Genomic DNA, 72,089 nt, shown 5'->3' on the forward strand with positions numbered 1-72,089 from the left:
ATGCCTATTTTTAAAATTTATTACTTAGTCTCAGGGATTGTCTTATAGGAACAGAAAATAAATACAAGGTCTATATATTATACTTGTAGCAAACTTTAGCTTTACCCACACAGGTTGCTATATTATGACTTCCTTATAATTTAATTAAAATATTTATCATTTCTATTGTGATTTCTTCTCTGCTCCTCAGGTTATATAATAGTTTATTGATTATTTCTAAGAATGCATATTTCATATTTACCTTTTTGATATTGATTTTAGTATAATTTCATGATGTTTGAATCATATTTAGAATAATTTAATCTTCTAAAATTGAGACTCATTTTCTTGCTCTGCATATGAACAATTCTTATATTTCATGAATATTTGAATAAAGTGTACATTCTAGCATTTTGTTGAAGTAATCTGCATCTGTAATAAACACTCATTATATGTTTCAAATTTTTATGAAACATTATGTTGTGACTGCTTATTTTTATGACTTATTGAGAATAATGTATAAAAATCTATCACCAAGAGGGAATATTTGTCTATTTCCCTTTGTAGTGTTGTCATATTTGTTTTATATATCTTAAGTTGGTATTATTAGATAAATCCAAATTTAGAATTTCTATGTATGACAGATGAGTACAACCATTATTCACTGTAAAATTTAGTATTTTATATCAGTAGTTTTGCTTAAGACTTTGTCTCATACCAATATGGATGTATCATATTCCTTTTTGGCCAAAAATTGCATAGTTATTTTTTCCATCATTTTCTTTCTTCCTTTCAATATCCTTATATTTTAGATTTGCTCTTCATAAGCATCATGTAGTTGAACCTTTTAGTCTCACATTTGGTATTTTAATTAGAAAATTTAGTCCATTTCTATTAATGTAATGGGAAAGTCACTTAAAAGCAACATTATTCTTTACTTTCCATTAGTCTTAAGTTTTTAAGTTATTCTGTTGTCTTATTGTTAATTGTTATTTTAATTATTTAATTTTCTCTCTACGTTGACTTAAATGTTATATATTCTTTTTCCTTTTAATGGTTACATTTGATATTAAAACATTCATTCTTGAATTATTGAAGTCTAATTGGTATCTTATCTTCTTTTGATCATTTGATCTAAATATATATCCTTCCTGACTTACTTAAAATATTTTCAGTGTAATTTAATTATCTGTCTCTTTCCCTCTCTTTCTCATGTTTCCCATATTCATGTATGTACATATACATTTGTGTTTATACTTATATACTATATTTATATTGAAAATAAAATTTAATATAATAAAAGCTTTATGGAAATAAAATTCACATATCATACAAATTACTCATCTAAAGTATATGATTCAATAGTATTCAAGAGTTAATAGTTAGGAAACTATCACAGAAACCAATTTTAGAACATATTCACCACTTCAAAAAAAGAGACCCTACAGACAGACATTAGCAGTCACTCCTCAAACCTTTCACCTCAAGCAAACATTAATCTACTTTCACTGTGTACAGATATCTTCTGGATATCTCATATAAATAGATTCAGAATATGTAGTCTTTTGTGACAGATTACTTCCACTTTGTTCAACATTGGTCTACGCTGTATCACATATGAGTATTTTATTCCTTGTTGTGACTAACCAATATTCATATATATAATATTTTATTTATTTGCTCATTAATTAATGTGACATTTAGCTCCTTTCGACATTTTTAGCTATTGTTTATGATACTATTATGAAAACCTGTGTACAAGTTTTCATGTGGACATGTATATTCAACTCTCTTGAGAGCTTGCCTTGGAGTGGAATTTTGGGGGCATATAGTAATTCTGTGTTTAACATTCTGAGACCAATCAAACTGTTTCCCACAGGAGTTGAACCATTTTACATTCCCACTGCTAAAATTTCTGAATGTCCTTGTCAACCCTTATTACTTTCCAGTTTTATTTCTTGTTCTAGTCATACTAGTTGATGTGAAATAGTATTTAATGTGGTTTTTATTTGTTGCTCTAATGACTAATATTGCTGAATCTTTTTTCATGTGCTTTCTGGTTATTTATATGTATTCATTAGAGAAATAAAAGTTCTTTTCTCGTTTTTAAATTGAGTTATTTATTTTTCTGTTGTTGAGTCATAAGAATTCTTCATTTATTTGATGCTAGACATTTTTAGATATATGATTTGCAAATATTTCTATCACTTTGTGGTTGTTCCTTTTTCTTTCTTGATGATTCCCTTTTGAAGATTAAAAGTTTTTAATTTTGATTCAGTCCAATTTGTTTGTTTTCTTTTGTCACTTCTGATTTTGATGTCATATCTAAGAAAGATTTGTCTTGTACAAGGTCAGTAAATTCTTGACTATATTTTTTTCTAAAAGTTTCATAGTTTCGTCTTTTCTATCTAGGATTATGATTCACTTAGAGTTTATTTTTATATAATTCCCAGCCCCATTTATTGCAAAGTCTATTCTTTTCCCACTGAAACTTGGGGAAAACTTATTAAATATTCAATTGAGTATAAACGTGAGAATTTATTTCTGGACTCTTGGTTCTATAATTTTCATCTAAATGTCTATTCTTATAGTAATACTATACCATCTTGATTACAGTAGTTCCATTGTACATTTTGAAAATGGAAATTGTAGGTACTTCATCATTTGCAGGAACGTTTTAGCTATCCTGGGTCCTATATACTTCCCTATGAATTTTAGAATTATTTGCCAAATTTTGCAAAGAAGTCAGCACTGATTTTAAGAATTGCACTCAATCTAAAGATTGTTTTGGAGAGTATTGCCATCTTCAAAAATATTATAGCAATGCCAGAACTATATTAAGTCTTCTGACTCATGAGAAGACTTTCATTTATTTAGATATACTTTGTCTCAGCAATGCTTTGTAATTTTCAGGATATAAGTTTTGTAGCTATTTAATTTCTTTAATTTCCATCCCAAATACTTCATTCTTTTTGATGCTATTATGCATGGAATCTTGTGCTTTATTTCATTTTTATTCATAGTATATACTACTTTAATTTATTTTTGTATGTCATTTTGTACCCTGTAACTCTAATGGATTTACTTATTAGTTATAATTTTCAATATACAAGCTCATGTTACTTATAAATAGAGAAAGATGTTTTTTTTCTAACTTCAGTGCATTTTTATTTCCTCTCTTGGTCATTGCTTTAATTAGAATCCTTAGTACATTGCAGAATAGAAGCCTTTAGAGCAGATATCCTTGTCTTGTTCCTGGTCTGGGTAGATTCCTCAAGTCACCATTCTGGGAATGAATCTCTCACTGTTTATTGAAACCCAGTGTCATTGTTATTATTATTTTAGTCTGTCAATATTCATTTAGATTTATCCATTTTCTCCTGGCTTCCATCTAGAATCAATTTATTTCTGCCTGAAAAGAAGTGTTTCATATTTACTTTGGTGTAAGTATGCCAGTAATGGATATTCTGCTTTTGTTTTTCTTGAAATGTTTAATTTTATTGCTTTTTTAAAAGATAATTAAAAATTAGGTAGCAAAGCACTAGTAGCATTATTTTTTCACTACTTTGATGACATTTTAAGTTTTTCTGGATTTAACTCTTTTGTTGGGACACTAGCTATTAGTCTAAGTATTATAGCTTTGAAAATTGTCATTCTTTTTTAGTTTCCTTTAGGTGATTTTGTTTTATATTTATGTTTTGTAATTTCACATCAGTGTTGTATTCTTTGCTGTGAATCTAAAGATTGATTTGGAGAGTATTACCATCTTCAAAAATATTATAACAATGCCAGAACTATATTAAGTCTTCTGACTCATAAGAAGACTTTCATTTATTTAGATCTACTTTGTCTCAATCTTTAGATTCAGTGCAAAGATGGCCACTTGGGGGTTACAGGGTTGTGTGAATCTTCAAATTGATGTCCATCATTTTTAGAAATTTATTTCTTCAAATATTTCTTCTTCACCACTTTCTCTCCTGGAATGTGCATTCTTATATTTTATATCTAACTATATCACCAATAATTCTTTTATTTTGCATATTTTGTATCTTTTTGATTTTGTATCTTTTTGTCTTTCCTTTATTCTTGATGTTTTCTCTTACTTGTCTTTTCTCTATTCTCTTCCTTTCTGTCTAACTTTTTAAGCCCACTCTCAATTTATTGAAATCTCCTTGTTTCTTTTTTAATTCTAGATTTTTCATTAGTTTATTTTTATGATTTTCTATACTCTTTAAATTTCTCAAATTGCCCCTTGCATCATTTAAAGCATGTATTTAATAAGTCTATATGACCTGGGTCCCCTTTATTTATGTTATCTGTTATTTCTTATAGTATGTATTGCTTTGTTTTGTCCCTTTTTCTAGTATGGTCATTAATATAAAAATCATAATATAATCTGAAGCCCAAGATAATGTCATCTTTATCTAGAAAAGGCATACCTTTTCATCTGACAGACAGTATGAACTACTGTCCCGGATCATTTTAGTCAAATTACTAGGATCAAGATAGATTGAAGTTGGGAGTCTATTTGCCACAGGATCTGGTTCATACTTGCAAATAAAATACAGTCCTTAAGAGTCTCAATCCAAGGTCCTGAATTTTTACTAGATCACCCCATTTTGGGAAGACAATAAAATAGAATCTTCTCCTACCAACAGAAGGTTTTAAAATTTCTGCTTGTCTTCTCTCTCCCCCAAATGCTTATGGTTTACAGATGCTTCTTGCAGAAAAGCTGTCTCAGATATCTGACTCATTCACCGGGTTTCCTTCTTCCAAAGGGTTCAATACCCATAATTTCCATGCTTTGTTAGCTCTCCAATGTATTCAAACAGATACTTTTTATGTCTTGTCCATGCTTTCTTGCTGTACTCAGCAGGAAGATTTTCTGCAAGATTTGTCAGTCATTACCAAAAAAGTTCTGCAATATGTTTTCCAAAATCAACTTAAGAAATATTTTAAAATATCTAAAAATAAACAAAACATGGTTTCTCAATATATCTATAATAAACCAAATACTCTATTATGCTTTAAAGGGTCCTACAAAACCTGGGCAAAACCTATTTATTCAAATTTACTAATCTCTCCTTAACTCATTTACTTCCTTAAGATTAGTCTTTTCGTTCCTCAAACGTATCATCTTCCTACTTCAAACTCTGAATTTATTTCTCACTTTGGAACACAAATGGGAGCACTTTCCACATCACTGACTCCTGCATATCCTTATCTTGGCTCAAATATTGCTTCTTCCAAGTAGCCTAGCCTGTCTATCAAACTAAGTAGACTTTTCCACTCATGAAATCTATTGCAACAATACCCCCTTTATTTGTCTTCTGGCATTCATCATGAGGTATAATTATCTGTATTTTTATTAGAACTTTGTATTTATGTGGACGGAACTTTGTGAGTCACTGCTGTGTCTTTAGCACTCTAAAAGAAGCTTGGCAACCAAAACTACTTATTAAATATTTATTTCAACAAAGGAATCTTGGCCTAGGACTATACGTGAATTTATTACCTTCTTTGACCCTCAATTCTTCACCTTTCATTTTAAAGTGGGGTGATCATAATATCATGCACAGCATACTATTTGATACAAAAGTAGATATGAAAATATCTAATTCTTAGAAGACATTCAACTAACTTATTTTTTCTTCCTTCTTTTCTTTTCCCCATTTTTACTACATGGCAATCAAAACAAGTACATTTTATATTTTTGGCATAAATATAAAATTTATACTTTGATTTATACTTTGGAAAAATCCTGTAATGGCTAATTTCTATTAAAAATACCTTTGCTGAATGGTGGGAGAGGGGATTGCAAATTTCCCTGAAAGAATATGAAGATTTTCCTTGTCTTTTTTTATATGAATAAAAACTTTGTTGCTTATTAAAAAGAAATATCTACATATATGAAAATAAGCTAAGTAAGAAGAGCATTCTTATTAGAGTTTGCTTTTAATTTGGGTATAGTAACAGTATTGAAAAGATAGCAAAATGCTTGTCTCTGGCTGTCACTTCCTGCTCCTTAGTTGCAATCTAATTAAGGCTTTGCCTAGATTTTATGTCTTAGGAATTAAGGTGGACAGGATATATTTACAGCAATTTGTTACTTATTGCAGTGGCTGCACTGTGGCTAAATGGTGTGAGTACACGTGGCTCTTTATTAAATATGATTTGACTATGATTTATGCTGTATTAGTGTTGAGATGGTCTGGAAATTCAATTCCCATGTATCCTGTTATTTCTGTTCTTAGATTTTTAATGAACAAGCATTTCACCAAGTAGAACTCATTAGGAGAGACACACTGGGATGGGTAGATTTGTACTATATTTCATTCCATAAGGGAACAGTACAATGGCATTCTGCAGAGGTTGGCAGGTCTTCAGTTTGCTGCCATTGAGCTACAGAATATAAAATAATGCATGCATAATAAATTAGCAATTCTAAACATTTTTCTCTTGGTTTTATACACACCTATATTATATGAAACCTTATTCTAGAAGAAGTCCTACTAAGGAAGACTCAATTTATCCCACCCAATTGCTCTAACACAAGGAACAGAAAAAATTCTTACTTGTAAATATTTCACACTAAAATTCTACGCATTCTGTTTTGTTTGTAGATAGCAGCGTAATTACAAATTCCTTATGCTTAAATACTTTGTGACCCCATTAGAGAGAGAGCACAGTACAAAAATATTCAATGTGTCATAAACACAGTCATTATTTCTAGCACCTACAGAAAATTACCAGTATCAACAAGGATATGGAAACCTTCAAATTAAAGTCACAAGATAAAACAGAGTAAATAACCACTCTTTTCACAATGAATATGAGGCTCTGAATCTATCAAATGTGAAAAGCAAGCGAACTGCATACACTATGAAGTTGAATATATCTTGAGAATCTCCTCTCAGGTTCAGACATTGCTTATGTTTCGCTAGAACCTTATTATAATTAGAAATATCTGAAAACTTCAGCTCTTGAAATAAGATATCTCTAATATTGTAAATTGAATTTTGACATTATTAGATTTATTCAGTGAAAGGTAAATCCTCCTTTCATAGAGGGATTCTTATACTTTTTATATAAAGGATCTTTATTTTTAGTTTCATTAGGTCCCTTACACAACAGAATTGCTAAATTCAGATGCTTTTGAAAATTCATAATCATATAACTTGTTATTAATTATTTCCCCTTTCTTGAACAATCTCATGTTAGTAATTTTGTAAGCTACATTTCATTTTTCTAGCAGTCAGATTCAGTTATGTTTTCATCACAATTGAACAGATATTTATCTGGAAATTCTCGCTAGCAATTACAGGAAAATTCTCCTGTGGGTTTATAATGTTTGGTGTGGTTTCCAATAATCTATAATTAATGATTCCCCAATATTAAATTTCTTATATTCATCTGTTTATTACTCCCTCATCCATTCATTTCTTCATTCACTAATCCATTTATCATAGTAGTATCATCTACTTCTTGAATTTTTTATGACATAAAACATGATGGATTTAGGATAGTAACAGCACATAATCAGAGCTCAGAAAATATTAGTTATTGTTATGTATGTTGACTTAATTCTTCAGTCAATTATTAGAATACATGATGGACGTGTGTTTTATATGGGAATGATGTGTAAAACATGTTTGCCATCACACCCATAAAACACGCTCCATTAATGAACCAATTATATAAATAGAGGTGTATTTTGGGTGTGATCCTTTCCCATTAACCATGATGGCAAAACAGATCAAGATACCAAAACTTTTTCAAAATACCCTTTTTAAGTAATATGTATCCTTTCCTTAAAAATTGAGAATTTAGTAATCTAAAGGGGAAAAAAAAAACAAGCTTTGGCTCTGTTTTCAATCTCTGTAGTCTCTATAATAGAAAGAGCTTTGTTAACTGTGAGTGAGGAATTTCATTCCAGTTGGCATCTACATGACCCTGGTTAGGTCATTGAAGCTTACTGAATCATAATATCTTTACCTGCAAAATGAAAGGCAAATATCTGAGAGGCGGGGACTTGGAATTTGTAGTTTAATAAAGCTTCCAATGTGCTTCTGAAGCCCAGCCAGCCAGGGTTGCAGAGATCAATAGCAATTCTAAATTTAATATTAAATTTAGATGAATGAATGGATGATATTCCTCTTTTCTGTATAGGTAAGTAAGAGGTACATGTAGAATGTTCCTTGTCTTAATGTTACTAATGCATTTTATCCATTAGACATTGTTTTGGACTCCTAGAGGCCTCTATTAAAATGCCATCAATTGTGTAGCAATCAGACACATCAGTCTTTTTCCAACTTAGTATGTGCCATGGTTTGAGTGTGTCTCCTTCAAAACTCAAGTGCTCCCAATGTTCCTAACATGAGGAGGTGGGACCACAAAAGGTTATTAGGCCACGAATCAAGAGGTGAAGTCTTCATGAGTGGAAATGAAACTTTTATGGAAGAGGCTTCAAGCAGTGCTTTGCTGCTTGCCCTTCTGCTTGATGCTTGTGAGGAAGAGCATTCCTGCCCTCCAGAGGATGCATCCTCACCAGACAATGGAACCTGCTGGCCCTTTGCCCTTGGTCTTCCTAGGTTCCAGAACTAGAAGAAATAAATTTCTTTACAAATTCCCCAGTCTCTGGTATTTGTTGAAATAGCACAGGCTAAGACAGTATGATTTTACACCTTGTCATTTTAATAGAAAGCGAAAATCAGCAGGGGAACTTTGGCTAGGGGAGAAAGGAGATGTAATTTTGAAGTACAGGGTGCTATTTAGGTTTTGGTTTTTAGGATTTTTTAAATAAGTAGTGTCAAATAAGGGGCAAGTTAGGTTTCTAAGTATTTGATAGGTAGAAATGAAATTTTAGAAATTGAAGCTTGATGCCAGAAAAGAGATGGGAACACAGAATTCATTCAATCACTCAGTTCTTCTCCATAGTTTATTGATTTATACTTCAAGCCAGGCATTATGTTTGGCATCAAGTTTAACTATGCAATAATAAAACAGTCTTCAGTCTGAAGGTAGTTAGAGTTTACTAACCAATAATCCTTAAACACTTACCAATTTCACCAAGGCTCATGATATTTAACTGTACACTGCATTTAAAAACTATCTTACCTCTGTGATCTAATTTATGCACCAGGCTAATTCATTCCAAAGTTTAGTTTCAGTACACGACTTTAATAACCTTTGCCAGATCACATGTAATCTTCACATTTAATTGTTTACTTTATATCAACTTAAGGCTTACACATAAACATTTATTTAAAAAGTAAGGATAAAATCAATATCATCAGTGGAAAATCAATACCATCTTTCAGAAATGTATGGTTACCATAAAAATAAATGCAATAAAAGTAATACCAAGTACTGCTTAGATGCAGTTTTCTGATCAATGGTCTAGGATGGCTCTTATATTGTTAATAAAGGTATTAGCACTCATAAGAAGGTGTTAAAATATGTCTTAGTGAATTATTTTTCTACCCTTAACCTAAAATATCCAAAGAACATATTACCAATTAACTAGTGTTTATTCAATTATACCTTGTGCATAATGTGGAGAACACTGGGTTTAACAAATGCAGAAATGTGTTGAGAGTCTAGAAAATATTGATGTTAAATTGCATTTTCATATGCAGAAAACCTCAAAGAATTGACAATAATATAAAACCTGCTTGGAATAATGACACAATTCTTAGAATAATAAGTGATTATAGTAAGATTACAGGATACAAGGTTAAAATATACAAAAGTTAATGACTTTCCTATAAGCTAGTGAATGATCAAGTGGAATTTGAAATTAAAAATAGAATACTATTTATATTACCCAGCGAAAAAGAGAAACATTAAGGTATAAGTCTAATAAAATACATGCTAGCTCTGTATAACAAAATACATACTAGCTTTACAATACTAATGAAAGAAAGCAAAGAATTAAATGGGAAGGTAGCTCATGTTCATAGATAGGAAGATTCAATATCATTTTCTACAAATTGATTTATAGCTTTAACACAATCCTGGCCAAATATCCTAGCAAGTTGTGTTGAGGGTATTGAAAAACTGATTCAAAACTTATATGGAGATTCAAAATACACAGATTAGCTAACATAATACTAAAAAGAGAAGAACAGATTAAAAAAATGACACTACCCACCTTTAAGACTTCCTATAAAGTTATAGAAATCAAACAGTCTGTTCCTGACATAAGAATTGGCAAAATAATGGGATAGAATATAGAGCCTAGAAATAAACTCACAAAAATAGAATCAACTGATCTTTGATGATGGAGAAAAGACATTTTAGTGGAAAAAAAGATAATCTTTCATCAAATGGTACTGGAACAATTGGATATTAATATGAAAAAAAAATAAATTTAATCAGAGACCAGATTGTATTCCATGTATCTTGCCTTTCCCATTAACTTCTAGCAACCATCACTAATTTCTTACATTGCTTACAAAAATTAAAATGGACCACAGATCTAAATATAAAATGAAAAATTATAAAACTCCAATAAAATTATGTAGAAGAACATCTAGATGACCTCGAGGTTAATGATGACCTTTTAGGTACAATACCAAAAGAATGATCTATGAAAGAAAGTATCAGTAAGCTATACTTCATTAAAATGTAAACTTATTCCATTGTGTATATATACCACATTTTCTTTATCCATTCTTCTATTGAGGGGCATCTAGGTTTCACAGTTTAGCTATTGTGAATTGTGCTAGTATATACATTGATGTGGCTGTGTCCCTAAAGTATGCTGTTTTTAAGTCCTTTGGGTATAGATTGAGGAGTGGGATACTCAGCAATAAAAGAGAATAAAAATGGCATTTGCAGGTAAATGAATGGAGTTGGAGAACATAATGCTAAAGTGAAGTTAGCCAATTCCCAAAATCCAAATGCCGAATGTTTTCTCTGATATAAGGAGGCTGATTCATAGTAGGGTTGGGAAGGGGAGAATGGGAGGAATAGATGAACTCTAGATAGGGCAAAGGGGTGGGAGGGGAAACATGGAGTATGAGGGTAGAAATGATGATGGAATGAGATGGACATCATTACCCTAAGTACATGTATGAAGATGCAAACTGTATGAATATACTTTGTATACCAAAAATAAAAACAGAACCTGGGCAAAAAAAAAAAAAATGTAAACTTATGCTTTGCATAAGGTGTTACCAAGAGAATCAGAAGACATGCCACAGACTAGGAGAAAATATTTGCAAAAGACATCTAATAATGGAGTGTTATGTAAAATATATAAAGAACTTATAAAAATATACAATAAGAAAATGACAACTCAATTAAAAAACTATCAAAAGACCTGAAGAGATATCTCACCAAAAAGTTAAAGAAATGGCAAGGTGAAATTAAAAGGTGCTCAATACCACATAACATTAGAAAACTGAAAATTAAAACAACAATGAAATACATTTACATGCCTGTTAACTGGCCAAAATCCAAAACACTGAAAATATCAAATGCTGACAAGAACATGGAGCAATGAGAATTCTCATTAATTGCTATATGGCAAAATAGTATAGCCACCCTGGAGGATGTATAGCAATTTTTTAGAAAACTACCCATTTTCTTGCCATATGACACAGCAATTATGCTCCTTGGCTTTTATCCAAATAAACTTTAAACTTATGTCCATGCAAAAATATGCACACATAGATTTATGGCAGCTTTATTAATAATTTCTAAAACTTGAAAGTCACTAAGATGTCCTTCAGGAGGTAAACATCTAAACTGAAGTATATTCAGACATGGATATACTTCCATTTATATGGATAAATGGAATGTTATTTAGCACTAAAGAGAAATAAAGTATTAAGCCATGAAATGACATAGAGAAAACTTAGGTGCATATTACTAAGTGGAAGAATTCAATTTTAATTGCTTACTATATGATTTCAACTCTATGACATTCTGGAAAAGGCAAAATCAGGAGACGGGGGAAAAAAGAAAATCAGTGATGGTTGTGAGGAGTTAATGGGGAGGGAAGGTAAATACATGAAACATAGGATTTTTTAGGCAGTAAGATTATTCTGTATGATACTATAACAGTGGATACATGTCACACATTTGTAATACCCATATAACACAACAGCAAGAATGAACTCCAACATGAAATATGGACTTTGAGTAATAATGATGTGTCAATGTAGGTTGATCTATTGTAACAAATGCATCACTGTGATGTGAGATGTTGATAGTGAACGAGTTTGTGCATGTTCAGGAATAGGAGGGATATGAGAACTTTATATTTTTGCCCAATTCTGTCACAAATCTAAAACTGTAATGCTGTGCATACCAGGTGTACCCCAAAAGCTTGTGTGTTAAGCAATGCAGGAATGCTCAGAGACAACGTGATTAGATTATGAGAGCTAAAACCTCATCTCTGTGTTAATCTATTTCAAGGATTAATAATTTGAATGGATTACTAGGTGGTAACTGAAAACAGGTGGGATGCTTCTGGAGAATGTAGGATTATATCTTGTCCCTGGCTTCTTGCTTTCTTTTACTCTGCTCTCAGGCTGCCATGAGCTTAGCAGTTTTCCTGTGCCATGTCATTCCACCATGATGTTCTGCCTTACCTCAGGCCCAGATCGATGGATCAGCTGACCATAGAATGAACCTCTGAAATTGTGACCCCCAAATAAATTTTCCTCCTCTAAGTTGTTCTTTTCAGATACTTTGATCACAGCAATAAAAATCTAACACTCTTCTCTAAAACATAAAGTGTATTTTTAAAAGATGTAGGAAAATGTGTTTATTTATTTTGAAGTGCAAGTAGATTTGTCTTTCTGTGGAATCATAGAACATTTTTATAAAAAGCCCTATTTTGTGGAGCCTTAATAATTGATCAATTTAAGGAAGTGTTGTGTTCCAAGGCTGACTTTTATATCACTTGTTGGAACTCAGAACACATTGTCCCAAAGGAAAAACATTCTCTGACTGTTTAAATTCCTTTCACTATCTACCCAAGCTTTTTCAATTCAGAATGTAGCTGAGCATTTGGAATCATACTCCTAAATGACCTAAAATGTCTGATGCATCAATTAGAGCCTTCTACTCCCTTCTCATAAATGCTGCACCTGAGTTCTGAGCTGCTTTTATTTATGAACTTGCCGCAGCATTTTTGAGAAAGATTAGGATAAGAATTTTAGATTTTTGAAGGAAAAGGAGGTTCCCTGGATAACATATGGCATCTTGGATCCAGGAAAGATGAGGGAGTTCAGAGGATACTGTAGTTGAAAGTTCAATCTCTGGAGGCTACAGGACAGGAAGTTAGGAAATCATATATGGATGGATTATTGGTAACTTTTTTTTTTTTTGCTTTTCATAAGGGTTTCCAGTTTACAACACTATTTTTCAAAATATAAGAATAATCATCATGGCTCATATTTAATAGGGGAATTTTGTGTGCCAGAAATTAAACTAAAGACTGTAAGGATTGTCCTGATAGTGCTCAAAAGGATCCTTAGATAAAATTACTCTAGTTATCCCCATTTTACAATAAGGACTCTTAAGCTTAGATAGCTTCGGTAACTTGCCCATAATCTCATATTTACAAAACGGCTATGAATGGATTTGAATTGATTTGGTTTGATAGCAGAGTTGAAAACTCTAAGTGAGTTATTTTATTTAAGAAAAGAACTCAAATAAGAAAAAAAGTACTTGTTTACAAGTCAGCCTTATTATTGGACTTGTGTCCATAAATACATAATGTGACTAGAACACATAAAATAATTTTGGACTCTGAATAATTCAGGTTGTGAAATATTATGTTTACTTGGGGAATCCAGATAAATATCCAAATGTCAACACCAGGTATTTGTTGGCCTGAAAAATGTGCGCAGTCACCTGGGTTTGATTCCAGAGCTGGGAAAGGGACCAAAACTTTTCCTCCTACTTGACTTGTGCGTGGTTAATTGCTTTCCATTTCCCATCTACAGGCACTTTCAGTTTTACTAAGCCTTTACCTTTGCCCAAACTTGGTTTCCAGTTTGATTCTTTTGTAAGGAGCCTGGGCTAAACCCTGGAAAGAAAGCTGTGAACAGAAGACAGCAATAACAGGGAATAGAGTCAATGAGCTCTCCAATGTAGATCATTAGCCCCTTTGATTCTTTGATCTGGAGAGTCAGGTGATCAATGCAGCATGCAGAGGTGTGGCTCAAGCACGCCTCCACTTGTCCCTTGGTGAAAGAGAAGCTTTGCCTCTCCCCTACAGGGAAACAATCCAGCTGAAGTTGGAGGAGAGGAAGAGGAAGGGAGGGAGGGAGAGACTCAGCTCATGCCTGCACAGAAGGGTTCACACCCAGGGCTGGAATGGCATGACCCAGGAGGCAGTGAGGCAAAGCTCATCACAGAAGCAGAACTAGCCCGGTAAGCCTGAAAACTCAGTCCTAAGCATCTGCGATCTGCCTCCCGAACATTTGTATCTCACTCTAGGAACGAGGATGAAACAGCTGCGCATGTTTTCCGTGGTGCTGTAAACCTGTCATCAGCACTGCATTGTTTACATATGGCTACAAGGTCTTTAAGCCCAGGATCCCTTAGCTATACAGCAGGGACAGATATTTACATGACAGCTGTGTCAATTGGAAGCAGCCTTGTGAGCTTGTTTGTTTCACTGAAGCGCCACTCACCACCACCCACCCCTCCCCCACCGCCCCAAAGACACAAATCTAATTCTTCTCCCTTTTTCAAATGAGCTCCATGTTAATAATAGAACTGCAGTGCAGATGCTCAAAATGGAAATAGCTGGCATTTCCCTAACAAGACTCATAATTCTGCTAGAAATAATGGATTTCAAGTGAAATAGCTTGAGTCCAAGAAGAGTGGTTATAATTCATGACCAGACACCCAAATGAAATCAAAATCTGGGAAACATGCAAAGTGCTAATTTTCTACATCAGTGGAATTTATCAAGTTCCTACTGATTAATTTGAACAGTGGTTTGGTTGTTCAATTGATAGAGCTTTGTTTGCCTTGCAAAGACATCTGAATGACATTGATTTAAATATTATTGCAACTTCCTGGTTTTCTGAAAAGCTTTTAAAACTGTAAATCAAAACCCCTGAATCACAAGTGGCTAATATTAAATGCTTTTATTTTTATTATTCTTTACCATTTGAGGAAAGACTCCTATTTATTTTTTCAGTGAGGTGAATAGCAATATATCTTTGGAGAACAATTATTGTACATATCTCAAGGAAGGGGAGCATAATTCATTACTGTTGCTTAGTTTATTATTAACTTTCCCAAAGAAAGTACTTATTGTATAATGATGACTATTTACAATTAGCTTGGTTGAAAATAAACCGCTCCTAAAATGTTCACAAATAGTTCTACACCAATAATACACTCTCCTAGGTTTGAATTTGTCCCTCAAAGTTCATGCATTGAAACTTTATCCAACGCAGCAAAGTGGGAGGATTTTGGATAGTGAGGAAGCTACCCTCATGAAGATATTAATGTTTTGTTTTGTTTTCTAAATTGCAGGAGCAGGTTCATATCATGGGAGTGGTTTCCTTGTATGTGCCCCACTCTTGATCTCTCTGGCCCACTCTTGCCCTTCTGCCTTCTGCCATGAGATGGCACAGCAAGAAGGTACTTTCCAAATGTTCACATCTTGATCTTGGAATTCTCAGTCTCAGCATTGTGAAATTTCTGTTCTTTATAAATTACCCAGTCTATAGGCCTATAGTATAGCATTGCAAAATGGACTAAGACACACCCTAAAATCTATTTCCATTGTATCACAATGTCAAATTGAAAAATTTGTCTGTGGTAGATTGAATAGTAAGTTCATCTGCCACAGTGTCCACATCCTAATCCCAGAACCTGTGAAGATTACTTTACATGGCAAAAGGAACTTGCAAATATAATTAAATTAAGTATTTTAAGATGGAGAGCTTATCCTATGCTTTCTGAGTGGGCCCAATGCCATTACAGGGTTTCTTGTAATATAGAGGCTGGGAATTGGAATGAGGGCTACAAATGATGGCAGTAAAGAAAGACTTAAAGATGTTCCACTTTAAGGATGAAGAAAAGAGCCATGTGCCAAGGAATTCAGCTCAAAGAGCTAAAAAAGGCAGAGACAGAGATTTTTGCCCCTAGAGCCTTCTGACAGAGTGTAAACTTGCTATCTCTGGTCCAACCTAGAGAAACCTGTAGTGGTTTCAGTTGTAAGATGACAAATTTGGGATACATTCAGCAACTATAGTTGTTTGTTATAGCATCAATGGAAAACTAGTATGCTGACTAACCTTAATACTTAAGAAAATTAAAGCTCTTAGATAAAACAAAGGGAGGATTGTTTCATGTGAACATGAAAATTTTAACTAAGATTTAATCCATTCATTTAGGTGAAGATGTAAAATTTCCAGCCATTTTAAGGTGAAACACATCCATCCCACTCTGAAGCCATGTTAGATGATTTAGGATTCTGTTAATTTTAACATGGCTGGTCCCAGAACCACTGTGCCTTTAGAATACCCAAAGGATGCTAAAAGGACCAAGATAATGAATGAGCTGTCCAATTATTCAGGAAATTATGAACAGGTGCTATACAATTCATGTTCTATCATTATACATCATTCATCAAGTTAATAGCTTCAAATTGTTGAGATTCATATTTCTGTAAGTCTTTTTTTAAAATTCTAATATATCAATATACTATTTATTACCTCATAAAACTAGAAGAGAGAGTTTTCCAGAAGGACAGGAGCCTAGAACTTGGGTTTTGAAATCAAAGAACACCTGAGTTAAAAATCTCATCCCAACCATTAATTAATAGTGGGAGGTAAGTAGAGGAGGTAGGATGGAATTTTTCATATGCATCCTTGAAAAAGGGAAAATAAAATTTTAATTTTATAAATGAAGAGACTAGGGATTCATAAGCATATCTATACAAAGACTTTCTGCATGTATAGAATGGCAGTATTGACATTAGATTTTAGGAATGTTCTGGTTTGTTGTTCTTTTTGTTCTGAAAACTTAATTTAGCAGGAATGAAAAAGCATTAATTTGTGGATCATAACATTTCTGTATTCAAATTTCTTCTGATTTCTAGTTATAGGTGACTAGAAGAAAAAACATCTGTGCCTGATTAATTATTTTCCAATGTAAAGTATGTGTGACTTAGCCAAGGGGCTAAAATCAGATATGACTTTTTGTGGTTTCTAACCCAGCATCAGGTGGAATTGAGAAAGTTTAGGTTATTGTCTCTCATGAAGGTCCAGATCTCTTTGTAGATTCCCAGTGTTCATTATTTTAAACCACACTTCTCTAGGAAGAAGGAGCTATCTGTGTAGCAATCTTCACCTTATGTTATAAGAAAAAAAAAGGTGTGTGTGTGCGGTGCAGGGACCGGGAGGGAGTGTTCAGGAAAGATCGATCCTATGAAAGAGTAACAAAAGTGAAATAACCTCAGCCTGTAAGAATAAAGAACACTATCATGAAGATTGGCCACTGTGGAAAATCATACTAGACCTACAACCAGGTGAATTTTTTGTGTGATGTTTGATTTTTAGTGATATTTTTTCAATGCCTATATAAAAAAGACTATTTAGGGAATAGGCCCAAATATTACCGTGTTTTCTACCTTCTCTACATGTCTCTTATGAAAGTCTTGACCCCAACATGTCTTATTGCAACTTAAAAGGGCTAATTAATACAGAATGCAACCATTTCATCTAGAGCACAGCCCTCAAATTTATAAAACTTAAAAGTTAAAATTACTTATTGCTGTTGATCTCACACACTTCTTTTTTCTAAGAATAATTTATGATTACACATTATACCCTATTTTTTCATTTCCTCAAAAAAAATCTTGCTTGATTTTGAACTTTGAAGACAGTGGAAAGCATTGACTCATCTTTTCCAATCACAGTCAATTGAATCCATCTCTCTTTATTTTTTATGCATCAGGCATTCCTTAACTTATGCAAAAATTATGATTTTAAAAAAATTTTTGTGCATGTGTTCTATGTCCCACTTTTTTTATATCAAATTCTGACTGGCAGGTACATAGAATGGTGCTGACTGCATGCATAGGCTGGCTGTCCAAAGCAATTTCCATATGATGCTTTCCCATAGCATTCCATCTTGGCATAGTGCTAGCAAGTAAAAAGTGGATTTATAATGACTATTAATGTCATTTGAGGAGAGAAGTCAGTGTCCATGCAAATGAGAGATTAATGCTCATCCCTAAATGAAGTGTTGGTACAGCCAAATGCCAAGACAGCAATGCCTTGCATCCTGTTTAAAAGGCATTTCAATCATAAGATGATAAATTACCTCACGTTGGCTCAGACAACCCCAGCAAAGCAAAAATGGTCATTCATCCAAAAGGATAGAGCAATTTGGGAATGTGTAAACATTTTGTTTAGCTTCCAAGAGAAAAGTATATGCTATTGTACTTGCATCTTAAAGCAAAAATGTGACCCCCATCTCTAGCATTAAGAAGCAGTGCTTAGCTTTCATGTATGCACAGGTAATTCTGGCTATGACACAGTCACTGTTACCCATGTATCTTTCATGTTCCAGGTTGGACTGTAAAGGCCATCAGAATAACCCATTGACATTTAGGAAAATATATTATGTAGCATACAGGAAATTTACTCTTGTAATAATTAGGAACAAATATCTCTGGTTAGTATATAGTTTAGGGAATATTAAATTTATATAAATAGTAGGTCAATATGATTGGCCATATCACAGTAGAAAGCTTCATTTTAAATTCATTTCTGTAATATATTATGGTAATTTAGAAGCAAAAAATTAGACTACTTACTTCAAAGTGTCAAATATAATTATCACTTAGTGATTTTTCACTATTAAGGGTCATAGAGAATACCTAGGACCTGGAATAATTTGTTCTCATCATCGTTGGCATTTTGCTTTGAGACTCTGCTGTAATTTTATGACCAAATAAAAGATAATAAATCCATCTCTTCCTTCCCACCTCCATTCTCTGCCTCCTCCACACTCACCAAAGACACCCTTCACAGTCTCTTCAGGCAATCTGAGGCAAATACAGATCTGGGATCCTGCCTCAATGGAGCCTTTAATTATGATGATGTTTTGGTAGATCATAAGCTATCTTACTACATAAATTGGAAAAGCAAAGACTTATATAAATGACCTATATTTAGTATACATCTTTGGAGTTCATGCATTTTTCTTCTAATCTGTGAAGCAATTATCTGCTATTATAATTTAAATATGAATTAATTCAATCAGAGACCCAGACTCTCTCCTAGAAGGCATTGTAGATTAATGAGTAAATATGTATTAGCATGTCTTAAAACTGCACATTATTGACCCCAGAGACAACAGGGGAACTATAATGACTGATTATGTAAATCTTCAATTGCAGATTGTTGCTATACTCCATAATGCCATTAATTTACATTAATGTCAGTCTTTCCTTACCAGGCTCTTATTAATTAGCTGTTCCTTGACACATATTCTGATGTAGACTTTTTGTAAGTCATTAAAGTCCTCTGTGTGGAGACCTCCTCAAAGACCTTTTAGTTTGTGTATAATTGACAAACCAGATGACAGCTTTTACTGTTGATCATAAAACTGCAGCCAATTCACTCGGGCACTGGATTTATGTTTTGAAACCTTTCCTTTTAACATTTTTGTAGAGAAAAAATTTAAATGCAGGTACATTTATTTATTAGATAGTCTAAAATATGCCCTTTTCTGCAAGGTCAAGTTCAGAAGAGTTTTTAACCCAATGAACAATTACTTTTTGAGATTTTGTAATCAGAAATCCTCCTTAGAAGCACCCACTCCATATGAATTCTCTTAAAAACTCTCATGTTTTAAAATAATTTTTCTGAGCTAGTATTTAAAGGCACAGATTTTCATGTGTTTAATATGCCATCTCACTGAGTGTAGTCCCAAGCATCCAGGGACTGAAAACACCCACTTCTTGGAAAAAGGCAACATCCTTAGGAGGCAGTGAAGGCAGAGCTTGTCAATCAAGAGTACTCTGGGCTTCAAAGTGCCTGACTTCTGGGTTGGTTTCATGTAAGCTTATTACTACATTCCAATCACAGTCATTGCTTCATTCCTTTATTCACTCAAAAATACTTACTGAGCACTAACTCTATATCCAGTATTAATAGCTAGATATCAGTGAGCAAGAGAAAAAAAAATCTACCTTCATGCAACTTAGTTTCCAAGGTGAAGAGGAGATGGACAATATGCAAGAAATCTTATAGAAGTCTGGGTGATAATTAAGTGGGGAGGGATGCTTAATGCAGTTTGTCCTTTTTCTTTGTTCTTCCACTCTTCACAGCTGGAGGGTCAGCATGGGGATATAGCAGACATCTTGCATTCATGAAGATGAAAGATGCTCTTAATTAAGGGTCCAGAAGCAGATAAAGATACTCATTAAGGGTCCAGTGCAGAAATCTTGGTCTTAATAATGCTGTGGGACCACCACGCCAACTTATGACTAGACTTCCTACTTCCTATCTCTAGCCCTCTCTGTGTATGTGAAAAATAAACATTTCTTCCTATTTAGTGAAGATGCTATTTGTATTTTTGTTACATGAATTTAAACAGAATCCCAATGCTTATAATTTTTGCTTCAGTGATTTTTTTTCTTTTTTAATTCTCAAACTTCGGAGATCTGCAACATGGCGGTGGGCACAGAGAGATCAAGTCTCTGACCTCTTCAGCTGCGCGGGCATAGGGAGTCGCAAACCATCTAAATGCTGTTTGCTCAGGATCACTAGGCAATGCTGAGCAGACGTGGATCTGGGGCGAACAGTCTGGGCCTCTCAGAACACACACAGAGCCCGGATCGGCTGAATTCAAGCTCCCGTTCGCCTCCTTCTAGCAGACAAACTGCTGTGACTCAGCACTAAACGATCCTGCTGAAACAACTGGTCGACCCTTCTGATCCTATGGAGGTTAATGCCAACCGAGCCTTCATAGGCAGTGGCCACAGGATTGAAACCGGGCTTGGGAGAGCCAGTCAGGACCCACCCGTTGCATTGGTCACCTGGCAAAGGGAACGAACTGTCGCCTTTTGCATGGGATACCACCATGGCAGAGAACTGACGTCACTAGAATGCGGCGGAGGAGATAACTCCATTGAAACCGGCGGCGACAGTGACTTCTTCCCTTCCCTTCTAATACCTTTCCTCCCAAGCATCAAATAAATTTATAGGAGTAAACAGTAACTCTGCAGTCAAACAGAACAAGAAGTAACATGAGCAGCATGAAAAAGCAAGGAAGAAAAGGAGTACAAACAATGCAGGACAGCCTAAATATTCAGGAGGACCTAGAGGCATCAGAAAAATGGTCAAATAAAGAACTCAAGGAATACCTTAGACAGATGGAGTGGAACCTTAAAGAGGATATGAGACAGCAAATTCAAACAGTGAAAGAACACATTCAAAATGAATTACATAAACAGATAAAAGAAGAAATTAAGCATCTTTATCAGGAGATAGAGATTATTAAAAAATCAAACAATAATTCTAGAAATGAAGGAAACTATAAACCAAATTAAAAACTCAAATGAGAGTATCACTAACAGAGTGGAGCAAGTAGAAGCCAGAACGTCAGATAATGAAGACAAAATATATCATCTTGTAATTCTCAAACTTCTGCCTGCTATTTTCTTTTTTCTCATTTCTGGAGGTAACAGTCCTGGTCTGGCATTTCTAATGCCTGTACTTCAAGGTTTTCTTCAGAGCCATGGTAGAGGATTTTCTTGTCTGTCCTTAGTATTCCTACAGGGTGCCCTAGTTTGTAACAGTAAGATGGCTCCTGGGTTTGAGCATGGCCATGGGATAAAATCAAGTTACCCAGCCACTTTAGGATTGTGTCTTTCTCCCTAATTTCATTAGCTCTGTTGCTTCACTTTGTGAAATAACACTATGAAATTGCTGTTTGTTTGTTTTTTTTTTCCTAGAGTAAGATTGTTTCTACATCCATTGTTTTGTCATTCAAAGTTGCAAGAAATGAACTTCTAGGGCCAGAATGTAGTTACCCTCAAGAAGGTATATTCATAATATCAAAAATGTTATTTTTTTAGTGGATGATATGAAACTTGGAGTTCATTTTCAAGTTAGTTGTCTCTAGGCTGATACAATGTATTAATGAGCAGAAATGGAGGTGGAGAGAGAAAGCCCCTGAGAAACCAAACTAACCTTACTTCTGAATTTTCAAATTCAGGGAATACTTGGATGGTTTAACAGTTTTATCAATCTTGTTTTGTCCTATGTCTCCACCAGAAATTCCCTCAGAAGTTGAGTGAGCTTGGAATCCTCCTTGAGAATTTTATCTCTCCAGGCATTAAACTCTTTAAGAATATTATCCTTTAGAACCATTTTTATAGTTTAAATGATGAAATACATCTTTACATCCTGTTTTATAATATTATTAGAAGTGCTTGGCAATTATCTCTGGGCTGGGTATCCATCTCTTTCATGGGTTAATTGTTATTTAAATTATGTATTAAATTATGTTCCAAATTCTTTTTGAAAGTATTCGATAATTGAATGCAATGGGATCATCTAGTTATTAAATTGAATTTTGTGAAAATTGGCATTATGATTTGTGTTGATCACTTAATTACTCTTCTTATCATCTATAGATACTCAAGACTGGCCTAAAGATAAATTCATCTCATTTCTTCTGTCCCTAAGCATTCCTCAGTTAATTAGTTCCATGTTCCTGCTTATATATATTGGTCATAATCTGCCATATGCTTCTAGATTTAACCTCGTCTTTAAAAACAAGTTGAAAACAAAATCTGATTTCTTATACACTTATTGTTGATAATAGATGGTTATGCCACCTTTTCTGTGAGAAGGAGGCATTGTGCTGATCCTGGGTTTGCAGAGAGGTATGATATGGTGTCTGGGTTGCAGTTTAATTAAAGGGAAGGATGACTACAATGCTCAAATCAAGCATGTGACAAGCATATACAGAGCCTACCTCCTGACATGACATTCTGCCTGGTTTGAAGATGACACTTACATGTTGTTAGAGTTAGCTTTTCATCACACTGAGCAAAATACCTGACAAGAATAACTTAGAGGAAGAAAAGTTTATTTGGGGCTCACAGTTTCAGGGTCTCAGTCCATGGTTGGCTGACTCCATTGTTCTGGGCTCAATATGAGGCAGAAAATCATGATAGAAGGGTGCAGCCAAGGAGAGCTATTCTGCTCAAAGCAGCCAGGAAGCCAAACGGAAGGGAAGGAGCCTCAGGAGAGATGAACATTTCCAGGGCTAACCTCCAGTGACCCACTGCCCCCAGCCATACCTCACCTGCTACAGTAACCATTCAGTCGGTCCACTCTAACTAGGATGGGCTGACTAGGTTATAGCTCTTATAATCTAATCATTTCTCCTCTGAATATTCCTGCATTAACAGAAGCTTTTGGAAGACACCTTATATCCAAACCATAATAAATGCGCTTTGTGGGGAGGTTAGAATACTCTGCCAATAGACGTGATGAAATGTTAATAAGAACTATGATAATGAGAGTGAGCATTGATTATTTGCCACATGCCAGATATTGTATTGAACATTCAGTAAGGATTATCCCATTATATCTTCATTATATCTTTATGCTTTGGAATGAAGTTTTATTATCAATCCCATTATAGAGAGGAGAATATTGAGGATTAGAGACATATATAATCCTTCTAAAGTTACTAGCTAATAACTCATGAGGATAAAATATAAGCCCAAGGCAGTGTGACCTAGCTCTGCCTCATTTCTAGGCAAGCGGACCTACAAAGACAAATATACCTACTTTTGATCCACTTACCATAATTTAGAATTGTTAGCTCTTAAATTATGCTCAAATTAGCGAACCAATTTTCCTGGATTTCAGTATGATGGCTTTAAAATCAAGGAACTCTATACGAGGGTTTATTTAATGGGCTGATAAACTGTCAGGATTGTGAATTCATTGTTAAACATTAGCCTGAAAGTGAAAGATAAGAATGCACATGCTTTGTCTAGAGATGGAGCAAGTTGTCATTCAAAGCTGCAAAATACAGCTAAGGAGTTTAAGAACTGAGGGGAACATAAGTTCAAGACCCAGGAGGAGAACATGAGACCAGACAATATGCCAATTAATGGAATGAAACTGAAAAGATTTAAAATGAGGTCCCCTCAGGAGACAATGTAAAAGAAAAGGCAGTTAATTCAATAAGGACAAAAGGATAAGCGAGCTAACTATGAGAGGATCAGAATATTTAAAATTGATAGTGTCTTAAGAATTAAAGAACATTGGCTTGTGATTGCTGTGAATTTATTATACCCCAGTAGCTTGGTCTAATTTGGTCCCCTTCATCCTCTGAACAAGTATGTTCATCCTGACATTCCAGGACAAAAGAAATAATCCTTTTTGTTGCAGTCGAGCTATAAAAGTGATTATGATCAGCAGCCATTCACAGAGGAATAAATACAGGACCCATCCATCATGCTAGTAAAGTTTTCAACCCATCTGCCATGTTGCATTTCAAAGACTGTTTCACCACGTTTGGGTAGTTTTATAAGACGAACATAAAAAAAATACCTAAATTTTATATTTAGAAACTCCCCAGTATGCAAGAGTTTATGTGTATGGATGCAATTCTTCTTTTGCTAAGCAGGTTTTTAAGTGCCAAAGGCATGGTAGGGGGTAGTTAATAAGAGTGCAATAAAGTGAATCTGTATGTCTTTATAGCAAATAACTGAAAATATGAATTTAGGAAATTTTGTGATATGCTACAGTCTGTAGGAAAACAGGGTGCAGTGCCATTATTCAATTATGTATCTACACATGTGCCTCTAAAGACCCAAAGCTACAGAATACAGCAGGGAGTAGGTTTAAAATGCTACCCCAAATACCAAGGCATCCAATCCTGTTAGCTGGGCATTGGAAGTGCATTCTTGAAGAGACAGCATTGCCAAGAACACACAATTAGGAAAGCCAAGTAATGTTATCTGAGGACAAAGGGATGTACACTTGAAGAAACATTTATGGGGCAGAATGGTTCTTTCAACTGTGTCAGAGGCTGGAACAAGCACAAAAGTACCAAGGATCCTCCTAATCGGATATTTATGCCAGAGACTATCAGACTTCATAATTGCCCTGCAGTTGATAAATCCACAGTTTTATTTTTTATAAAACTAAACTGCACTCTACACAGATTTTATCATTAAAAAAAACTCTGGCATAAAACCAATAAATTTCATAGTATTTGGGTGTTTTGCTTTGTTGTTGTGATTTTATTTTGTATTTTATTTTGTGTTTTCCCCCTTAGGTGTAAATGATCTAGATCTCTGTCAAATGAATTATGCATGTAACATAATTTTTTGTCTTACTTACTAAATCTATGTGTATGTACAACTAAAATTAGTTTCTTAAAAGGTGGCAAAAAGAAAAGGTCAGTCCATAAAGAATTATAGAACAGAAGTGTCTTAAAGTCTGTACCAATTCTCTTCTCCCAATTATTTTATAAAATATTAAGTTCAAATTGGGGATGGGGAACGGGGATTCAACTCTATGAAACAGACATTCCTACCTCCCATGATTTTTTTGCTAGCCACATATTTTAAAGGATCTGCTGTTCAGCTTACTGGCAGAAATGTGGTATGGCAGAATTTTTGACACCCATTCAGGCTAATGAATCTTAGCACTTAACTAAAAATAAATGAAGATACTCCTAGGGCTCCTAGAATCCGTAAGAGGAGCTTCTTAAAGAGGTTCTTATCAATCTAATTAAGTCTAACACTACCATTGGTCTGCTGTCCTAGAACTTGTAGTATGATTTTTATAATGGCTTCTGAAATTAGACACAAAAGACCAAGTTTGAGAACCTGAAGATAAATGTCAAAGAAATATATAACTGAAATTGGTATATGCAGTTGAAACACGGTTTGTGTCTGAGAAAGAGCACTATTCATGGCACAATGGGCAGCACTGATTGTCCATTTTCACATTACACAATAGTTGTTCCATCTCATGGGTAGTATCAATTCAAGAAAAGGACCTTTCTATAATAATGACCTATGACAATGTTTAGTCCAACACTTCTTAGCAATCAGTGGTGCAATGAAAATGGAAGCTGTAGTAAGTGGGTGTTTTAAATACTCCTCCTCCTGTGTGCATGGCACTATGGTAGACAACAAGAAAAGAAAAAATTGATAGAAGAAATGATTCTCGATCAGCCATGATCGTGTGGCATGTGGTTATGGGAGCCTATCCTGAATGACAACAGGGAAAGATGTGGAGAGGGAACTGAAAATGTTATGAAGGCTTTGATCTTAAACTCAATGATACTTGAGGTTGAACAGCGGAGATAAACAGAACATTTCAAAAACTATTCTGGGATCTTTATAAATTTTAAGTAATTTGTAATGATGTAAATAATAGAAGTTCTAGAAAATGGTGCTGAGATGGTAGAGACTTATCATGCATATGATCATGCATATGATTATTTGGAAAAGGCTTCCAGGTCTAGCTGACCCTACAAACAGGTCTATGAGCCACAACAGAATTAATGGATGTTGGAAAATTGTGTGAGGTCCTTGTAAGGGAAGAAAAGCCTTTGAGATAGAGAGTTCCTATAAGCAAAGCCAAGTGGGAGGAATTTGTGAAGTGTATTTGGGGGATAAGGAATATGACAGTCGCACTGTGCTTACCATTTGTCATTCCAGTGGCACGTCGCTGATCCAAAAGCTATCAATAATTCATCTGACCTGTTTACTTTGATAGCTACAGAAACAACTGAAGGGAGACCCTTTCATTTTTTTTTTTTTTTTTGAGATTCATGGCATGCAGCAAATGATTCAGCAGAGCCCAGCCAACTCCTTGTGCTGTGAGCTGCAAATACTGCACAAAGCTGTTCATCCATTGTCATGGTCAGTGTCGAAAGGTCACATTCGCTTTTTATATTTAGAGCAGCCAGAGCTGCTTTAATCCCAGAGAAGGTGTCTGACTTACATTGTACAGTGATTTGTTTAGTCAGCAAGAAAGTATCTTCTAATATAATTCTAAGATTGCTGACTATGAAGTCTATTCAACCTAAAAGAAAGTCCTTCTCCTTCAGCCAAAGAAAATTCTGTGCCATACGGCCACCTGCTTGAGAGTTGCTGATCTACCTGTGAGGCACTCTTAAATACCTCAGGATAAGTCATCATCCCAAGAAAAAAGATCAATCTACAAAAATAGAGATCAGAAAATTCAGATAACGGGATCGGAGCCATTTATTTCGTCTTTCTTTTTATTTATTTTTTCCCCACTGCATTTTAAAATGAAGCCATTACCCGGTTGCATTAAAGTATGTAGAAGACCTGCTCACTTCCAATTTACACTGGAAATCCAGAATTTATAAACAATCTCTTTCCTTAGACTTTTCTGTCTACTTTTTTTTTCTTTAAAGAGTTTTCCTTTAAGAATGTGTAACTATCTTTAGCAGTGACGAAATTCCATGCCCTCCTGTAAGAATTTTAATGTATGCTAAAGCTGTGCTTACTGCAAGCTAAGGGTCGCTTGTTACCACCCACTGTAGATTGCCATTCCAGCATCTTCTTCCAATCCTTCCTGTGGCCTTCTGATTGCTGCCTGCATTTCATGACTTCCTATGGTGCCCATTGTCCCACCTACAAAGACCCATCTTTTATTCCCTTCTGCCCCACCCATTCTGGGTGTTTGTACTTAAAAGTTCAGAAAATACTTGAGCTTTTCAAAAGGAAATTAACAAAAGAGCAAAACTCAGAACTCAGCTGTTCACAACTTTGCTCCTGAAGTCCTGTCAGCCACACCCTATCAAAGGTGGGGTGTCTGGCTGCTGTCTTTTTCACAGCCCTAGCCTATTAGCTCATTTCAGAGCTCCTTTCCTGCCTCAGTACACATTTTTTTCTCTTTTGCTTTCTCTTGCTAGTCCATGGGTTAATCAGAGAAAAGTCCAGTTTCCTCCCATACCTTAAAAAAAAAAAAAAAGTCTCGGCAGAAACTCAACATATTTCTTTGCCATGGTAAAGAACTCTCCATTTAATCCCTCCCTTCATGCAAAATCTGGGACCAAATTGGTCTGCAAGTAAGTTCATCTGCTCTCTCCAAATGCTGCCTGCAAGAGGTGAAATGCAGGAATAGCTATTAGCATCTTTAAGAACAGTAATCACAAGCCATGACCTGAAACACATGAGTAGGAGAGAAAAAGAGAGAGACCAGAACAGTGAATCATTTGGATGAAAACTCTTCTTAGATCCTAGGGTCTTGTAAAGGAATCCCAGGAGTCTGGCATGACCACGCCGCTATGGTCATCACAGCGATGTCTTCAAGTTATCGTGTTGTAACTGCAAGACATAGAAACATGTTCTGTATGGTCTTTCCTTTGTGATTAAAAAAAAAAATTCAGCCAGTGAGAATAGGATCTGTTATGTGCTTGAAGCTCTCAGACTCTTCCTATAAATCCATTATCAAATTCTTTCATCTGCAAATATGTACCCCTGATATTAAAATGAGAATGTTTCCTAGCTATCTCTTCAATTGATGCCCAAGTCATTTACAACAATAGTCCAGAGAAATAAAGGACCTTTTAAATTTTTTGAAAACAACAACAACAAAAAAGATTTCATTATATTCTATTCTTAAAAGTAGATACATGAAGAGGGCAATTAGGTATATACAATGAGAAACATTTGTCAAAGACATTATTGCATATTATATGGGAATAGCAGACTATTCATTTTCTGGAAAAAATGATATTTTAAAGACCTCTGTTATATATATTCAATGAAGCATACTTTTAAAAAGCCATTTACCATCCACCCTTAAGTGACTGACCTAAAAACAAAGAAAAATATGTATTTGGAAAAGGGCAAAAAAATTCCAATTTTCTTTGTTATTATTACCTATATGATTGTTTCTGATGCATTTCTGCTTATTGCTTTCTAACTACATTTGTTACACTTAGTGGTGAACATCATAAAACTTCACACATGGGCATCAAGGCAAGTAAATTATGTTATTTTGGTGATCTTGGGAGTAAGAAATCCTCCCCACCCCTTCTTTTATAGCTGACCTTTCCAGAAAGAAATCCCTCTTGAGAAGCCCCATTTTAATTTCTAATATTTTTCAAACTAGACTATCACATATATTTAATGACACAGTATTTCTTAATACCTATAAAGGAAACCAACAGCACTCCTGTGGTTTTTAACACTTCTTATTTGGTCCTATACATTGAGTACAATCTTCATTAATAATAGAATATTTTGTACGTATTTTCCTTCTAAGTATGACTCTCTTGCTGAGTAGAAGTCAAGAAGAAAGACCTTGGAAAATGCTGTTTGATATTATTTAGGTAGAAAAGACTTCTTTAGTCAGAAAGATTAAATAAAGTTAAAGTTCTTCTGTGATTCCTAATGTGGGTCCCAGTAGAGCTAGACATTTGTGTTCCTTAATGAGGAGGTTTAGTGCTGAGCTGAAGTCAAGGAATAACCAAGTCAGAAGATATACTTTTTCCTTCTCCTTATTCTTTATTGGGGACCAAACCCAGGGCCCCACAACATGCTAAGGAAACACTATATCACTGACTACACCCAGTCGTCTATATGTACTTTCTCATTTCTTTTGTTTTTTGTTAAATTATCCCAGAGTAGTAAGTAAGATCTGGACTTACTTCTATTTCTGCCTAAAACATAAAACAGCATGTTGTATGTTTAGAAGAGATCTAGAATAGATCTTTTAATGCCTTTGGTTCTTAGTTTCATTTATACAAGATGGAGATTATGCTTATTAATGTTTAAAATCTTGTCCAACTGCAAATCATTTATCTGTTAAGGGAGTTAGTTGTATCCAAAATAAAGACATTTCACAATTCAAAATTAAATGATAAATCACCCAATTTTAAAAATGGGAAAAGTACCTGAATAGATATTTCTCAGAAGAGGACAAACATATTCACTAATGATGCTCCACACTGTTGGTCATTAGGAAATGAAAACCAAGATCACAGTGAGTTATCACTTTATATCCATGCAGTAGGATGCCTATCATCAGAAAAATAAACAATAACACATGCCAATAAAAATGGAGAAATTGGAATCCTTGTACATTGCTGTTGAGAATTTGAAACATTGCGGCTAGTTTGGAATCAGGTTTTCAATTTCTCATATGTTAAAACATGGAGTTATCTCATGAGCCCTACAATTAGACTCCCACGAATATACACTGAAAGGATTTGCAAACACACAAAACACGGCCATATCAATGCTTGGATGTGTGCATCAAGAGGAGTATTATTTTTAATAACCCAAAGTGGAAACAACCCAATTAGTCATAAACTGAGAAGATAAAATGTTAAATATCCCTAAAATGTAATATTATTCACATTAAAACGAATGAAGTACCAATATAAGCTATAACATGGATAAATCCTGAAAACATATACCAAGTGAAAGAAGCCAGCCACAAAGAACACATGATTTAATTTATATAAAATGTCCAGAGTAGGCAAATCTATTGAGACAGAAATTAGATTAGTTGTTCCTTAGGTCCAGTATTGATCACCTACCTTCCACACAAAGAACTCTAGGCAGAAGCTTAAGGAAATACCCAGAAGCCCCATGACAGCCCATTTACTCTACTGCCAAGGTGATGAATATGGCAGATTCAGAGAGAAGGGCATGATGGCAGTAAAATGAAGCATTAGAAATGCCCCCTTCACACTTAGTTTTATGAGCTTTGTAGCACTGAAACCAGCATATTTGCCAGAGATAATAACAGTCTAAAGGCAGACATCAAGGCTTTCAAGAGAGGTAGAGTTCAATCAGGGGAGCTGGAGTAAGGGAGAAAATAAGAGAAGCATTAATGGACACATGTAAGACTCTATGGAGAGTTCAAAAACACTTGGAGGATGGAATGAGGAACTGATAACCTAGGTCTTGCTCACATAGGTGGAATTCAGGACTCACTATTAATGAGGAACTGTCAAGAGGAACTGTCAAGAGCTTGAAATTATAGCTGTTATAGTCTGGATGTGAGTGTCCCCAAAAAACTCACATGCGAGACAATGCAAGAAGGTTTGGAGGAGAACTGATTAGGTTATAACCTCAACCTAATTAGTGAATTAATCCCTGATGGGAATAACTGAGTGGTAACTGGAGGCAGGTGGGGTGTAGCTGGAGGAAGTGGCTCATTGGGGGCATGGGGTATATATTTTGTTTCTGGAGAGTAAAGTCTCTTTCTCTCCGCTAACCCACTGTTATGTCTGTATCCCAACTTCCTCTAAATTTCAAACTGGTGGAACTGGAAACAATTGAGAAAGAGTGTCTCAGGTAACAAAGACAGTTATAGTTGAAAATGCAAGTTTTCAACTCTAGAAGAAGTTTTGTCATGACTGGGCAACTGACTGGGTCTTACAGGCTAATACATCTCTGTGAATTGATGCTATTGTACAAACAATGTCGTGATAGCTGCTACTGACAAAAATAATGTCTCAGAATGTTCTTTTTAATTTTTTTAGTTGTAGATGGACTTTATTTTATTTATTTGTATATTGTGCTTTTTTATTGGTTGTTCAAAACATTACAAAGCTCATGACATATCATCTTTCATACATTTGATTCAAGTGAGTTATGAACTCCCATTTTTACCCCAAATACAAATTGTAGAATCACATCAGTTACACATTCACATTTTTACATAATGCCATATTTGTGACTGTTGTATTCTGCTGCCTTTCCTATCCCCTACTATCCCCCCTCCCCTCCCCTCCCATCTTCCCTCTCTACCTCATCTGTTGTTGTTCAGTTCTCTCCCTTGTTTCCCCCCACCCTTTCCCCTCACAACCTCTTATATGTGATTTCGTATAACATTGAGGGTTTCCTTCAGTTTCCATGCAATTTCCCTTCTCTCTCCCTTTCCCTCCCACCTCTCGTCCCTGTTTAATGTTAATCTTCTTCTCATGCTCTTCCTCCCTGCTCAGTTCTTAGTTGCTCTCCTTAAATCAAAGAAGACATTTGGCACTTGTTTTTTAAGGATTGGCTAGCTTCACTTAGCATAATCTGCTCTAATCAAACCCAGAGCCTCACACATGCTAGGCAATATCTCTGCCACTGAACCACAGCCCCAGTCGTATGTTCTTCCCTGAAATTCATGGTCTTTTTTAACTCTCTTTTTTGCCTTTTTAAAATTTACTGACCTTACTCAGATTTCACATGCAGTTTTACATGCACTAATAAATTTGTGTGTATTTTGTTATATGCAGCATTATTGTATTCTTACATTTGTGTGACCAACACCATAGTCAAGACACAGGACAGTTCCATCACAAAGATCCTCATGTTTTTCTTTATAGACACATTTTCCCTCTCCCTAACTCTCTTCCAAGTCCCTGGGAACCAACACTCTGTTATCTGTCTCTAAAATGTTCTCCTTTGAAGAGTGCTATAGGGTTGGGGATGTGGCTCAAGCGGTAGCGCGCTCGCCTGGTATGCGTGCGGCCCAGGTTCGATCCTCAGCACCACATACAAACAAAGATGTTGTGTCCGCCAAAAACTAAAAAATAAATATTAAAAAATTCTCCCTCTCTCTCTCTTTAAAAAAAAAAGAGTGCTATAGCACACAGTATGGAAACTTTTGAGATTTGTTTTTTCCCTCTAATTTCTTTGAGATCCTGCCAAATGTGTGTTTTTAGTTTGTATCTTTTACTACTGAATAGTATTCTATAGTATGGTTTTAGCACAATTTGCTTAACCATTCATGCTATGAAGGATATTTGCATTGTTTCCAGATTAGGGCTGTTACAGATAAAGCTACCATTGACATTTATGAACATAGTTTTGTGTGAACATGGGTTTAATTTCTCTGTGTTAAATACCCATGAATTAAATTGCTGGACTTTGGTAAACATTCAAAGCACATATTTATCTTTGTTAAAAAAAAAAAAAAACCTGCCAGATATTCTTCCAGAATGTCTTTACCATTTTATCATCCTACGAGAATGTGTGGGATTTGATTTCTCTGCATCCTTACCAGCATTTGGTATTATTACTGCTTTTATTTTGGTCATTCTAATAAACGTAGAGTGATATCTCATTTTGGTTTTAACTTGCATTTCTCTAATGGCTAGTGATGTTGAACATATTTTCCATGTGCTTAATTGTCATTTATACAATCTTTTAAGAAATTTCTGTGTATGCCTCTTGCCCAGTTTCTAATTATAAATTTTAACTGTTGAGCTTTGACAGTTCTTTATAATCTAGATACAATTCCTTGGTGAGATATGTGGTTTTTGCTTGTCTTTTTATCTGCATAACAGAGCGCTTTATATAGCCAAAGTTTTTAATTTTAATGAAGTTCACTTTATGAATTGTTACTTTTATGGGTCATGCTTTAGGTATTAAGAATTTTCTTTAACACTGGTCCTGAAGCATTGCCTTATATATATATTTTTCTTTCAGAGAGCTTATGTTTCATATTTAGCATGTAATCTATTTTGAGTTAATTTTTTATAAGATATGAGGTTTCACTTCAAGTTTTTTTTTTTCATTTTTCTTTTGCCTATGCATGTGTGATTGCTCCAGCATCATTTATTGACAAGCAAGCCTACTCACCTAAAATGAGTTCCTTTTGGGCCTCTGAACAAAAATCCTTTCATCATATTTTTGTGGGTCTACTTCTGAGTTCTCTAATCTGAAGCATTGCTCAATGTGTCTATGTTAGGTCTCAATTTCTATAGCGGCATAATCTGCTTTTTCATCAGGTAGTGTTATATTTATCACTTTGTTCTTATACTTCAAAATTGAGCTATTCTAGCACCAGTACTCTTATATATAACTTTTAGATTTTGCCAACATCTGTGTAAAGCAGCTTGGAAATTGATAGAAATTTCAATCAATCTACAGATAAATTTTGAGAAAGTAAACATCATTACCATGTTAAATCTTCTAATTCATGAACATTGTATGAGTTTCCATGTATTGGGGTTTTTGATGTCTTTCATCAGAATTTTGTACTTCTTGGAACTCATATTTTAGTATGTTTTGTTACATTCATACTAAAATATTTTATTTTTCCATATTTTTATTGGTGTATTATAGTTGTACATAATGATGGGATTTGATGTTGCATATTGGTTCATGCTCACAATATAACAATATAAGTTGGCCAATTTAGCTCCCCAGCACTTCCCCCTGAAATATTTTTACAGAAATTGTAAATTTTAATTTCAGTTTCTGAATGTTCTTTGTTAGCTTATATAAATGCCCTTTATTTATCTTTTTTATGCTAATCTTAATGTTTTAGTTCTGTGCATTGTTTTGTACGTTCCTTGGGATTTCCTGGCATGGATAATCATGTTGTCTGCAAAGAGCAACAGTTTTGTTTCTTCCTTTCCAAACAGATCCCCTTTTCATGTTGCAATGTCTAGAACTTCTTAGATTTTCTGAATAAGAGTAGTGAGAACAGACACCCTCCCCTTCCTACCAACTTTGGAAAAACATTTAGTCTTTCCCTATTGAGTATATTAATTGCAAGGGTTTTGCATATTTTTTTTCTCTTCATTTGAGGAAGTTCTCCTCCATTTCTAGTTTTGAGGGTTGTGGTTGTTTTTTTTTTAAGCATGAATGAGTGTTGGATTTTGTCAAATACTTTTTCCCCATCAATTAGTATGAGTATATGAATTTTTTTCCTTTAGCTTATTGATATGGTGGATTACATTAATTGATTTTTGAATGTTGGATCAGCCTTGCATACCTGGAATAAATCCTGCCTGATTTTTGTGTATAATTCTTTTCACATGTGACTGGATTTGATTTGCTAATATTTAGTTGAGAATTTTTGCATCTAAATGCACTAGAGATAAATCTGTAGCTTTCTTTTTCTTTATTTCTTCTTTTCTTTTTTTTTACCATCTTTTATTTCAGTATCAACCTAATACTAACCTCATAATATGATCTGGGAAGTGTTTAGTTCTATTTCTGGAAAAGGTTGCATAAACCTGATGTTAATTCTCCTTTATGTTTTTGATGCCATCTGGGTCTGGAAATTCCTTTTTAGGAGATTTTTAATTTACAATTTAATTTCTTTAATAATCACAAGACCACTTATGTTGTCAATTGTCTTGTTTTTTGTGTATTTTTTAAGAAATCCATGGTCATTTATACAATGATTGTGACATGCACATTTTAATCATTGCTATTTACCTTCCATACAGAGGTCTCTTTCTTCTGCCACAGCACTGAAGGGGCCAGGATCACTGAAGAGAGAATTTCAGGAAAGTACATTACACACAAGCTTCAGTGAGTTACAAATGACTGATAAAGCAGGAAATACTTCCTTGGGAGATGTTTGCATTTTAAGATGAGACAGAAAATTGGAATGTAATTGATGTTTAAACCCAGAGAAGAGAATATCTGTTTAAGCAAGAGGTTTCTTCGTGAGTTTGAAATACTGTGAATGACTTCTCCTATACAATGACAGCTTTGAATCTTACCACTTTAGGTGGACTCTTAATTATTGCACCTAGGATCCTGGGAAAGCTATCAACCTTACTAAAATGAAAACACACACACACAAAAAAACTACACGGAATTTAATCCACCATGTGGATTAAATCATACTTGGAATTATACTTGGAATTTATGTAAACAAATAATATTTGCTGACTGCTTGAATGTTTTAAAGCTGCTCATGAGAAGAGTTCAATTTTGTTACAGGGGCCTAAGAAAATACCTATTTTTCCTGTGGTGTCTTCCCATGGTTTAAAATGACTTCTTAGTTTGATAGGGTTAGAAACCATATTCAGAGTAGTGACAAACCTACTTAGACTCTCTTTGTAGGTAAAACTTTATAGTTTTACAACTATCCCCCCACACCCAGTTTTCCTGACACTTAGCCTTATACAAAGTTGGGATTCATTCATTCCTCAGGCCTCTGCATGGCTTCTGGCCATGAACCTGGCTCCCAGGAACATTTCCAGTGATTCACGGTGGTTAGTTATGCAGTTCTCATAATTGGGTGATTCCTTTTCTCTAGAGGCACATATAATTCCCATTAATGTCAACGGGGTTGAAGCTCATATGTTAAGGAAATCTAAAACTTGCCAAGGGGTGAGATGACATTTTAGTTTTTCATGCTTTATTTAGGGCTTCTGGTGCTGATTTTGATGCTTCTGATGGTTTTTCTTTTCTTTCCATTCATTACTGTGTACAAGAAATTAATTGTCTAAGAGAAGAAAGCAAACAGGTCTTTCTCCATCTGTCTGTCCATCTCTCTGTCAGATCAGTGCATTTTTATTCAAGTTAATTCCCTTCCTGTTACTTTTTCCTTGTTCTTCGGATGGTGTTTCCACCATTTCTGAACTCAGTTACTCATCCTTGACTGTCACTCCTAGAGGAAATATTTCTGTGATCTTCAATTGATTCTGTCCAATTTATTTTGGGTTGACTCAGTTCTGTCTTTTAATATGACAGAATTCTTAACATAAATCTTTTTGGAGGCAATATATTTTAATTAGTTTACATAAGCCTCAAGAGTATTGGGTAAAAGTTCAGAAAAAATTCTCAATGTTATGAAAAAAATTTTAAATTTTTCTATGAGAACTAGGACTTGGTTGTGTGAATGCTTCATAGCTATTTTTTTTAAAAAAAATGATAAAAGTGTGGAATGTTTTTATAGAAAAGAAGATGCATAAGCTCTCAGATTTCTTTGTTAAGCATTTGCAATTATGAACTAATGATGAAGCCTTATGCTTTTATTAAGAATTTCTAAAAAAATTATTTATAAAATGTTTTGTGTACAGTTAAATTGTGTGAATAATGGTAGCCTGGATCATTGTTTTTCTTGAGCTAACCTCTCCCTGTCATCATATCACCTGTTGGCATACATAGAGCATTAAGGTTTTGCAATACCTTTATGGCTAAAGAATTTCATCAGAAAATAAATCATTAGAATATGAGCAATTGACTTTCTGAGTTGTATTAATAATTATATAGTGAAGGGTGCATTTGGTAGAAAAGTAGCTTTATTCCTATTAATATTCTCACTTCAGAAAATAACAGTTTCTCATTTTTAATGAGAAAATCCATACATGTGGTAATGAATAAAATTAGTAACGTTAAAAAAATTGTATTTTGTTGATGTGATGTTTAATTTTATGTGGCAACTAGACTAGGCTAATTGATGCCCAGCTAGCTGGTCAAACATTGTTTATGGGTGTGTCTGAGAGTGTTTCTGGATGAGATTAGCATTTAAGTCAGTAGACTGAGTAAAGAAATCCATCCTCAGTGACATGGGTGTTTATCCTACCATTTGTTGAGGGCCCAAATAGAACAGAAAGGTCAGAGGAGGGATGGATTCTCTTCCTTCTTCATCCATCTTCTCTTGCCCTGGGGTGTGAGTGTTTCCTAGCCAGCAAATCAGAGTTGGAGGAAGGAGTAGGCAAAGAGAGCTGTGGAACTAGTGATGTTTTTTTTATTTGGAAGCTGAAACTCAGTGTGCTATATCACTTTTTTTGCATGTAGTGCAATGTACAGAGGTCAGGTGTATGATTGAGTACCTTTAAGTACTGGCAATGTTTACAAATGGTGCTTCTCTTTTGTGTAGCCAGTGTTCTGAATTTTAGCTAAGTATTGCCCCCCCCCAGTTGTGTATTGTCCTTTTTATTGTTTTATTTTTAGTGTCTTTTGATAAGCAGGTTTTAAATTTTGAAGAGGTCCAATTGATGTTACGTTTTTCTCCTCTCATAATTAGAGCTTTTTGTGCTCCATTCAAAAATCCTTGCTTATCTCAAGGTTTCAGGAATATACTGTTTTTTTCCTAGAAACTTGACTGTTCCAGTGTTAAAATGTCAAGATGCGATCCATCTTACTTTTCTTTTCTAATCACAAGTGTTGACAGTTTCACTCATGTAAATATCTATTATCTCTACCTGCTTTTGCACTACAATGACAGAACCCAATGGTTCTGACAGAGATCATTTGGTCCAAAATGTTTAAAACATTTACATTAATACAAAACCTTTAAAAGAAAACATTTGCCAACCTCTGGTTTATGGCATAAGAAAGAGGTTAAGTCTAATTTTTTGCACATTTAATTTTTCATGTAAGGATTTCATTATCATTTACTGAAATGACTGTTTCCTCCACTGAATAGCTTTGAAACATTTACTGAAAGTCAAGTGGGACTGTGAACTCTAGTTTGGTCTGCTAATCTTTCTGCCCTTGACACACTATCCTAATAATTTCAGTTTTATAGTACATATTAATATTTGGTAGTATAAGTAGTCCAACTGAATTTTCCTTTTTCAAGATTGTATTGAATATTTATTACTCCCTATAAAAATTTGAAATAGATTTAAAATTCCCTTGATTGATTGAAATTACATGCATTTATAGATTGATTTGAGAAAATTTGTACCTTAACAATATTATGTGTATCTATCCATGAACTTAACATATCTCTCCATGTGTTTAGGTCTCCATATTTCTCAGTAATATTTTTAGTTTTCAGTATAGAGGTTTTATAGATCCTTTGCTAATTTATTCTAAATTATTTTGTTTTTGAGTACTAGAGTAATTGGTATTTTAATCTTCATTTTCCAATAACTTTTTTTCCAGAATAGAGACATAGATTAATCTTAGATATTGTATCATACAACTTTACTCATGTCGCTTATTAGATTTAGTTCATTTTTATTGATTCCTTAGGATTTCCAATGTAAACAATATCATCTATAAGTTTAAAAAGAAAAATCAGAATTTATTTTTCTTTATCCCTTCCCCTTCCTTCTCTTTCCTAATTTTACCAGCTGGAAGATGCGGTACAATGTTGAATAAAAGTGTTGAAAATTATATTCCTTATCATTAACTTTAGTCAGGCAGTGGTAAGTATTTCATCACTTAGTGTGTTTTTAACTATATATGTTTCATAGATAGGCTCTATACGATTGGTAAATTCCTCTCCAACGTTTGTTTCTTTTCAGGAATAATTGCTAAATTTCATCAAATCTTTTTTCTCTACCTGTTAAGGTTATTATAGTACCTTTTGCTGTTAACATGATGAAATATGTCAGTGAATGTTTAAATATCAAACTGCTTTTGCATTCCTGTGACAATTGTCAAACACAATAAATAACCCATTTTTACATAATTTTCAACCTAAGAATATTGTGCTAATAACTTTTGAATCTATGTGCTGAATAATATTGGTCTATAATTGTGATGGTCTTAAAATGTGTTGGGAGGTGCTCCCTCCACATCTATTTAAAACATTAGTATTATTTCTACTTTATGTAGTTGAAAAAGTTTGCTAGTGAAACCATCAAGACCTGGAGTTTTCTTTTTAAGATGGTTAGCTATTTATTTTTATAAAGTAAATATTTTTTATATATATATACACACACACACACACCTCTTTGTTTTTCTTTTTTGTAAGTACCAAATTTGATTAGATCTGTTCTTCAATGAAATTTTTCCATTTCGCCTAAATTACTGAATATATTGGCATAAAATATTTCATTATATCCTCCTATCATTTTAATGTCTATAGAATTTATATTAATATTTATATTTTTAATTAGTATTCTTTAAAAATTGTTTATTTATTTATTCTAATCAGTTTTAGATGACAGCAGAATGCTCTTTGATTCATTGTTCACAAATGGAGCAGAATTTTTCACTTCCTTGGTTTTACCCAAAGTAGTGTCACACCATTCATGCAGTCATACGTGTATCTAGGGTAATAATGACTGTCTCATTCTACTATCTCTTCTACCCCTATTCTACCTCCCTCCTTCCCTTTCTCCCATCAAAATTTCTTCCACTCATTTCATGCCCCAATCCCCATTATGGATTAGTATCCACTTACCAGAGAAAAAATTTGGTCTTTGGTCTTTTGGGGATTAGCTTACTTTGCTTAGCATGATATCCTCAAACGCCATTCATTTACCTGCAATGCCATAATTTTATTCTCTTTTATTGCTGATTAATACCACGTTGTGTATATATACCAAGGTTTCTTTGTCTATTCATCTATTGAAGAGCATCTAGATTGGTTCCACAATTTGACTATTGTGAATTGTTCTGCTATAAACATTCATATGGCTGCATCACTGTAGTATGATGTTTTTAAGTCCTTTGGGTAAAGACCAAAGAGTGGGATAGTTGGGTCAAAAGGTGGTTCCATTCCAAGTTTTCTAAGGAATCTCCATACTGCTTTCCAGATTGGTTGGACCAATTTGCAGTCCCACCAGCAAAGTATGAGTGTGCCTTTTCCCCTACTTTATCAACACGTTTTGTTCTTTGTATTCTTGATAGCTGCCATTTTGACAGGAAATGAAATCTTAGAGTAGTTTTGATTTGCATTTCTCTAATTACTAGAGATGTTAAACATTATTTCATGTATTTGTTGATCAATTATATATCTTCTTCTGAGAAGTGTCTATTCACCTCCTTAGCCCATTTATTGAGTTGTTTGTTTGGTGTTTTTTGATTTCTTTCTATATTCTGGAGATTATTGCTCTATCTGATGTGGGTGTCACAAAAATTTGCCGCCAAAATGTAAGCTTTCTGTTCACCTCATTGATTGTTTCTTTTGCTGAGAAGAAGATTTTTAGTTTGAATCCATCCCGTTTGTTGATTCTTGATTTTAATTCTTGTGCTTTAGGAGTCTTGTTAAGGAAGTTGGTGCCTAATTCGACACAAGATTTGGGGGCCTACTTTTTCTTCTATTAGGTGTAAGGTCTCTGGCCTAATTGCTAGGTCCTTGATCCACTTTGAGTTGAGTTTTGTGTATGTTGAAAGATAGGGTTTTATTTTCATTTTCCTGAATATAGATTTCCAGTTTTCCCAGCACCATTTGTTGAAGAGGTTATCTTTTCTCCAGTATGTGTTTTTGGCATTTTTGTCTAGTATGAGATAATTGTATTTATGTGGGTTTGTCTCTGTGTTTTTTATTCCGTACCATTGGTCTACATGTCTATTTTGGTGCCAATACCATGCCATTTTTGTTACTATAGCTTTGTAGTATAGTTTAAGTTCTAGTTTTATGATGCCACCTGCTTCACTCTTCTTGCTAAGGATTGCTTTAGCTATTCTGAGTCTCTTATTTTTCCAAATGAATTTCATGATTGCTTTTTATATAACTACAAGGAATAATGTTGAGATTTTACCTAGAATCACATTGAGTTTGTATAATGCTTTGGATAATATGGTCATTTTGACAATATTAATTCTGCCTATCCAGGATCATTGGAGATCTTCCTACCTTCAATTTCTTTCTTTAGTGTTCTGTAGTTTTCATTGTAAAGGCCTTTCACCTCTTTTGTTAAATTAATTCTCAATTTTTTTTGAGGCTATTGTGAATGGGGTTGTTTTCCTAACTTCTCCCAGAGGATTCATCACTGATATACAGAAATTCATTTGGTTTATGGGTATTGATTTTATATCTTCTACTTTGCTGAATTCATTTATTAATTCTAGAAGTTTTTTGGTGGAATTTTTGGATCCTCGAAGGATAGAATCATGTTGTAGGCAAAAATTGATTGTTTTGAGTTCTTCTTTTCCTATTCATATCCCTTTAATTTCTTCATCTGTCTAATTGCTCTGGCTAAAGTTTCAAGAACTATGCGGAATAGAAGTGGTAAAAGAGGGTATTCCCTGTTTTGGTCCAGGTTTTAGAGGGAATGCTTCTAATTTTTCTCCATTTAGAATGATGTTGGCCGTGGGTTTAGCATAGATAGCTTTTACAATGTTGAGGTATGTTCCTACTATCTCTAGTTGTTTTAGTGTTTTGAACGTGAAGGGATGCTGTCTTTTGTCAAATGCTTTCTCTTCATCAACTGATATAATCATATGATTCTTTAAGTCTATTGATGTGATGAATTACATTTATTGATTTCCATATGTTGAACCAACCTGGCATCCCTGGAATGAACCCCCCATGATCATGGTGAACAATTTTTAAATATGTTTTTGTATGAAATTTACCAGAATTTCATTGAGAATTTTTGCATTTATGTTCATCAGGAATATTTGTCTGAAGTTTTCTTTCCTTGATGTGTCTTTGTCTGGTTTTGATTTCAGGATGATACTAGCCTCATAGAATAAGTTTGGAAGAATTCCCTCCTTTTCTATTTCATGGAATAATTTGAGGAATATTGGCATTAATTCTTCTTTGTAGGTCTTGTAGAACTAAGCTGAGAATCCATCTGGTCCTGGGCTTTTCTTGGTTGGTAGGCTTTTGATGGCATCTTCTAATTCCTTGCTTGAAATTGATCTGTTTAAATTGTGTATGTCCTCCTGGTTTAGTTTGGGTTGACCATATACTTCTAGAAATTTGTCAGTGTCTTTGAAGTTTTCTATTTACTGGAGTATAAATTTTCAAAATAGTTTCTAATTGTCATTTGTATTTCAACAGTGTCTGTCATGATATTTCCTTTTTCATCGCAAATTTTAGTAATTTGAATTTTTTTTTCTCCTTTTCAGCTAAAGGTTTGTCAATTATTTGTTTTTTCAAAGAACAAGCTTTTTGTTTTGTCAATTTTTGAATTGTTTCTTTTGTTTCAATTTCATTGATTTCAGCCCTGATTTTAATTATTTTCTGTATTCTACTACATTTGGTGTTGGTTTGTTCTTCTTTTTCTAGGACTTTGAGATGTAATGTCAGGTTGTTTATTTGTTGACTTTTATTTCTTTGAATTAGTGAGATTAATGCAATAAACTTCCCTCTTAGCACTGCCTTCATAGTATCCCAGAGATTTTGATATGTTTTATCAGAGTTCTCATTTACCACTAAGAATTTTTTTTAATTTCCTCCCTCATGTCTTCTGTTATCTGTGCTTCATTCAGTAGCATATTATTTAGTCTTCAGGTTTTGGAGTAGCTTCTATTTTTTATTTTATAATTGACATCTAATTTCATTCTGTTATGGTAAGATAGAATGCAGGGTAATATCTCTATTTTTTTGTATTTGCCAAGACTTGCTTTGTGGCATAACATATGGTCTATTTTGGAGAAAGATCCATGTGCTTCTGAGAAAAAAGTGTATTTGTTCGTTGTTGGATAGGATATTCTATATATGTCTGTTAAGTCTAAATTATTGATTATTTTATTGAGTTCTATAGTATTACTCTTAATTAGTATTTTCTAATTTTTCTTTTAAATAATGCAAAGAATTTAATCTATTCAAAAAATACTATGATTTTAAAGACTTTTTCTTTGTTTTTAATTTCTGCTCCTCCCCTTGTTATTAACTTCTTTTAACTTATTTAGGTTTCATCTACTCTTCTTTATCTAGAGTCTTTATGTAGAAACTTAGATTCTTGTTTTAAAAGAATTTTTTATTATATGCATTTATTGCAAATTATTCCTTTTCAGTATTGTCTTAGCTAGATCCCACAAATTTTGTATGTTGTATCTTCATTGCCACTTAGTTCAAAATGTCTTCTAATTTCTCTTACTATATCTTCTTTTTTTTTTTGAGTTATTTTGAAGCTTCCTGTTTTGCTTTGAAATGTAGGAATTTTCTAGATAATTTATTATTTTCTAATATTATCGTTTATTTGGGGAAAATATTTTGTAGGATTTAAAGCATTTGAACTCAATGTTACTTATTTATGTGTATTCTTTTTTAAGGTTGTTCCCTGCAAACTTAACAGAATGTATACCCAGTGGTTGTTGGGCATAAAGCTATAAATGTCCATTAGGTCAGGTTTGGGTCTTGTGTTGTTCCAAGGTTCTATAGTCTTTGGTACTGGGGGAAGTTTTAATTACTGGAGAAGAAGCTATAAATCCTCTAGTCATAATTATGGATATCTTTATTTCTCCCATTAGTTCTATCACTTTTTACTTCATGTATTTCATAGCTCCAGTATTGGATACATGAACATTTACTTATCAATGTCTTTCTAGTGATTTGCTCATTTTATTCAAAATGAAATATTTTTAATGCCAGTTACATTTATTTTCTTGAAATCTAATTTTTCTGACACTAAAGCAAACATGTCAACTTCCTTATGTTTAATAATTGGATTCTATATCTTTTCTGTTCTTTTACTTTCAGCCTATCGATGTCAGTAAATTATATTCTTTATAGACAGCATAAGATTAGATATTGATTTTTCAATTGGAGTACTTACTCCATCTACTTTAATTGTTGAATTTGTAATTGTGGAAGTGGTTGGGTTAATTTTACCAAAGTTAATTTGTTTTGAATTTGTTCAGTCTCTTTTTTGGTGTCTTTGTTCCTCTATGTTTACATCTTTTGACTTAGTATATAAATTTTTAGTATTATATTGTGTTGATCTCCATTGTCTTTTCCAATGTATTTCTTTATATAGTTTTAGTGCAGTTTAGGAATGATGATATTCAAGCTTAACATTTCATTGTCTGCTTAAGCATAATATTATGCTAGTTTGTGTAAAATATAAGAACTTCATAAAAGAATAATTCCATCTATTTCCCATCTTTTTTTCCTATTGTTGTCATATATTTCATTTCTATATACATTATAGTTTTCACAAATAAATAATGTGAGTTTTTTTTTGGCTTTAAATGCTCTTTTAACTTTTATAGAAATAAAGATTATTCTTTTTATTTACTGACATATTGACCACTTTTAATGCTCTTAATTTTTTTGTTAATTACCAGATTCTTCTGTTTTAAACATTCTGTCTAAAAAATTTACTTCAGCATTTCCTATATTGCACATAGGCTGGCAAAAGTTTTCCTACCTGTTATTTAACAGAATATTTCTTCATTAAACTATCATTCAATATGAATATTTCTTCATAAACTATCATATAGAAATATACAGTTTTCTTTCCTTTTTTCACCACCTTAAATATATTATTTTATAGGCTCCTGGATGCTATTGTTTCAAAATGAAATAAGCCATCATTCATATCATTGTTTGTATATGACATGTGTTTTTGTGTTTTTTCTGTAACTACTCCTAATATTTTCGTGTTAATCAGTAAAACTATGACTTCATGTAGTTTTCTCAGTCCTAAGCATTCACTGGAGACACAGAAAGGCTATGTGATGAGAGTAAGGATCATGCACTGATCATAATTTATAACAAAGAAAATATAGCACCATAGACGTATCTATTCTAACTAAAAATAAAACAAAACCTAATGGATTCAATAGAATACACAGCAATTTTGCTAGCTGTTGGAACAAGATTCAGCACCTCCCTTGCTGGGTCAGACCTCTAACTTCTCCCAGCAGTTCACAGCCTCTGGTATTTCTGCCCAGCGTTCAGCCTGGTGGCAGCTGACCACAATCTCTGACTCCAATGCATGAAAACAATTGCCTCCTATTTTTTCCAGTTTTGTGATTAGTCAGACTTACTTAGGGTAAGTTCAATACCATCTATTCCATTATAGACAGAAATGGAGTCCCTTTTCTGGCTTCTTTAAAAAGTCCTCAGGTGAGTTTTAATGTAAGAACCTCTGTATGACAGCTCCCAAAGTGAGGCAGCAATAATACTTTTGTCACTTGGGAACTGTCAGGCACTGGAGACCAGGGCAGGAAAAAAGTTTGCCAGAGAGGAATTTCCAAGGGAAGAGTACAGTTTTCCTTTCTTGGAAGTCTCTCTTTTCAGGAGTTAAATTTCTGGGACAGCATAAACAGTGGATATTATTTCAGAGTAAAGAAACTTAAATTTTAGTTCTAGCTCAGCCAAGAGCTATTGGATGCACATCATTTAGTTTATTTTTCTTTATCTACAGAAGGAGATAATTGGATGAAAAATATTTAAGTTTTCTTCTATAATCTAGAATCTGAGAATCACAAAATATTATATTCATAACCACCCTGTGCATGGCTTTCTTACGCACAAAAAGGCATTAAAAATCAGCTTTATATTATGGGAAAAAATCTTCTTGTAATGGACTCATGGTCCTCTAAACAAGTGATAAAATATAAATTAAATGGGCCTGTAGGAGGGTAAAAGGAGTTTTAATATCATGCCAAAGAACTCTCTGCTGAATATCAAGGTTTTCCAAAGCAGGACACTAGCTGAATCCTAAGTAACTGAGATGATCAGATATTTTAAAAGGCCTGTTTTCCTCCCTCATGTGCTCTGTTATTAAGGGGGAAACTGAATCAATTTTAATTTCACCATAGTCAAATGAAACCGTGAGCAATGAAGAAAAGGGGTGCATACAAAATGATCTTTTAACCTTAAATTATTCCTTTTAAAACAGTACAGACAACTTACCACTCTGTCTGACCTTATCATGCCCACACACTTAGCAATTTTAGGTTGAAATAATAAACATTTCTTTTGCTCTTCAGATTCCTATTTCTCAAGTCACTTGGGGGTAGATAATTGAATCCCTCCCATCAGCATCAGAACTGGTTCTTATATTCAGGTTTCTAAAAGTTATATTCATTTCCAAGGACAAAGTATCCTGGAAACCCTGGGTAGGTAAAATTTTGGTATATGTCAAGTTGGAACAACAACACACATTTGCCTTTTAAGGCACGACTTTGGTGCTAAGACAAAGATTCTAAGAGAAAGTTTAAGCCTGAATCTCTGTGCATCCTTGTCCCTTAAAAAGTCCTCATTCTTAGCCTTTCTTCTAGCATAATCACATACTTCCCAGCTTATTCTGACCTTCTGAGACTCTCTGTTTTTACTTTTGCTTCAATTGTGTTTTCTACCAGTAAGAAACTCATTAAGAATTGACCAAACAAATTCAGCTGGGTTTTGTACCTTTTAAGAATAGAAACAGGGCAACACAAAGGGAAACAGTTATGGAAATTTTTTTGATATTCCTCTCAGTATGTCTTTAGAGAGACTACTTGCTGTATAAGTAGGGTAAAAGTGGTCTAAATGTGTCATACCCTTGATAAACACACATTTTTAAGAAAGGCACAGGTGTTAGGGTTAATGAAAATTTTGAATCGATATCTGGCAGCATACTATTTACAATAATAATATATCATGAGAACTTGCAGTTTCATTATAAAAAATGAAAATCGATGTCAGCTGCCTATAGGAGCAAATTATGTTCTAATGATTTCCTAATAAAGTGATTTGCTCCTAGATCACAGGGGATAACAACAACAAAAAAAATCTACTAATATGGAGTAATTATTTTTCAGGCTTTAAATATTAAGCAACTTGCATAAGCATCCTCATGGCACATTAGATGATGGCTCTCCATGCCACCAAGTTCCTGGGAATGGCAGAAAGAGTAAAATGCAGAACTTTGGACATAACTGAATGCAAGTTTAGTTTGGGACCTGTGGACCATGTCTAGAAATTAGGAGATATGTGCAGATTCCTAAAAACCCAATAGTTAACCAAGGAGAAAGGAGTGCATAGCAGAATCTACAGAAATTTGGTGACATAGAACCCTTCCTGTCATATCCTTAGTTACAACCTAATTTAATTCCAGGATAGGTAAATATGAAGATTAAATCAAATGATACAAACAAAAGTACTTTAGCAATTATGAAGTATTACATACAAAGGAGTTATTATGACACTTCTGACTGGAAAAGAAAAACTATATCCAATACTTAATTATATTTCCCTTCAAATTTCTAAAAATAAGACATCTTGCAATTTAGTAATAAGACAGTGAATAATTATATTTTCATACAGGCAATAGCATATAAATTATGTTCCTATTGAGTGGACTTTTGATCAAAACAAATTGACAAATTAAAAACACTAGAGATGGACATTTGTGGCAACAGAACCCTTTGTACATGTTTTTCTTTGTTATTTTTCTTTGCTTCATCTTGGGCTATGTGTTAGTCAGGTTTTCATCATTGTGACAAAAAAAAATTAAAATTAAAAAAAAAAACTGACAAGAACAACTTAGAGGAGAAAAAAAATCATTTGGTTCACAGTTTCAGAGGTTCAGTCCACGGTGGGCCAACTCAGCTCTGGGCCTAAAGTGAAGGGGTACATCATGGTGGAAGGTTGTGGTAAAGGAAAGCGGCTCAGTTCACAGCATCAAGGGAGCAGAGAGAGCTTGAGTCCAAGGAGCCAGGGATAATATAGTTCCTGAGAACATGCCCCCAGTGACCTACTTCCTCCAACCACACCCTATGCGGTTTAATCCAATGATTGGTTAATCCAGTGATTAGTTTACACCTCTCATAATCTAATTATTTCATCTCTGAACATTCCCACATTTTCTCACACCTATTTTTGGAAACACCTCATATCCAAATCACAACAGGCTGCTTCTGGAGTTCATTTTCAAAGGTAGAAAGGATTGATAAAAGAAGTAAAACTAACAAATCAGAAAGTCTGTCAAATTATAAACAGAAAGTTTTTCCAAAATACAGAATAAAGAATATGGAGACTTAGGAGAATTCATCATGCTGTGCTGTCTTTCCTTGGGATGTAAAAAAGGGCACCCCTTTAGTTCAGCCTTTACCTGTTCTTCCTTGACTGTAGGTGAGTTAAAGAAAGGTGTTCACCATACATCTCTCTCTATCCATCAGGAGTGCTGGGCTTTTGTTCGTGGCGTATCTCCCACTTTTTTGTAAGATGGATTCCTCAGCAAGTGAACACAGCTCATACCCTGTGGTATAAGTCACAGCTGTATATGAAAGCATAAAATCTTCCCATCTCTGCACAGTATTGATGCGGGCCATAGAAAGAGAATGGATCTTGATATTAGCTGGATTTGTGTTTAAAAAACATCAATTTTGGCACTAAACAGGTATAGCCATGAAAATTAATTAATCTCTTTTAATCTCATTTGTCTAATCAACAAAAATTAATGAATACAATAACAAAACTACCTTGCAAAGTTTCATTCATTGTATGTTGGCTCCCTCAAAAGAGTAGAGGAAGGGGCTTCAGAATTTAAAGCTTGCCCCATTGCTATAATAGGTGGCTATCCCGAGGACATAAAAAAGAGAAACCCCATTTTTGTATCTTTAGCGACTCTATACACTGAATCTTTCTCTTATGGACCACTGAAGTTCCCTTGGGTGAGTGGGTAGATATTATATAGACTTGTTCCTCCACTGATTAGACAGACCTCTTTCTATGATGGAGAATAAGTGAGGTTATCTCCATGATCCTTTGCAATGTTAAAATATTTGATACTAAAGAAAGAAAAATGGTGATTCTTTGTAACAACAGAAGGTAAAGAAATAAAGCAAAAGAGATTAAACAAAAGGACTTCTTGGCTACTATTATGTGCTGAATATTTGTGTTTTCCCAAAATGTTTATGCTGAAATCTTAACCTCTGCCTTAGTTTGTTTTCTGTTGCTATAGCAGAATGCCTAACACTAGGCTATTTATGTAAAAAAAAAAAAAGTAGAGGTCTATTTTGGTTAATGATTTTGAAGGCTGGGAAGTCAAAGCATGTTGCTGGCATCTGGTCAGCTTTGAAACATAAGCTTCTTCAACTTATGGCATTAAGTGGAAAGACAAAGAGGCACAGAAAGAAGAGGAAGGTGGACTTTGCCTTATAACAACTGCCTCTTATGGCAACGAATCCAGTCCCATTAGAGAGAGAACTCACTCACAGGAGAAAGGCATCAATTGTTCATCAACACTGTTACCCAAATATCACTCTCTCGGCCTCACCTCCCAACACTAACACATTAAGGAATTAAGACTGTGACATGTAAACTTCTAAGGGACACATTCCCAGCATAGCACCCCAATGTGATGACATTAGGAGGTGGAGGCTTTGGGAGGCAGTCAGCTCATAAGGGTGAATACACGTATGATTGAGATTAGTGTCCTCATAAGAAGGAGCATAGGAGAGATGATCTCTTTCTCTTGGCTGTGCAGGATTCAAAGAGATAGCTATCTTTAAACCAGAAAGAGTGACACTGCATTCACCAATGCTTTGATCTTAGACCTCCCAGCCTCCAGAATTGTGGAGAAGTAAGTGTTTGTTGTTGGAGCCACCCAGCCTGTCCTATTACAATAGCACAAACTGGCCGAGATGACTTTAAAACATGAGAGAGTTCACAGAAATAGTGGCTTTAGTTGAAGTGGTCCATGTGTAAACACGTCATTATTTTAAATTTTCTAAATCAACACTGTCTAAAGGCAAGGATAGGGACTATGTGTAAACAACGGTACTATTATACGAGGAAGAAACTTGTCTCTTAATTTATCAATGCTGCATTTTGTACAGGACCAGTCTTAACAGATGTTAAATAGCCAAATCATGAAATTTGCTAGATGTTTTTAAGAACCCTCTATGTTTTAGCCAGAAGTTTTACCCCTGTTGAAATCTGACATTACAAACACTGTTGCTGCTAGAGAAGATTTCTGATTCAGGGTGAGGATGAAGCACAGGGAGAATGCGCACAGATGAAGGACTTGCTGTTAAGTGAGGGATCTGTTCTCTTCGGCACATTTTCTCTCTGTTCCACCTCTTTTTCCTCAGCATCCTGGGGTGCAGGACAAGCAGGGAGCTGGAAGCATTATCAAGCCTGAGAACACCGTGGGAGTCATATTTTCTTTCCGCCACATTCACCATCTGATCTTCTTTTTCACTGTCTGCCTCCATCCACCTCCCACTTTGGAGACATCTGGCTTTCACCCTGCTTATTTTTCTCCTCGCTTTGATAAGGTTTCTCTGCCATCCCTCTTTTGTACCCCATTTTTTCTATTTATCTTTCTCTATTATCTCCTAGTGTATTCTTCCTCAGTATAGGCAACACTTTAAAAAATAGTGTGCACCTCAAGAAATTTTTTTAAGAGCAAAATATATTTAACTTATATTTATTAGACCTCTCAGCCTCCAGAATTGTGAGAAGTAAGTGTTTGTTGTTGGAGCCACCCAGTCTGTCCTATATCTGGTCCCTGGGAATCAGATATAAAGGATCAGATATTAAACATGAAACCTGAAAAAGGACTTGTTAGGGAAAATGTCAGTGGAAGAACATGGAGACAGAACCATGGAATTTGGGGGAAGCCATCGGACCACGATGGAGATCTATTATGGCAGAGTAAGGGGGAGAAAAGATTGTATGGAGCCTTCAGTTTTGTGTTGAGGAAAGCCCAGCAGGGGGCAGTATTGAGCCAATCACTCCTCAGAGGAGACCACGGTTTATCAGAAAAGGACTTCCTTAGTATCCTGGCTGTGCCTTCACCTGCTGCTTCTCAGTCACCTGCTGGTGGCAGTCTATGGAAGCATGGCTTTACTCAGAATGTGCAGCTGGGATTTAGAGTACAAAAGTGGAGACAATCAATAAATTATGGTCCCTGCATGTGGAGATGTGTGAGGTACATTCTCATGGTCACTACACGGTTCTTAAAGCCACTGCTTGTGTGTGTGTGTGTGTGTGTGTGTGTGTGTGTGTGTGTGTAAAACACCCAAACATTCTATTGATGAAGATCTTATTATTATTTTTTTTTTTACAAAAGAGATTAGGAATATATCAGGAATACAGCCCTGTAGGCCATTTGCTAAATTAGAGATCTGCTTTGAGATTTATCGTTAGATCCACATTTGATAAGCTGATGAAAATTAGACACGTTTTCAGCAGGAAAACAGCTACTTACCAAGCTAATGGCAGGATGTTTTGTGGATATATCAATAAATGTCAGCCGCCATCACTGCCGCTGTTATACTTTCATCTAAAGAGACATTTATTTGATTGTCAGATTCTTTTAAAATGTGAATTAATACAATCACCACAGGAGCCAGGAAACACAATAGTTGGTAAAAAGTTGTCTTTTAGGTGAACAGTAGTTGTTCTAAAGCTATATAAAACTCAACTGGGAGAAAAAAGTAAACATTGAGAAATGTATTGAGTCTTGTGGATTTTGAATTAGTCTAGTTAGAATCAGATAAAAAAAAATTAATAGGTATTGCCGAATATGATACCTCACTAATTTACACATATATTATATTTCATACTTTCTAAGGACATTAGGCCAATGGGTGTAAAATGGTCTTATCCCTAGGAAGGCCATCTGCTACTCTGCCTCCCAGAGAAAAAGGCCTTCATTCTGCAATGTAAACAGATTTCCCAGAGAGAGGAGAATATGATTACTACCTACAATGTGAGCAAAAGTCTCTAGAAGAGAGGAAGGAGACTTTACTAGCTGGATAGCTTTCAGGGAAGCTGTCTTTAGGAGACACAATCTCCAGCTTCTCAGGCCTATCTGTAAAGCATCACCTTTATTCAGTAACACAGAAAATCCAAAACACAGAAATCCATGGAAAACTACCCCCCATCATTAAACATTATCATTTTTTTCTTCGAGATGAATACCTGTTTATTCATTTAGTAATAATATATATCCATAAAAACTATCATTATATTATCTTTACTTAAAAATTAGTTATTATGTGCTTACCATGTTCTCAGATATAATATCTAGCACATGATGTGCCTACATTAATGAGTCACAAAATCTAATGTAAACGGTTTTAACTGGAGTTTCATAATCTCTTAATGGTTTATGTTTGGTGTTAGGTAGCTCATGAGCCTTTCAAAATTCTACTTAAAACTTTGTGCTATACTATATATGTTTTGTTGTATGGAGAAGTTATGGCTTTCATCATGTATAGAAAGATGTCTAGAATCTAGAACTCAAAAGATTGAGATGTGTTAATTCCATTTCATCAGATTCTAAGACTTTCTTTGGTCTTGCTTCTCTCAGCTTAATCCAGCCCGTGAGCATGATTGGTAAATTTAGTGTGTCAACATGGCTGGGTTAAGGGATGCCCAGAGAGTAGGTAAAATATTATTTCTGGGTTTGTTAATGAAGAAGAGATGAGCATGAAAATCAATAGACTAAAGAAAAAAAATCCACCTTAACCAATTTTAATGGGCATCTGTTATTATGTGGAGGGCCCAAATAAAACAAAAGAGAGAAGGAAAGGTGAATTCTCCCCACATCTCTTTGTCCTTGAGCTTGGATATCCATATTCCCCTTCCCTTAGATATCCTGGATTTCACCTTCAGACTGACTTACACCAGCAGCCCCCCTACCACACCACCACCATCACCACCACCACCTCAGTTCTCAGGCTATCATAACTGAACTGAATTATACCACCAGTTCTCCCAGTTCTCTGGTTTGCAGGTATCAGATAGTGGGACATCTCCGCCTCCATGATTCTTAGTGAGCCAATTCCAGTTATATATATCTTCTTTTGTTCTATTTCTCTAGAGAACTGTGACAAATGTACCACAGCTCTAGTGTCCTTTAATTGCTCCTCTCACCAGAACAGCAGAATTGCCAAGAAAAATACACAAAGAATAATTGAAAGACATAGTGGCTAAGATTGGCCATACTAACTAGGGAAAAAGATCCTCACATGAATAATTGCTCAATTTTTCTGGCTCCTTTTTCTAATTTTCTGGCTCCTTTTTCTGATTTCTTATTTTCTTAAACACACACATACACACACACACACCAGTCAAGACTGATAAACACTAATAAAAAGTACTTGAGGTTCACATTAGAGATGTATATGACTTAATTCAGAAGAAACTTACTGTCACAAAATGTTCAGGCCAACCCTCTTAGTAGGGCATATTTACAGCAAATCTTCCTAAACTCAATAGTCACCTTCATGTGTTCAATTTCTTCTCATATAGCATTAAAAATAAATTTAACAAATTGACTCTTTTCATCCTTTGAATTTTTGCCTTTTTGGAACATTTGCGTTGTAACAGGGGTATGCATGAAAAATAAGCCTTCGCTCAAGGCGATGTATTACTAATGCTAGCATGCTAGGCATTTGCCATAGTCTAGTTGAAGAGGGATTTAAAGATGAGTAAGTTTTTCTGTCACACTGTCATATAGCAGTACTCAAATCACATGCTGTCATTTTCTCTCCTTATGCAGGCTTTCATAAAATTCTCTACTTTTCTTATTGAAAAAGTTGTTCTTTGGAACAAAAATGGCTGCACAGCTGCAACATGATGTGGTGAAAAGGGCACCTGACAAAGCCTCAAAGATATCTCCATCCTGGAACTGCCACTCAATTCAGCCTGACCTTGAGCATGTCAATCAGTCTCCAGCGGCCCAGTCTGACTGTTGGTCATTCTGAGATAATAATGCATGTGATAATACTTTGTAAACTATAAAGTGTTTTGCAAACTTAAGGTATGATCAATGCCACGGCCACCACCATGACTCATCTGGACATTATCTGTTGGTGATGAAGTTATTTCTGGAAAGTTCTGGACTACTGTAACTGTCAATATAAAAGCAGTAAAATGTGATTCTGCTGGACTGTAAATAATGGTTAAGGAGTTTAAGGAAAGAACGAAAGAAGAGATTCTGGTGATGTGTGAATATGCCATACTTGCTTTCCCTGAAGGGAACATTATGGGTAGCAGGTATCTTTCCTATGTAGAACTCATGTGCATAGAGGTTTCATGCTCTGCTATAAATTCATATTGTGTTGATTACCAACATTAGAGATTTCAAATGTCTCTTCATTAGCCAGTGGAGTAGGAAAGATCAACAATTCAGTCAACAGAGATAGATGAGGTGTGTTTCTTAATAGTATTAGCCCAGTAGACAGGTTGGTGATTGAAAATCTGTGGTCTGGAGAGTGTTTCCAACAGTAATCTACATCCTAGTAAATTCAAAGGTGTTAAAAGGAAGCAACCAGTTTTACTGCTTATGGACAAGAGAATACAATATTTTGTGGACAGCATTAGCACTGAACAATGCCTGAGTTATGGGAGTCCTTCTGGTTCTAAATTTATAGTAATGTCTTTGGAAAGAGAGAGAACAATAGTGAAAGGTAATTACTTACAGTCTTTGGTTTAGAACAATGCCAGGTAGGTCAATTGCTGTTGTAGTCACATCTTTGTCTAGAGGAAATGCCATTTAAACTGACTTCATAGCTTTTCGCCTGAGAATTTTTCTCAGCAGACAATGTCTCCGATGTTTCTGAATGACAATGAAAACCCTAGTATGATGTCAGCTACTCTTCAGAAAGATGGAGCAAATATAGAACCGGAAACTACAGTACCCGAGGGAGGGGAAGGGAAGTACAGTATTCTTATATTTGAACTGGAAGACAAGTAGGAATATGATAGAGGAGTAATGAACTGGTTTGTTTCTTTCTTTCTCTCATTCCTACCAAATCATGCATGATTTTGAACACATGAAAAAGAGATAAGCCATTTTTCATAGTTGGTGCATCATTGTAAGTGAGCAGAAAATAATTAGAGAATGTAATGCATTCTTTTGGTATTTGAGGAACACAAATGGAAATACAGAGTTCAGTGTTTTTAAAAATGAACTCTATAATTTCTTTTTTTTAAACATTTATATTTTAGCTGTAGGCGGCCACAGTACCTTTATTTTATGTGGTGCTGAGGATCAAACCCGGTGCCTCATGCATGCTAGGTGGGCACTCTTCCTCTGAGCCACAACCCCAGTCCTATAATTTCTTGTTTCTATTTTTGGCTTTTCAGGATCCCCAAAAGGTGATCTGGTTTATTTTTTCCTAAAGCTTAACATTCTTAGTTAGGCTTGAGATTCTTGTCATATCATCAAGAGGGAAGATGGAGAAAGTTTGTGTCAACTCATGAAGCCATTTTTAGATAAGAAAAAGGTCAAAAACAAAATAAAAAAGACCACTACACAGTGATAGACCACTCTGAAAGGAAGAAGTATATTGGTTTGCTCTTAAATGCAGCTCAAGAGATGGTCTGTTTGAGAAATATGAGATGATCCAGCTGGTGGGCTTTCCAACCTGACTTTTTCAAAAAGTTGATTTATAGTTTCAAGTAATGATGATGCACACTTTTTTTTTTCTTGGCTTCTAAGAGGTAATTTCTGTAAGAGAGGATAAAGTAGCATTGCTCATAGAATGCTTTACTATAACTCCAACTGTATGGTTAACTTAATTTTGTTAGAGGGAAGTTGGAAAAGATTAGTCTTGGATTCAAATCCATATTACTCCTCTGGATTTTACTGCTGGGAATAAAATTTGGAGTCAGATAATATGTCCATCAGACCAGAGGATGGCTGTACAATCAGGATGTTTGAGGTACATCATAGAGCAGGTCAGGTGGCTGAGTCTTCTTGGTTGACCAAATTCAATATGCAAAGTTTATAAAACTTACAAGTACAAGTCCTTGGTACAGTGTGTTAGGAAGTTGAACTTTAAGCCCCAAATTTTATGGGAAGCATTTTCAACACTTTCAAAAACAGTTTTTAGTGTGCGTGTGTGTGTGTTTAGACACATATTTACCATTAGTATCTTGAAATGTTACTTATGACTTCTAACACATTTGCTTTTAATTTCTGAATACTTTCTTCTATAAGTTATATATAGAGAGAAAGATAGAAATGTAGAAATTTCATGAACCCTCTGAAACTCACTCATAGCCCAAGAAATCCGTGGCCACTAATTTCAAAACAGCTGTCCTAGAGAAATTAGAATTGTATCTGCTTAAATAGATTTACATCACATCCTACGTAGAGCCAGAGAATCAATAAGCACTTCCTAAAACCCTTTTTCCCCCCCTTTGAGGATTTTTTTCTCTTCCTTTTGTTCTTTCTTTCTTTCTTTTTTAAATAGTTGTAGATGGGCAGCATGCCTTTATTTTATTTATTTATATTTTTACATGGTGCTGAGGAGCAAACCCAGTGCCTCACTCATGCTAGGCAAGTGCTCTGCCATTGAGCTACAGCCCCAGCCCGTTTCCTGAAACCTTTTGAGAGAAAGAGCAGACAAGATGTTTTTTCATTCTCTGTCCTGAGATTACATTTCCTGAACTACGTGGAGACCCAATAAGATCATCAATTGTTTCTTCCAACATTCCCGCTTGCATTACTGAGCCATGAGGAATGAGAATCAGGAGAGTGAAGTTCAATTTTTCACCATTTCACAAATATGAGCAGTATATGGCCTCAGAAAGTTGCATTATGCTATTGTCCCTTGTCTTTTATCTGTAATAGAGGATTAGCTAAGAAACTGGACTTAATGAGCTCTAAATGATTCTATAAAAGAGAGACTAATATTTTTTTTAATTCTTCTGTCATCATTTCTCTGTCTCTCCATAAGAAGTCTTTGGGAATTTCAAAAATTTTATAATATTAGTAATTGCATAATTTAAATCATCAACTTCTAGAACATTTGCTCATAATTTATGAATCTTTTTATAAGCCATGTTTATTGGAACATAGAACAGTAGACATTTCATAAACCCTCTGAAACTTTTTCATGGCCCAATGTATTCTGTTCATGAATGGCAAATAAGTACTTAATAATTCAACCCAAACAAATTGAATCATCTGAGTTCTGTAATAGAGTCATAGCTTTAGATCTTACATCAAAATCCATCTGCCTGCACAAACTCACTCATCATGATTTTACTTTCTTTTTTTTTTTCATTGAATTTTTCTGCTTTTAAATCAAATGAAAAACAAGTGTTTGAAAATGAGAACAATAAATAGGTCATGCAATTGGTTGTTCTCTGATTAACACATTTATATACATTTTCACTTCTGTAATTGAATAGCTAAACAAATAATTTTCATCCTTGATTGGCTGTAATTTTTTTAATTAATTTGGAAAACAGTCAATGTAGCTAGGAAGAAAGGACATTTTGTTCTCATGGTGAAATTTGGGCACAACAGTAAAGAGTTCTTGGACTATATTCATGCCAAAAGTTTAGTCTTTTGTAAATTAATTTACAAGCTGAGTTTTCAAAAATTTGTATTGAGGAAATGTCGACTATACAAAAAAGTTGACAGAATAATATGTTTTGTGATCAATCTTTAACACTGATTCTGAAGTTGCTGGTTGAATTATGGTGTTCTAGAAAAAGAGTAGGCAGTTATTGCTTTATATCTTACTTTCTCTTCTACTTTATTAGAATTTAAGCTAAGAAATACATTTTATATAAAATTAATGGATGCTTATTAAGGAAAAGTCCCAAGCAGCTCAGAAAAAAAAATGTTTTTTAAAAAGTCTTAAAACTATTCCTATTGCTGAGGATCACAAGATAGCAAAGTAGAGGAAGGAAGCACTTCCCATTTGCTCTGTTTGAAACTTGAATGACAGGAGTATGGCTTCATAACAAGGTGGGTATCTGAAAAAATAAACGCATTAGAAATCATTATTTGTCTGTCAGAGTTTTGAAATTTTCAGAAGCCCAGAGATCCTGGTGTTGTGAGCGGGGTTAAAAGGAAACACATTTGAACCTGGCAGGGAGAGCAGCCAGGTTACCACAAAGTCAGGTGGAACACAAAAGGAAACATCATAGGTAAATTAGACACCCCAAATGTGCTCTGTTTTTCAGCTTCTAGATGAAGAACTGAGGTGAAGATCCAGTTCAAGGAGTTTATGCTGAATCTTGTTCCTATCAGAACTGAGAGTTGTTAACAAAGGCTACCACTCTGTCTTAGCCAGCGCCTACTAGGAAACCTAAAGAGCACCTGGCAAATTACAATCCCAAGAGAATTATAAAGAACAGTGGGTCCAGGGGATTCAAGGCAGAGATACAGAGGGGAGTGCAATCTGCTCTCCTTTTGAGCCCTGTGGCATGTGAATGAATAGCTGAAAAGGACTATGGGAAATTGATCAGGGGAACAGAGACCTGGAACTTCATATTTAGTTTGTCAGTGGGTTACAGAACACCTGCTACCAGGTACCATCTACCCAGAGAGGTCTGTCAACTCACCCTATAAGTAGAACTTTGGGGAGACACTAGAAACCCATCTGCCCAGCTGAGATTGACATCTACTCAGCCCTAGAGGTGGAAGGTTTAAAGCTTTCCAGGGCACATAGGATTGGATATGGAAAATGAAAAACCCCAAGATAATATGGCCTTGGAAAGGGAGTGAAAAAAGATCTATACATTGATAAATTTCCTTTTCAGATGCTGGCCACTGGTTGGGAGAAAGTGAATCATCACACCTAAAATGATACTCTCTAGGAAACCCTAATCTGTTCCAAGATAAATCCTCTCCAGGTTCTGGCCACTGACCCCCAACCCCAAAACTCAAATTCCTGAGTGCCCAAACTGACATGTTCACTAAATCACCCATAACCTATATAAGCCCAGTCCCTTCCTGTGGTTTAGTGGCTCATTTTCCACCAGGAGAGTGGATCCATCAGAACCATGACTCCATTCCTGAATAAAGGCTTTTGGTTGATCTGTGAAGTTTGTGTCCGGCCAGATCTTATTGTGCTAACACACACCCCAAACGATGTTCCAAAGTTCTGTTTAGATCTCTTTCCTTTCAGCCAGAACTTTCCAAACAAATATTTGTCCCGCTAACAATCAGAAGGAGCAGTGATCTAAGATGTCCTTGATATAAATGTAGAAGAGATAATTATCCCAGAAGATGAGTAGAAACACTAACAACATGAAAAATCCTAAATAGCTCACTCCAAATAAATCACAGCAGAACCAACTCCATTGATAAGTGAAGAAAATGCTAAGAATTCAGAAAGTTAATATTTGGTTCTTTTTTAGAATCTCTCTTTATTGAAATGTCCTTTAACTTCCTGTATATTCTCTCTGAGTTCATGAACATTTTAATTATTAAAGGCATGACCCCTGGAATGCACCTCCTCCAGCCATGTCCTACCTGCCTTTGGTTACCACTCAGTTAATCCCTATCAGGGGATCACATCACTGATTGGGTTAAGGCTTTCATAACCCAATCATTTCACCTGTAAACCTTCTTGCATTGTCTCATACATGAGCTCTTGGGAGACCCTTCACATCCAAACCATAACATCTTTTTACCTAAGTTTCTATTATGCTTTGTATCTTGTTTGGTTGGTATTCATTCTACTGGAGAGTACTTTGGTTCTGTAGTTGTTACCAGTTTCTTACCTCATGGGAATGTCTGTAGTCTCTCAGTGGAAGATGCCTTGGACAGTATAAGCCACTGGGTGGTTCTGTCAGAACTTTACAGATGTTATTCATCATCTTCAGAAATTGACTGTTTTCTTAAAGACACACACAGCCAGCCCACGTTTAACCTGTGTACACTATTTGCCTTTCTTGTTACATGCTCATTGTCTTAGTTGGTTTGGGCTGCTATAACAAAAATACCATAGAGTGCATGGGTTTTTTTTCTCATTTCTGCATCGTGTTTACCTGTGATACTGTATTATAATTTGAATTGTTCTATTTGCTAGAGTTTTTGAAACTCTTCTTCAAAAATACCAACTATGGGTACACTGGATCTCCTGGGAAGTCCAAAATAAGATGCAAGTAGAGAGAGTGGGTGTCTGGTAAAGGTATCTTTCTACTTTACAGACAACCTTCTTCTCCTTATATCCTCATTTGAGGGAGAGCAGAGAGAGAGATAAAGCAAATTTACCCATGAATTTTTATTGGGGTTCTAATTCCATTAATTAGTATTCTACCCTCATGACCTAGTTGTTTTTTGAATGCATCATGTCCTAATACCATCACATTGGGGTGACCAACCCATGGATCTGGGGTAGTAATATACTTCCAGTGTCTAGCACTCATTATTTTTGATGAATTGTAGAAACACAGTAATTTGATAAATTGTTCAAATATGGTAACTCTTCCAAAATGTGTCAGATGATTCTGTCTGAATTTTTCAGACTTTCTATTTTCAGAATTGAGGGGTTTTTTTCTCATTTCTGTACCTGTGATACTGTATTATAATTTGAATTGTTCTATTTGCTAGAGTTTTTGAAACTCTTCTTCAAAAATACCACTTATGGATACACTGGATCTCCTTTTCTTTCAGAACTAACAACTTCCAAATGATCACTGTTCATGTCCACTTACTGTTATTCTTATTCCTAATATGAATTTCATCTTTATTAGGATTTAGTTTTCTCTTATATTTTCTCTATGAGTCAGACCAGCTCAGATTTTTTTTATTCACCTGTTTTCTTGTAAATTCATCTTTGAATTCTTATATCTATCTTATATCTTTTCTGGGGTTATCATGCTGTTAGCAATTTCTTTGAGACCTAGCAGGTTGAATGCTTTTGTGACATAAGCCCAGTTGTTATGGTATTTGCTAGGTGTGCTTATAGTTTGAGATTGCAAAAACTTCCTTATTTCATTAGAGATGAAAACTTTTACCTCTTTTTTTTTTCATTGTTCATAGTGAGTTTTAAAAGAGGAAAGTGGCATTTTAAAATACCCTTTTTTTCAGCCATATAACCTAAAGCCTTACATAGAAGTCTAAGTCCAAAGTTTGACACTGTTTCATGGCAATGAAGACTAAAGAGCCATGCAATAAGAGCGGCCTCTCCCTGTGACTGATTGCAAAATCTAAGAACACAGGATTATCTTCCCTATTTTTCAACAATCTTTATCTCAGGAGCTGTGGGGTACAGGAAGACAGATTCACTTGCCCTGATTCAAGAAGTGTAATGACAGGATGAAACAGGATGCAGTTGTAAGAACCTTTCTGTTGCTACACAAAAAGAAATACGGCATGTGAAAAATCAGCAGCTGGACTGTGAATCCAAAAGGCTTGGGTGTTTTGGCCACTTTGCAACTTGTGCAAAATAAGCTTTTACTGTACAGAGAGTCAAGGTAGGAATAGTACACTTTAGAGACTCTCTTTCTATTAGAAAAAAAAAACAGCAAAAATGATAAATAAAAAAGCAGAGCATGGTTGGAAGCCTTGCTAGGAGCCTGCTCCAGCAATAGGAATAAAGTTTAGCTGGACATATTGACTAGACTACAAATGTCTCAAAGACCACATCATGTGTAAATAATGAGTAACTGTATTTTCAGTATTTGAACAATGTCTGTATAATAGTTGCAATATAATATTACCAGCAATGATAAATGATATGACTAATATCTGAATGCATCTTCGTGTCAAATAGTATGCCATTCACTTTCCATGTGTGATCACATTTAATTTTCCCATAAAAGAACTATGTTTACCCTTCTCCTTAAAGAAGCTGAAACTGAAAAGATACTGCAAATTATACTACTATTCAATAGATGGATGCAAGATTGAACTCAGGCTGTCTTACCACAAAGTACACATGTTTAGCACCCTGAAAAAGGAAGGGAAAGAAGAAAGAAGAAAAGAAGCTACAATGAAAAGCAATACAAGCACATATTTTAAGGTGCTGCACCATGTGGCACAAACAGGAGAAGGGACGATCTTTGATCAGCCAATGTTTGCATAAACATGCTAATCGCTGCAGCATAAAAATTTCCTTGAGCAGCCAGTGGGAAGCATGAATTTGCTGTGGAAATTGGCACTAGAGGTCCAGGGAACATGAGCATGTGCCAAAAAAAGAGATTGATTAGAAACCAAAGGCAACTAGGGTGTGGTAGAAACTGAGAGGGTAGGACCATAGTTGTCTTTGTAAGGGTTAGAAGTTTTTAATTCCTGCCTTCTTACCACTCTCACTTTCCTTTTGCAAAATATGTGAATAAGGACATGTTGATTAATTAATAACTCTACTGAGATATAACTGATACACAAAAATGCACATATTTGGTATATAGATTTTTTATTTGTTCTAATTATTTATACATGACAGTAGAATGCACTTTGACATATCCTACGTAAGTGGAATATAACTTCTTATTCTTCTTGTTGTACGTGATGTAGAATCACACCAGTCATGTTGTCATATATGCACATAGGGTAATAACGTCCAATTCATTCTACTATCCTTCCCACCCCCATTTACCTCCCCTCCCTTCACTCCCCTCTGCCTAGTCCAAAGTGACCCTATTCTTCCCTAGCCTCACCCCTTATTGTGAATTAGCATCTGTCTATCAGAGAAAACATTTGGCCTTTTTTTTTTTTTTGGACTTACTTATTTCGATTAGCATGATAGTCTCCACCTCCAGCCATTTACAGGTAAATGCCATCATTTTATTCTTCTTTTCAGGCTAAGTAATATTCCATTGTGTATATATACCACATTTTCTTTATCCATTCATATATTGAAGGACACCTAGGTAGGTTCCATAGTTTAGCTATTGTGAGTTAATATATACATTTTGGTGAGTTTAAACATATACATATCTATTTCTATCTTACTCTCAAGGTAAAAAGTGTATCTATCACCTCCCAAAGTCTCTTCATGTCTCTCTTCTGTTGTTTTGGAACTTTCTTTCACTGTGGTAACCAAAACCAAAGCATGAGATCTACCACCTTAACAATATTTTTAAGTCCGACATGCTGTATTGTTAAGTGTAGGTACAATGTTTGATAGAAAAAATTCTAGAATTGACTCATCTTTACTTGGAAATTTTAGAGTCCTTGAACAAGTCCCCTTCTTCCCTTCCTGATAGCCTCTGGAAAAGACCATTCTACTCACTGCTCATATGAATTGAAATATTTTAAATATTGCATGTAAAATGTGATATAAATTCCTGCAATGGGTCATTATTCAGTTTTAATTAAGCAGGAAAGTCTGAAATAGGTGACAACGTGGATGAACTTGGAAGGTATTGTTCTAAGTGAAATAAGCAGGTAAAGTAGGACCACTCATTCTCTTGAACATCTGAAGAAAGTGTAAACATGGGGAGAATACAACTGAACCTTGGATGGACCAAAATAACTCTTGAGAATTCAGTTATCTTTACTGGTCAAGAACAGCTAGGTAAAGTGGGCTTGAAGTTGCTAGAATGCAAGTTTGATGAGAAAGGAGAATTTCTTCGTCTTTTTTCTCAATTTTATTTATAATATTAAATTGAGGCACATATGTAAAGTGTATATCTATAAATGAATTTGGAATAAAACGTAAAATACTCCAGGTCAGAGTAGGAAAAAATAGACCAACAAATGCTTGATAATCTGTATTTAGCCTTGATGCTGATATTATTTACAAAGTGGAGGTTTTCTATGGGTCTCAGCTAAGGAAAATCCAGTGAGTCAGAGGAGAGTGCTCCAGGTCTGGCTTTTCCTCTGTGTAGCTGAGTGATGCTGAGAGCCACGGCCGAGTCTGTATGGCCCCTGGCATTTTGCCAACAGTATTGATTGACAGGCGAGGCATTACTATCCGCCTCTGCCGCAACTTTTGAGTTCTCGCACTATTTTGGAGTTCTCGTGGGGATTTCCGGGGATTCCCCGAGAGTTCCCATTGGTTGGGGAAGTGCAGGAGGAGGGATTTCCGAGAGAGATATTTCCGGCTGGGGGTTTCTGGAGAAGCCTCATGGCGGTTCGGGAGGATTCCCCGGGAGCTGTGTGAAGTGTTTTCCTGCAGTTTAAAAATAAAGTTTGTTCCTGCTTCAGTGGCTCGTGATTTGTGCCCAGCCAGACTGCGGCAGAGTGACTGATCTTTCTTGGACTCAGCTCATTCTTTAGGGACAGATGTGCGTGCTCCACTAATATTTGCTTCACTGAATCCAAAACCTATATACAAGTAATCAAATTGCAGCTGTTCATCATGGTTTAGTAGAGCCAGAATATGCACAAATCAACTTAAGAATCTTTTGAATATCCAATTCTCTGTTTTGTGCATGGCCCTGCCAGGACCTTAGTCATTGTGACTTCCTACTTCTACGCTTCTTTCACTCCAATCCCACTATATCTGTTTTCATACCATGTCTTTTGATTCCACGGAGACGAGGATGGGGGTTGCACCTTAACATTATACCTCTGTATTCTACATACAGGATATCTTTCTTTTCGATCTTTCAGGATCTTCAAGGATCAAATTCTATTTTTTCTTTCCCTCTCATTTCTCTGTTTCTTCTCATTTATCTAGTCTCATCTGACTATCATAATATCATATTGCCACACCATGTCTTTTTTCTGTTAGGTAGAAATTATCTCTTGCCAATTACATACTTACACCCTACATTTGTTTTTGCAAGTATCTGTATTTGAACTGAGCTTACATAAGATAGATTTTGTTTGACAATCAAAACCCAAGAGACATATTTATTTATCAAGTGATTTATCAAAGATACACTATTTATTAGTAATTAATTGAATTATTACATCTCAGTGGCTGCCGCAGTCCTGCTGCAGCAAAATAACCTGGGGGTGACGAACAACTTGTGTAGATTAATACAGCAGGAGTGGGAGCCCTTTATTGTAGGACTGGAGGGGTATATATACATTACACACAGCTTATCTTAATTAACATAAACTAGATACAGCAGTCAACCAATAAGGAATCTCCACACTTATTGGCTCGCTGGTGTTACTTCACAAACCACTCCCTCTGGCAAAATGCCAGTCGCCATCTTGACTTGTTTACAGACCCTAACAAGTGGCAGTACCAATGTTCTCTGTATTCTTGGCCCAAGGTTTAAACATTTTTTTCTCTTCTACTATATCCTCTTTCATGCCCCACAAACTATTAATAGTACATAGTTCTTCATTGATGCAAAAATGCAGCCAGGATAAGATGCAAGAACAAGAGATATTGTAGTCCCCTAAAAAACCAAACACTTAAAAAATAGTATGGATTATTGAAAGCAAAAGACAGTGAGATATTTTTAAAAATGGATGTTCCAAAAGGTATATCATGTCTTCTTTATCTCTATAGAAATAATGGTACAATTGCATAAGAAAGTGTGTCTGTAAGCAAGGAAATTAAACAAATACTCATCCTTTGGAAAATAACTAGGATCTATCTAAAAAGAGGGCATAGACATTGAATAATATGAAGTAAATCTCCATGTATGATAATGAAGGAAGGCTATGAGAAATTTTTTAAAAGTGGAATTTTTAAAAAGTAAGTTGAAAACATTGAGTGGAGACATAATCCCATTTTTTATATAATTCATGCTTCATATCCAGGAAAGTGGCTATAATTTTAAATTATTCAAGAAGGATGAAGATATTTTATGAATTTAAAAGATTCCTAAAATGCACTGTAGACTTAATGGTTTGAGCATTTATTCAACTGTCGATGTACATGCACAGATTCTAAAGGCTTCTCTTAAAAAAGTTAATGGTGGTTATTCCAGGGAATCAGGATATTGGGGAAGACAAATAAAGAGATGTGGTTTTCACTTTAAAAACCCTAGCCATCAAATGCATTTAGTTATAATAGAATACCACACATCTCAAAAATAGAAGGGAGGAAAAGAGGGAAAGGGGAAGAAGCAAGGAGAGAAGTTCATTAAATTATGTGCCTGTATGCCACAAGGCATCCCATGCATTCCTCCTGTGTATAAAACCATAATGTATCTATTAAAAATAAATAAGTAAATAGAAGGAAGACCAAGAGAGTAGAGGAAAGGATCAGGGGTAGGAGGAGGGGATGAATGAAAAGTACTGGGGATTGAAATGGAGCAAACTATGTTATATGTCTTTATGAATACACATATCTGGTATTTGGCTTAACAAAAAATCATCACAGGGAACTGTGTTTTTTGTTCATTCATAGTTTCAAAATGAACTCCAATACTATGCATAACTGTAATGTACTAATACAAACATGTTTAAAACATAACAATCTTGAACAGAGTTATATTGTCTCCTCCATTGAAAACCCAGGTAATATATTCTAATATATTTATCCCTTCCTACATCACAGACTCTTCCTTAACCCTATAAAACATTTATTCTATGACAAATACATAAAATATTGAATGGATATTATTATACTGCAACTTGAATTCTAACTAGATTTATGCACATGACAAATTATAGGAGGAATAATATATTTGAGTTCTTTGTAGTCAACTTCCATATGGTAAATGGAAATGTGTGGGACATGTGAGATCATCAGATTTATAGCAACAATGACTTAGACCCAAGCTTTGTTTGGCCTCAGAAAAGGTGATGTTATCCATATCAGTTAGAGTCTATCAACATGGTTTAACAACCCTGTGTTAAACCATCTACGTAAAGAGCAGCTGTTTCTTCCAATCTGTCGCTCCCGTGTTGTCCCTAAATATATGTTCATCTATACATTAGTCTCTGTGCTTTGATATTATTTAAGATGGACAAAGGTAGTTTCACAAATTCCAAAAAAAAAAAAATTCCAAAATTATTTTAAGGCTTGTTATCTTGAACATGATTTAAACTGTAGATGCTTAATGTTTTCAGTGGCTTAATGCAATAAAACCCACCTGTTATTTTTGGCTGCTTTATTTAGACCATCTGCTCCACAAAGAATGAAAAGCTCAACAGCGGATGGAGAATTGTCTACTCCTCATGTGTCAATAATTTATTTATTCTCTCTATCCAAGCCTTCAGGTCATTGCAAAACTGTTTATCTATTCATTTTCCAACACAAGGGAAAGCCAATATTTGGTGTTTGGCTTTATGAAAAACCATCACAGGGAACTGTGTTTTTTGTTCATTCATAGTTTCCTATTTTTCCCCTATGTTAAAATAGATTGCTAGTTGTATTTATTGTAAGGACCTTGGTTTTCTGTCCCCTCCGTGGCAGGTTGAGTGTCTCCTAAGGGGTATTTTTGGAGACAGTGGACAAGTCGTACATCTTTCACAGTTCAGGTAGTTAAATGAGCATTACCTAGTGTTGCTCCTAAATTAAGAGGGAGTTCTTACCAGAAATGAGAATTACAAAAGCCAGTCACTTTGGTTACTAACTACATCTATTTTTTGGAATGGTTTTGCAGTTTTTATCCTAATTTTTTGTAACATAATACACCAGGGGTTACCTTGTACTTTAACTTTTCTTGTTCATTTCAGGACCATAACTTTGTTCTCCCCAGAATTCATTTCACCATTTTTTTCACCATCTCTAACAGTAACAACAACAACAGTAATAACAATTAGTATTTATCAAGTGCTTACTATGGTTCAAGTTACCACCATTTGTGGAAAATAACTAATTGCATTTCTAGCCATTGAGATTGAAGTTGATTTCCATTTTGTTTTTTCAAGCTCCCTATTATAGGATGTTTTAGGATTAACTTGGTGGGATAGGAGATAATATTTTTTGAGTGCCTATTAAGTACCATGCATTTGTTGGGGTTTTTATGTGTTAGCTTGTTCAGTCCTAACATAAACAACTTTATTTTCATTTTAGGTTTGGGAAAACTTAGGTACAAATAATGTAATAATTTTCCTGACATTACTGTTTTCAAGAAGCAAGGGGGGGGGATTCAAACTCAAGTATAATTCTAAAACCCATAATTATCGCAACATTTCACATAAATTTTAAATGCAGCATTTCCCACATTGACTAATTATCCTAAGAATTTGAGAATATTTTCCATGTATTGCCATTCTTCCTTTGAATATTTCTCTGATCTCTTCTCTATCCCTTTTGTGACCCTTAGTCTTCAGTAACCACCTTAGATCATCCCAGTTACCACCCCCTATGTTCTTCATTTCTAACCCATCCTGAGTAAAACTACTAAATTTATTTTCCTGGGGATCTGTTTTCCTACTGCCACTTCCTAGATAAAGAATCTATGTTACATCCATCAAGGTCAAATTAGAGATTCAGAGTTTTGTCTTCCACTTGCTCCAAACTACATGTCCAAAATGATTATTTAATTCATTCACTTCACTCACAACAATCATTTTACAGGTTCTTCACTCACTCTACTCTTTGCCATTCCTTTCCTACTTCCATAAATCTCTTTCCTCATCTTCTTGGCCAATCCTGCCCTATTCAAATTTCCTGACCAAGTTCTTTTCTTCCAAAAAAGCCATCTTGCCGGTCCACAACCCACTAGCTTCTCTTTTTCTCTGATCTCCTGTAGCACTTGCAGTGTGCACCATGATTTATCTACTGCTGTAAATTTTATCTTTCATTATTTGAACCTTCAGGTATTAGACAGTACACTTTTGAGGACAGAAGCCTTCTGTGTTACTTTTTGGAGTTTGGCACATGGTGTACACTCAGTCCACTGTGACTGACATAAGCAAGGTACTTAGAAGTGTTAATGGTCCTTCTATATCCCTATACCTTCCCTGAAAACTTTGAAAATAGCTTGTTTATCCCACAGGGAGATGGGGCTACACACCTTTGATATCATATAAACCTAACAGAAAACAACAAATATTATTTAATAACTCTTAGGTTCCATACCTAATACAGTCTGTCGTGCAAAATAAGAATCAGACTTACATGCTGTCAGCTTTTGAAATTTGCCTAGAGTAACTTTGAAAATGTCATGCCTACTTTTGAGAGAAAGAGATGAGTTAAACCACAGTTTGTCACTAGGTTTCTTATCTACAGTCACGACTCTCTCTTATTTCCAAAGGGCATGCTTACAAAGTCCTATGTGAAGAATTTAAAATCTCCCCTCTATCTCAGAAATGTGATCTCTTATGAAATAGGCTGGAAAGATTCTGAAGAGCCAAAAATGGTATGATTTACTTTGAGTTTTTCATGGGCTGAAGCTAACACTTGAACTATCTCCAAGGTAGTGACCTCTGCGGAGATATTTATTGCACTCCAAAGAAGATGGATGATGTGACAATATATAAAGTAAATGACTGGGAACTCAGAGCTCGGATATCCTGATGGCTCTTGAGTAGCAAGTCAGGCAACTCTACTCAATGTAATAGGAGAACAAAGGACAGTGTCTCTAAAGGGATTTAACTTCTCAGGGAGAGCATGCACTGTCTATAGGAAGCATCAGTTTACCTTTCAATATTTTAAAACACATTGGCATCATTAGTGCAGGGCCATTTAAAGCTCTATAAAATTCCAATAGAAAAATCAATGACCAGTAGAGGATAATACTAAGGTCACATCTAAAAGGGCACAAAGTGATCAGATAATTCCCAGAGATTTGCTGTGCAGTTCCACTGGGGCATCTAATAGAAGAGTGATTAGCTAGAATTAAAAATGAACAGCAATACTTTGGCTTTGTTTGTACATTAAAATTAAGTCTACATTTTCAGTATGCCAAAGACATAATCTAAATTACATGAGGATGTAGAAGCAGAGCAATACAAAATACATCTCAAAAAAAATGGAAAAAAAATCTTACTGTTTTAGATGTTTTATCTTATTTAATCCACTGACCAATTCTGTGGTTTAAGGGTTTGTATCTACATTTTTCAGATAAGTAAATTAATCCTTGGAAAGATTAAATAACTTGCTCCAGGTCAAAGTCACTAAGAGGCTGAGCTAGGACCCAGAGAGCTCATTTTCTTCCCTCATTCCCTATTTGAGGTTTTGAGAACTCCATGAATAAATAAATCCAGTCCATGTTATTTAAAGTTTGACATAGTCATAAAACCTGTAAATCTGATTTACCGTGGAATTTTTTTTTTCCCTAAAATCTCAGAGCTGTTGTTCTGTAGGTACTGGAGAATGCTGCATTTGGCAGGGATATCAATTCTCACTAAATTAAAAGGGTCTGCCAGGGAAGTTGTTTATAATCCAGTTGGAGGCCAAGCACACATACCCAAGTTACAGAGCACGCCTTGGTGTGATACATCCAAAGAGGAGCAAATCCACTTTAGCTTCTCAATTCAGAAGTACACAGAACACCCGGACCAAACCTAATCCTGAAGGGTATACCAACCAACTCAACACATCAACTACTGGTCTCACATAAGATTCTGATGGAACCAAGCAAGGGAAATTGTGGATACCTTGCTTTTCCAATGTTGCCCTAGACCTAGATTAGAGTCAACCATTGACTTCTTCAATTCTTAAGTATTTGCAAACATTCACAAAGCCATCGTATATTCATAGCTGAAAACTGGGGCTCTGAGTGATTTCTCCTGCATAAGTCAGATGAAGCTTCTTATTTCCACTGAAACCTGTGAGTTTTAGGAGGTCCAGAAAGTTCGATGCAAAAAAATTTTCACACAGCCATTTAGATGTGATCACATTGAAAGAGCTATTTTCATACTCAGCCTTAAAAGTTAGCCATTACATTTTAAGGCTCTGCCATCTTTGGCTCATCCCTCTTTCTGATTCAGGTATGGAGGAATGAGGAATATGAAGATCAAGCATTAGGTAAAGTTTTAGTGGGAACATTATTGCCACTTGAAAACAGTCATCTTATTTTTTTTTAACACAGTTACATGGCAAATGTCCTTCAAATTAAAATTTCTTTGATTAAAAAAAGAGAATGAAATTAGTCAAGATAATTTGACCTCCCTGGGGTCAATGATTACCTCTCATTTACTTTATGTTCCAAGGACCAAACATGGTACATCACACTCTGTAACAACAATCAGGAACCCAACTACCAAACACAGTAAAAATCAAACCCTCACTTGAAACCTGGCCATAAATACAGACTTGTCATTTGAAGAAGAAAAGAGAACCCTATGGCTTCAACTCCAACCCTTTGACTCTACTTTTCTGGTGGTGGCCCCTCAGTTTTTCTTCTGTTAGCACCATCCTGGTCTCTGGGGGCACTACATTTTTTTTGTAGCAAAACTAAAAAGTTTGATATTTAAAGAGATAATCACAGAAAACCTTATAAATAGGAAAGAGACCCAGGGATAAATATATAGCTAGATACACAGTACAACCTGATCGGGTAGCACCTTCTGAGACTCCTACTGTTTTTCTCTTAACCTGCATTCATAACATAGATGCCAACTTTCCTCACCACACAAGCTAAGAAACTCAATCCTAGATTCTCTAAGACCCAAGAAAAAGAAATTAAAGTTCTCTTTTACTACCCAGGGCTTCTTGACCTGTTTTTGACCGCTGTTGGAAATATTGCTTCATTTCCCAAAAACCCTTCAAGAACACACCATACACAGCAAGTACTCAATGCGGGGGGGCTGGCGGACGCACAGATGTCCTTGGGTTAAGCTACAAAAACCTGCAGGCAGTAACATAACTGAAAGACGGTGCATTCAACTCTGAGTTCAATTTCTCAGGAACGCTGGCCTCCAGCCTGCCATTAGCAAGTGTGTTTTCCTGAGTAGTTCCAACTCCCTCCAACTATTCTCCAATGCTCTCCCAAAAAGCTCACTACCTGCAGCTTGGCAGATTCTGAATTTGAGGCTGTTTCAACAAAATTTAAGACTCTTGAGGGGTTGATTGTAAAGGTGATTTAGCAGGAAATGCCAAAAAACAATCTCTGGGAAGATTTTTCTGTCTCCTGTAACTGATAATTTTCATACTTTGCTTTGGGTTATAGTTTCCATAGATATAGATCTAAACGAGATTAGAACTGAATCTTGTATTGAGTATTGAATTTTACAAAAGGCTATGAAGTGAATAATGGCAGAAAGTATGTTAATGGATTCTTTTATGCTATCCATTCTTTTCTTGTATTAAAAAGTATGTTTTAAATTAATTACTGCCCTTTGACCTGTGGCTTTAT

At 35.0% G+C, this 72,089-nt stretch overlaps 1 long non-coding RNA gene across 1 annotated transcript; it reads left to right on the top strand.

The window, feature by feature from the left end:
- Window positions 1-14,199: 14,199 nt before the first annotated feature.
- On the top strand, window positions 14,200-20,753 carry LOC125617749. Its single transcript, XR_007348849.1, has 3 exons — window positions 14,200-14,373; window positions 15,493-15,600; window positions 17,359-20,753. It is a non-coding gene; the product is annotated as an uncharacterized LOC125617749 (long non-coding RNA).
- The last annotated feature ends 51,336 nt before the right edge of the window (window positions 20,754-72,089 follow it).

Source organism: Marmota marmota, unplaced genomic scaffold, assembly GCF_001458135.2.
Source record: "Marmota marmota marmota unplaced genomic scaffold, marMar, whole genome shotgun sequence".
Taxonomy (NCBI): Eukaryota; Metazoa; Chordata; class Mammalia; order Rodentia; family Sciuridae; genus Marmota; species Marmota marmota.